Source organism: Pseudonaja textilis, chromosome 2 (genome assembly GCF_049901715.1).
Source record: "Pseudonaja textilis isolate UNSWEBS1 chromosome 2, rPseTex1.2, whole genome shotgun sequence".
NCBI classification, from domain to species: domain Eukaryota; kingdom Metazoa; phylum Chordata; class Lepidosauria; order Squamata; family Elapidae; genus Pseudonaja; species Pseudonaja textilis.
In genome coordinates, this window is record NC_141991.1 from 160753062 (window position 1) to 160825150 (window position 72089).

Sequence of the window (72089 nt, forward strand, 5' to 3'; positions counted from 1 at the left end):
CCATCAGGTCCAGCATTTTGCCAATCCTGTCAGCCAGGAATTGTCTTTTGGTGGAACTCAAGAAAGGAATCTTTTCTGCCATGACATTATCCCTCTGGAGATCTGGTAATCCCAATCCTGGTGGCTTTTTGCAAGGAAGATACAGTTTTACCAGTGGGGCCTGGAGACACGGAGCTAATTTTACAGGTTGTTTAGGTTAATGAGATTATGGCCTGTGAGTTTCGTGCTTTTTATATGCTTTCATATAATTTTCTTCTTGTTTTTAAATTATTTCATTGTCCTCTTTTTTGTTTGTATTTATATTTTATATTGCCAGGAGTTCAGTCCTGACCAGCTCAAGGTTGACTCAGCCTTCCATCCTTCCAAGGTAGGTAAAATGAGGACTCAGATTGTTGGGGACAATATGGTGATTCTGTAAACCACTTAGAGGGGGCTGTAAAGCACTGTGAAGCGGTATATAAGGCCAAGTGCTATTGCTATATTTGTTTTTAATTGTTTGTAAGCTTCCTAGAGTCATACATATGAGATGGGTGATTATATCAATTTGAAATAATAAATAAATATATAAATAAATAAAAAGAAAGTGGTCCAAAATTACTGTTTTGGAGTGCCTGCAAGTATAAGAAAAAGGAAAACATCTTAAAGTTGTTTTGGGAAATGGAGATTTTCAATGTTTTAATGGAGAACACTTGATCCACAAGAACACACAAGTTGTGCATGGATACTATCTGGATTTATATTAAAACAGAGCTGTAGCAAGGAGTTGCCTTAGCTGTTAGAAGTAAAGTTCTACATCTGAAATTATTTAAGAAAATATACTGGCTTGGATCCAAGTAACAATTGAACAGAATTGGCTTTTCCCTTTCCTTTTAAAGAAAGGATGCTAATGTCTTATCCCAAACTACCTCTGAAATGGTCCCCAATGATTAAATATAGGCCAGATAAAAAGACCACCTAGCAAACAAAAGTAAAAGTATTGAATCAGATTGGAAGGAGCCATTCATTACCAGGAAAACTAAACACAGTTCAGTTCAGGAATTCCTCTTGAAGTCTCCAGATTAGGAAGGCAGACTAATCGTCCCTTGATCATTGTCTGTTAAAGTAAGCCTGCTGTATCCGCATAATTCATGATTCTTTGGATACTGGTTTGCTTCTGCATAAAAATTCCACTTAAATAAGTTTGGAGGGGAATCTAGCTAATTCTGATTTCTTACTATTGATTGAATATAAACAAATACTGTAAGAAACATTCTCCTTCCACCAGTACAGGGAAAGCATTTTGTATGAAAATGAAATGAGTTAGATTGAAAAGGAAGTCACGTCTCATGTTCACAACTCATTACTGCAAACAAGAGGAGCAAATAGCCTTAAATGAAAGATGAGAAATATAAATAGCAGTACTTATGAGTCATTGGGGAAACAAGTATAAAAGGAGGAGCAAGATGGGCAGATGTCTCTTTTGCTGACAATTAGACAATCTCACCATAGTGAAGTATGTAAAACATATTTGTGCTGACTGCTGGAACTCCAAACAGCTCCCGGAATAAATGTTGCAATAAATGTGGGTTTATATCCCCAGTACATTGCACAGTGGGTTTATTCATCTGGGGGCTTTTAAATTTATTTCCTTGTTGATCTTGCTGCTTGGCCTTAAGTAAATCTTTCTCAGTCTCAATTCACTCTGCACGGAATAAGTTCTTAATGACTCATTTTGCAAGATTATTCTGAGTTTGTAAGAGTGGAGCACTGCAAAATACTGTTCACAAAAAAGGTGCAATTAAAATGAATAATAATGATATTCTAATTATGCTTCAAGATTTCTTCCTGAATTTAAATGGTAAATGCATGTCATGATTGTTTTCACATTACTTGATTTAAACCCAAGAAACTGAGGATAATAAAATCAAATGAATGTAAACAAGCATTAACATCAATAGTAAACATATTGAAAAAGGGGATAGAGGGTCATAATTAATTGGCTTCTTAGGCTGAGTTAAGGCTTGGACTTGAGGTTTCTTTGTTCTTATATGAATGGGTCTTAAGTTTAGTATAGGATTAGGAGTTAACTAAATCATTCCCATGGTACAGCATCTATTGGTGTTCATGAATATCCTGCTAATATCTGTGTTTTACTTTACTTTCTAAAATTTGATTTAGGAAATATGTTTCCAAAGGGATTTCGAAATGAAATACTTCTCCTTCCAGCCATCCCCTATCCTAATTTAACAGAAACAGAATAACAGAGTTATTGGGACCTTGCAGCTTTTTTAATCCAATCCAAAAACCTTGCAGCTTTTTTAATCCAATCCCTTACTCAACCAGGAGACCCTATACCATTCCAGACAAGTGGTTGTCTAGTCTCTTCTTAAAGGCCTCTAGTTATAGAATGCCCACAAGTTCTGAAGACAAGCTGTTCCATTGGTTAATTGTTCTCACTTAGTCCTAGGTTGCTTATCTCCTTGATTAGTTTCCATCTATTGTTTCTTGTCTTGGCTTCTGGTGCTTTGGAAAATAGATTGATACCCCCCCACACACCTTTTGCATGACAATCCCATGTTGATATAGAGGTGTCCTCAGGTTGAGCTTAAATTGTGATGAATTCATGGATACATCCATTAGCAACCACTTCCTCCCAGGGTCCCTTGTTTACCCAGCTTCAAGCACATTCTTTGATGATTTCTCATTTGAATATTTACCAGATCTGAACCTGATTGGGGTTTGGGCATGGGGACAGCCAAAATCTGCAAGGTGCTGAGACGTAATATTAATTATACATAACTGAACCTTGACAATAATACCAAAATAAACATGTATATAACTTGAGCTAGCAACAAAGTATTGGAATATAGTACACTTTTCTAGAAACCAGAGATGTCCTATTATTTCAAGCAAAAAGGACATTCAGCTAAGATGATAATGAGTAAGGCTTCTGAAAAGCTTTAAGGTGACTATAGCAAGCTTGAGTCTGCCCCTACTGAAACAGAAGAACGTATCAAATCTGTTTGGTTCTAGTCGATTGCCTGCTTGATTTGTAATGGCAACTTCCATGATATCCTGAATCAAATCTGCAGTGGTAAGTTTCACTGTCTATCCTAATAATTCTCTATGCAGCTTTTTAAAAATCTGTGATTAATTCTAATGCAGGTTCCAACCCATTAAGATCCTGTTAGTATCCCTCTCTGTGATTTCTCACATCTTACAAGGATTACTCCAGCATTCGATTTTGATATTTGTTTGGATTGGTAACTTGCCATCTGCTTCTTGCATTCTTCCCTAAAATGTTGACCATCATGAAATTATCATTCTTGTTCTATTAATTTGGACAGATTTACTTTACATGTCCTTATATTGCTTTTTCTATTCTTTTTACCACATGTGAGAGTGAAATCAGGAATTACATTTCTATGGATGACATTTGTAAATAAAAGCCTAGCTGAGCTCCAATCCTAGAAGACTAGAGAAGTACAAATGATTGGTGCGGTGAAGGTACAAAGTAGAATTTAATTGAATACGAAATAATGGAAGCTTTTGCAGAAACACACAAATACAATAAGACCAGATGAAAGCAGAAATGTGAACTGTGCATAATAGGTGTTTGCGTTCCAGTGAATAGCAGAGGATTGATTTTCTACTTGAAACTTCTATAGTATTCTACAAAGTAATGAGAATTTTTTTTTCACATACTCCCCATCCCTGGTTTCTTTGAGTTTGCGATCATGTGCTGATTGTTAAGAATCTTCTCATCATTTAGGTAATGTATTCTTATATGTAGTTACATGCATATGATATATGCATTGAATTTGAGAAAAATTTGTTTACACTGCTGTGCTTCCCCTTAGAAAGGGGATCAAGAATTGTTTTAAAATTAGTAATTGATATTAATTCTAACTATAACTGATAATAGTCCTTGACATACAATCATAATGGGCCATACCCTCGGTGGCACAGTAGTTATAATCAGAGGTGGCATTCAGCAGGTTCTGACCAGTTCTGGAGAACTGGTAATGGAAATTTTGAGTAGTTCGGAGAACCGGCAAATACCACCTCTGACTGGTCCCACCCCCATCTATTCTCTGCCTCCCGAGTCCCAGCTGCCCTGCACAGGAGAATGGAGCTGGAAAGCAGATTGGTGGGGTGGGGAGGGAATGGGATTTTACAGTACCCTTCCCCTGCTACGCCCACCAAGCCACACCCAAAGAACCGGTAGTAAAAAAAATTGAATCACACCACTGGTTAGAGTGCAATACTGCAGGCTACTTCTGCTGACTGTCGGCTGCCTGAAATTTGCCAGTTCAAATCTCACCAGGCTCAAGGTTGACTCAGGCTTCCATCCTTCCCAGGTAGGTAAAATGAGGTAAAATGAGGACCCAAAATTGCTGGGGGCAATATGCTAACTCTGTAAACCGCTTAGAGAGGACTATGAAGTAGTATATAAGTCTAAGTGCTATGGCTATTGCTACCCTTTATGGATGTGTTATGACAGTGTGTCATGACAATCATATAATGGACAACCAACATTATTTTATGATGTTTTTTGCAGTGACACCTATAGTTAAGCCATGGTTATTAAGTGAATTAATAGTTTGCTACAGCATGGTTTTGCTGAAAACCAGAAGTAAGTGCTGGTTTTTGGCAAAACTCATAAAATATGACTTCAACTGTAAATACAGTTATGTTGCTGAGCTCCTGAAGTTTCATCACTTGTCCATGGAGGGGGCCCAACTGTTGAATCTCCGAATCACAGTCATAATTCCCCCTTTTTGGCATCAATTATTATTTTTGAATAATTGTTAAGTGACTAGTCATAAGTCAAGGACTAGCCTGTGGCTAGTGCTATTAGTATTATATTGTGATTCTGTTAACTGTTGGGTACCAAAAAGATATTTTAGAATAGTTCCATCTTCAATCAGAAAAGGAAGATATATTCTTGCTTTTTCTACTTCAAGATTTCTCTTATCGTTATTTCCTACTCCACAACCCACATGCTGCCACAGAATCTGATACAGAAGCAGATGGGACAGAGAAGTGTGAAAAGATTTGGGAAATGAGATAGGGCTGTTTTCAGGAAGTTCTGAGAGAGTAGAAAGTGGGCACAGGAATTTGGTATTTTCCCCTGAGAATCACCAGCCCTAGAGAACAAAAATAGGTACATTGAAGCCAGAAATTGCAAGAAAAGTTATTTATTATTAATTTATTTACCTGAGGAAAAGGGCATGGTAAGAAGGAAAGCTATGTAGAAGGGAAGAAAAATGTACATCCAAAGCTTCAAGTTGGTAAACTCCAAAAGAGGTTATGAAGAGCTCCATCTAATCCTCAACATGACAGATGAAAATCTATGTTGATATCTGCAGATTAATGCCCTTTGAGACAATAATCCCAACTGCATAAATGTATGCTGATAATTCTGAATTGGCTTTAATGCTGTGTGTGTGTGCTCAGAATTATTCTGAAGGGACTGGATGTCTCAAGCGAGCACTTTAATGCCATTATATAAGTGAAGTGCATCCATAGCAAGAATACTCAATGTGATTTTAGTTATCCAGTTTGAGTCAGGCTGATGATACAGGAGGCATATTTTTCTTCTGAGAAGACAGGCTTAGGTAATTGGGGAGTTAGAGCATAGAAAAAAAAATACACTAAAAAGGGCATACTTCAAGAATACCATCATACAGAGACTACTGCATTAAGGATAACTAATGTGCAAGCTCCCTCTTGGAAAACATAAACCATTGATTGATATCAAGCTAAATGCACTGGAGGGTTTATGTAGCCAGTCATAAAAGAGGATGACATTGCCATTATGTTTTTCCCTGTTGTGATTAGTTGATACGCAGCCAAAAGACAGATTGCTGAGCTGAACTGCACTGATACTTGGCGCAGAGCGGCTGCTAGGGGCATGAAGGCCTGCTGCTGCAGATGCTGTTTTTGACTTGGCCATGGCACAGCAGGGGAGCTCCCAAAGGTGCCAGCCATTGTCTGGGGGTGTGCCTGACCCTCTGCAGTTGCTCCTCAGGAATCTTCCTCCAGAGGCCAAGACGTTGTGATCAACTCCCAAAGTGTCTTTGACCAATTAGTTTCTGTTTCTGGATGTTAACATTTTAACTAAGGTAGGCAAATTATACAGATGCTGGGCTTACTGACCAGAAGGTTGTCAGCAAGAGGCACTGCATGATGGAATGAGCTCCTGTCATTTGCCCCAGATCCTGCCCACCTAGCACTCCCAAAGCATGCAAACGTGAATAGATAAATAGGTATCAAATTGGTGAGAAGATAGCAGTGCTCCTCGGCATATAATCATGTTGATAACATGACTACAGAAATGACTGTGGAGAACACTGGGTCCCTCGGGATAAGAAATGGAGATAAGCATCCCTCTAGAGTCGGACCCAACTGGGCAAGGGAAACCTTTACCTGTTTACTTCTCAATTTTTAGACTTTGAACAGTGTTGAGACCCCAAGAAAGAGTGACGACATCCAATATAAATTGTGCTGGCGTTATTGGCAAGCCCTCTTTTGGCCCTTCTGTCTTAGTGGAGAGAGGTTCCTATTAGTCTGATACAGGAGAAATTATGAGAAATTTGTGTATGAAGGATTTGGTGGGAGCTTCTAAAAGCAGCAGCCAAGCATTTTGCAGGCAGCTGCTCTCTGGAAGCCAGCTGTCCAATTTCTCTTGCACCTAAGCCAAAATGGTCAAAGAGACCAATCCCAGGAGTCAGAGAAGAAGCAGGGTGCCTGGAGAACCCTGAAATGGCCAAGAGAAACCAGGCAGATAGCCACTCATGACTGGGTCAACAATGACCACATAGCTGAGGAAGCAACCTGTTCGTATAGTTTTGTTTTATATTTTGAAAATGAAGGGATATGCTTGGAAAATAGCTGCAAAGGACAGGTAATAACAGAGTAACACAGTTGGAAGGGATCTTGGAGTTATAGTCCAACCCCTGTTCAAGCAAGAAACCCATTTCAGACAAATAGTTATCCAATTTTTCTTAAAAACCTCCAGTGATGGAACACCTACTGTTCTGAAGGCAGACAATTCCATTGATTAATTGTTCTAACTGTCAGGAAATTTTTCCTTAGTTCTAGGTTGGTTCTCTGCTTTATTAGTTTCCATCCATTGCTTCTTGTCCTGCTTCCAGACGCTTTGGAGAATAGCTTGACTCCCTCTTCTTTATGGCAGCCCCTTAGATATTGGAACGCTGATATCATGTCACCCCTATGTCCTTCTTTTCACTAGACTAGACATATCCAATTCCTGCAGCTGTTATATCAGATTAAAAAAATAAGAAATAAATAAAAGACTTTAGCACACTTAGAACCAAAGGTAGGATTCAAATTTTTTAACAACTGGTTCTGTGGGCGTGGCTTAGTGGTCATGTGACTGGGTGGACATGGCTTGGTGGTCATGTTATTGGCTGGGTGTGGCCAACTCAATATCAGTCACATTGAGGCATTCATCTCCTTGCCTGGCCTCTCATGACTGTGGGGATGCAGCAACAGTCGTAAGTGTGAAAAATGGTCATAAGTCACTTTTTTCATTGCCATTGTAACTTTGAATGATCACTCCACACAAGCAAAGTACTAGCAAAGAAGGGGACAAAAAACTCCAGAAAAGTTCCTGAGACAGGAAGTCTAGTCCTGCCAAGAATGTAATAAGGGTTAACGGAGAGGCAGTTTCTGTAAGCAACACCAGAATGTTTCTTTCCTGCCTTCCTTACAGGATTAGGCCAGTAATTTCTTCTAACAACTAGTTCTCCGAACTGCTTAGAATGTTAACAACCGGTTCTAGCGCATAGGTGCGAACTGGTAGAATCCCACCCCTGCTTAGAACTCTACTGATATTATCTATATGGGGTGGAGAATGATGGCCCTTTTATGACTTGTGGACTCCCAGAATTCTTGAGTTACCCATGCTCTTGAGCTAGATATGCTGGCTCAGGAATTCTGGGAGTTGAAGTCCACAAGTCATAAATGGGCTAGCATTCCCCACCTCTGGTCTATAATATCAAAATCTTCCCTCCCTCTTAATCCCAAGAGAATCAGGGTGGACCAATCTTGAGTTTGTCCCTCATTCAACTAATGACTTTGTAATGGCTGCTGTATATTTCTTTCAAGGACATCTTTACATTCCTCTATAGACAATCTTTTGGTGATTAAGGTCGTAGTTTACTTTCTGAGAAACCAAGGGCTATGTCGAAGTGAGTAGCGCTCCCTGGGCTCAAGTATGTGTTTGTGGGACCTAGCCTCCTCCCACCCCATCTCAACATCTGTATAGTTAAAGTGTTGGTGGCTGCATTCCACTAAGGAGACCTGTTCTGGTGCCTTGGACTGAAATACAAATCAGAGGCCCAACAGTAATGGTGAATGTGGGCTCATTATCCAGGATGGAGTAGCTTGAGCAGGTTACATCAGTACAAGGTACCAGATCTGGGTTATTTAAAAAAAACAAAAAACAGATGACCACTTTTCTGTATCTCTTTGCTGCCATCTTATGGTTGATACCAATACAATCTCACCTGTATCCAGTTTGATCTAATTCATGGAAAGTGGTTATTTAAATAATCTATTTAATAAAACATAACAGCTGGGGCTGCTGAAATATATAACCCCCAGAAAGAGAGAACAATCTATCTTGTTTCCCAGCTGGATATGGCAATTTTTGGCGATGACTCAGTTCTGAAGCCTGTGGAGGTCCAAAAACATGGTTTCCATTTCTGTGCAGGGATGGGGCTTTGGCTGCCCTTCAAATGGAAATGGAAGTGCAAGGTGCCTGCTGTTCTCTTGCTCTCCCTCTACCCTCTGTGGAGCATCAGCTGTTTTTTTATGGAGTTTCTATGATAAGGTGGTGATCAGAAGGGCTGCAGCAGCAGTGTCAGGCGAGTAAGGGCAGATAGCTGGCATACTCTGTGGGAGCTTCTAGAAAACTGTAGCTTCCCTCCCTTCAGGTCTGGGTGACCCTCCTCCCTTGGCATGGCTTTCTAGGAAGTTGTGGAGATCTGGATATCCTGGGAGCTTAAATGGTGTCGGTGGGAGTTATCAAAATCCAAAAGTATTTATCATGCTCTAATCTAATATGATAATCATAGATTATGGTACAGTAATCAAGATATCTTGATATTGCATTGGCTAGTTGCCGTTGTCTTTTCTGCATAATTTACGGTCTTTTAAAGACTGAAGCAGCTTGATATGAATAAAAAATTTGAATCACAGCCAGTTTGTCTAATAGTTGCAGCATCAGTCTAAAAAGGAGAAAAACGTAATAAAATAAAATAATAAAATAAAATTCTGCCACTCTAGGCAGTTGCTGCCTGCTTATTGCTATACCAGAACACAATCAGGTTTGGGATTGAGATAGGATTGCATCTTGTTGAAAGTCCCAAAGCAGGCTCCATTTCTGCCTTGACTATATTAAGACTGTACAAATAGCAGCCATATAAATTCAATTAATAATAATAATAATAATAATAATAATAATAATAATAATAATAATAATTTGGATTATAATTATATATGACTGGCAATTTTCCTGGGGCTCATCTAATCTCACGCTGAAGCCCTGCAATCATCGTCCAGTTACTTGATTTAGCTACTCTGAAATCGCAGCGGGTCTCAGAAATGGCATCTTTTGCAGTCCAATGCTAAAGAAAAACTGGAACACGAAGGTTTTTGAGGAATGTTTATTAACAGTAAGATATATACATGGCCCTCTTCAGACCTTGAGATTTCAAATTCACAAATTTTTTTATTCACAAACATCAGTGGGATTTATATAGGCACTTTTACTTCTTGTTTTTGTGCATAAGCATTGGAGATCATTGAAATAAACAGCCAAGCAACAGGAATTCTCCCCCTATGTTTCCATTCCATACTTACGTCTTAGAGCTGTGATGGTGATGCATATCAAGAGATAGAAAAGGGCAGGGGGCTTTAAGGCAGGGGTCTCCAAACTTGGCAACTTTAAGACTTGTGGTTGCTGGCTGGGGAATGCTGAGGGTTGAAGTTTGGAGAGTCCTGCTTTAAGGAACAAACAAAACAGTTGAAAGGGCCATGATAGATTAGAGATAGTTTTCCAATAATATTTGTATCTCATGAGAGAAATTCTCTACTTAGAAGCCACTTTCAGAATGCAGAAGCCCCTCTTCCTCCCCACCCACCACCACCATTTTCCAAACAGTAAAAAGGAATTTGCCCTTCAAAATGCATTAAGCTTATTAGCATCATAATTATATCATGGCTGTTAATATACATTTAAAAATATTTCTTTTTTAAATGATAGAATATTTTCTCAGAAAAGATTGCAAACCAAATAATAAATGCAAACAAATATCTGTAGACATATACATGAATTAACCAGTGAAGTTGGGGGGAAAGATAGAAGTATTTTATTTCTGGGTCAGGAATTTTAAAAACAAAGAACAAACATCTTTATTTACAGTTGCGGTAGACAGCAGAATTGCAGATCAGTTCAAAGAGCATTTGGCTATTAGACAACTTAGAACTAATTACTACGGTGAAACTTTTTTGACCAATATTTTCTGCAAGTCCCACAGTTTCAAAATACAGACTTGCCCAAATGATTACAGCACTATGAATATCAGATAGAAAGTTAAGGCAACCCAACAGTATTTGAATTTGTGTAACTGTGCATTGTCAATGACTGGTTAATGGTCAGGCCAGTGATTTTTCAACATGTGATTTTTCTTCTTCAGGTACGTTAGTAATCAATTGGTAGGTCCCTGTAGGGTGGAAAAAGAGTTATCCAAAATTTAGGCTCAGTGGAAAACATGGGAGTGTTTAAGATTTCCTGTAAATAAATGTACTTGGTTTTGCAATATAAACTGCACAGTGGGATACTTCCTGTTTTAAAAAAGCATAAAAGTGAATTGTTGAAGGACGATTGCTCATGAGACCTTTGATGAAATTGCATGGCTGTCTAATTTAGACATGATTTATTTCTGAATTTCTGTAGGTCTGCAAGCTTTATTTGATTTAACTGGTAGCCAATTCAAGTGTAATTTTAGCCGAATAACAAGCAGATGACAAATTTTAATTGGCAGAGCTGAAAGCTAAAGGCACAATAGGTTTATTATTTTAAGGCATTTTGATTCTGGTTTGTTACTGCAAGAGAAAAGGAAGCTATTAGACACAATATTTCTTTCTAGTAAAGAATAATAACTGTAGTGCCTTGGATCTGCTGGATCGCAGGTCCAGATAGACTGATTCCTCCCAGGGCAGCTTAATCAAGGGCTTTTAAAAAAATATCCATGATGTCTTCCTCTTGGCTGGGCAACTGGACTCTTACCTCTGACATTGGCATGTCCTCTTGGCAAGCAAATGTTGCTTAATTTGTGCCATCTTCTTGGCTTGTTGCTGCCAAAAATAAAAGAAAGATTCTTCTCTTTTCATGTTTCTTCAGATCTGTTTCCATTTGTTTTTGTTGTAGAACCCAACCTCCCTTTCAGTTTATGGATATGAAGAAACTCACCTGTTTCTGCTTAATACGTTTACAAGTAGGTACACAGACACCAACAAGAATTAACAGCAGAAGCATTGCACCAATTCCTGAGGCTATTTTGATCAGTGAGAATCTATTCTCTAAAGTACTCTCATTTAAGGTCTTTCCTGTGGGAAAAAAAAAGATAGGAAGTTGAGGAGAACAGAATGTGCACAGAAACAGAGACAGGAACAAGATGGTAGTGTTACTTATCTTGGAACTTACCCAGAATATAGTCAATACTGATTTTAACATCGTTGTTCACTTTGAAATCACACCTCCAGAGCCCTTCACTTGTAGCTACGTGACAGAATTTATTCTCTGAAATGGGAGAGCCACATTTGGGCTGAGTCGTAGAATCATGTACATAAACCCAGCACAATTCAGTCAGTGGAGGGGCAGAAGGACTGATATGACCACACAAAGTTACGTTGTCTTCTTTGGATTTGAGCATAGGAGGGATAGCAGAGACTGCAGGGAAAGCAAGAAAAATATATTAGGGAAACAGTTTTTACAAGATCTAGGGGAGAAAGTTCCCATTATTTATGGTGCTGGAAAGGGTCCCTCTCAATGGAAAGAAGGCAGAATTGATGATATCAAAGGATACAAACCCAGCTTAAATCAGCAGTTTGCAAATATGATTCAAATTTTCCCATACATTGGCAACAAAATATGTAACTGTTCAATTACATATTCAACTTTCAGAAGTCAGTTTCCAAAAAATAAGTAGCTCAGAGTAATTAGCAAATCCTTCAGGTGTTTCAGCCATAATCCTGTGCATACTATGTCGATTGAACCATCAAATCAACTCTTCTTCTAATCTCATTGCCCCCATCCAAAGTCAGAGCCCTCTTATTTAATAAAGCTGAGGTCTTTATTGCTCAGCTAGAAGTTTCCCCATGTCTAGATAAGACTGCAAGGACAGCAACCAAGGTCTCATCCAAATGTGTCCTTAGCCTTCATGCCAGAGATGGCAGAGTTGGCTTAAATACAATCTACAAAATGTTACAGATGCAGGTAGTTCTCAACTTACAACTGGTCGCTTAGCAACTGTTTGAAGTTAAGACATAATTCCCCCAAAACAACCAAACGAACTACTTATGGCTATTTTCAAAGTTACAATGGCCATACTCGATTACACAATTGCATTTTTGTGTGCTTGGCAGCCAGCTCACATTTACAGCTGTATGAAGCATCACGTGACCAAGATTTGTGATTGGAGCCTGGAAAAAAATGCCCATTGGGGAAAATTGATTCACTTCACAACTGCAGCATTTACTTAGCCATTATGGTGTTCACTTAACCATTTCAAAAATGTCAAAAAAATTGAGTCCAGTCCCACGATGCCTCAACAGTCAACTGCAATGACTTACGACCCTAATTTTGGATTCAGTTATGGTATTAAATTGTGGGTTACCTGTATCTATAAGATAGAATGGAGAATAGATATTTTAAACTTCATGCTAACACCTTAGTTTTCAGAGTTGGTTTGAATTTATTAATGGTATAATAGCTCACTATATTGCATGACTTACTAAAGTAAGTAACCTAAGAAAAGTATCTGTCAGTTCAATACAGGGCAATCTCTTGTATCGTAAAGCATCACATGTCAAAATAAGCTCCCTGAAAGCTCCCACAGTAAATGTACCACATAAAAGAAAACTTTATTTTTATGAAGTTATGCAAATGGAAAAGAAAATGTTTTCCCATCAACAATAATATTGTCATTAAACTATGAGTATGTTACATTTCCTTCATTAAACTAAAAGGTCTGCTATGGGATGGGGGAATGAGATATCATTTTATCAAAAGGATTGTATTTCCCTGCTGTTTATCTCTAAAACCCTAAACTGTTTGGGACAGCTGTAGTGAGCTGCCTTGTCTTAAAAGTTCTTCAATGGAGTTTTTCTGATATAGGAACCATCCTTACATCCCTGTGTCTTCATCCTTCCCCACACCATCCCCAACTCTTCGGATTGAAAACTGCCTATCTCCTGCTGGCTAGTTTAGACGTGCATGCTTTCGGTCCTCTGATCATGGGAACTGTCCTTCATGGCCAGAGTGGCAGGAGTCAGAATAAATGAGACACTTGTTTGATGCAGGCCTCGTAGGCACAAGTTCGTACTGGGTAAAGGATTGAGCGCATAAAGTCTATGTGCTTTACCTATGTCTGATAAGTTTCAAAAAGAATAAAATCATTCATTCATTCATTCGTCTATCACATTTATAAACTGTCTATCTCGCCTAAATGAGTCCTAGTGGTCGGTAGTGACTATAACCATTGCAATGCAGGGTTACATAGCCTCAGGAGAGAGGGGTCTACTCTTGAGGCATCTAGCATGAACTGCAGACCAGTTAAGTTCTATGATTCTTTAGCCTGAAAGTGCAAATGAATAAGAAAGGAAAACGTTGTGTTTATAGCTCTATATATGCACCAATTTAGCACTTCGTACACCTGTGTTTAAAACAGGATCTATGCTTTCTGGAGCGAATGCTAGACCTGTCTGCACAAAAGGTTCATTTAAACTGGGAAAGAGCCAGGTTTTACCAGCTATGAGTTGTGAGTTCTGTCCGTCCTTGGGTTTATGAGAGGTTTTCCACTGCCTTGTTTACAAGTGGGTAGTGTGTGTTTGTGGTGAGAGTGCCATTCAATCTACTTCAACCAACTACTGCCAACATTGCAACCCTTTGAAACATTAGGCTGGAGCTGGCTGGTTCTTCACTCAATCAGAATAGAGCTGGAAGGGACTTCGGAGGTCTTCTAGTCTAGCTCCCTGCTCAATCAGGAGACCCTATACCATTTCAGACAAGTGACTGTCCAGTCTCTTCTTAAAAACCTCCAGTGATGAAGCACCCGCAACTTCTGAAGGCAACTTGTGTCCCACTGGTTAATTGTCTTCACTGTTAGGAAGTTTCTCCTTAGTTCCAAGGTTGCTTCTCTCCTTGATTAGTTTCCAACCATTATTTCTTGTCCTGCTCTCCAGTGCTTTGGAAAATAAACTGACCCCGTCCTCTTTGTGGCAGCCTCTCAAATACTGGAATATTGCTATCATGTCCCCCCTAGTCCTTCTTTTCTGTAGACTAGCCAAGACTGGAATCATTCTTCATATGTTTTAGTGTCCAGGCCTTTAATCATCTTAGTTGCTCTTCTTTGCACTTTTTCCAAAGTCTCTACATCTTTTTTGTAATGTGACCAAAACTGAATGCAGTATTCCAGGTGTGGTCTTACTAAGGCTTTATAAAACGGCACTAATACTTCACGTGATTTTGTTTCTATGCCTCTGTTTATACAACCAAGAATTGTATTAGTTTTTTGGGCTGCTACCACATGCGTGACTCATGTTTAAGTGATTGTTCATTAAGACTCCAAGGTCCCTCTCATGGTTACTGTTTTTCACCTAATCTGTACTTGTACCTTTGGTTTTTCCTGCGCAAGTGTAGAGCCTTGCTTTTTTCCACATAGAATTTCATTTTGTTGGATAGGGCCCATTTATCAAAGTCTATCAAGATCTTTTTGGATCCTGAGCTTGTCTTCTGAAGTGTTGGCTATTCCTGCCAGTTTAGTGTCACCTGCAAATTTGATTAGTTCCCCTTCTATACCATCATCTACTGGACCTAAGACAGAACCTTGTGGTATCCCACTGCTTACTTCCCTCCAAGTAGATGTAGTACCATTAAGGACTACTTGTTGAGTATGGTTTGTCAACCAGTTACAAATACATATGGTGGTGATGCTATCTATCCCACATTTTTCTAGCTTACCAAGAAGTAGGCTGTAGTCTACTTTCTCAAATGGCTTGCTGAAGTCTAAATATACTATCTCCACAGCATTTCACTGGTCTACTAATTTAGTCACTATGTCAAAGAATGAAATAAGATTGATTTGGCATAATCTGTTTTAATCAACCCGTGCTGGCTACTATTTGTAAATTATTTATCTGTCAACCAGGCTACTTCTCAACTGAGATCTACTACCAGTACTCTTTTGAAAGGTCTCTTTTGGTAGACCTGTACTTAGAAATAGCCTGACTGCTGGGCCGTAGGGTGCACCAGGCAGGAGCATCAGGAGAGCTGTCTCCTATTTCACCTTACATCCTTCCTCTGTACCTATACTGCAATCTGTCAGACTGGCTATTTTGGGTTACAGTGCTTCTGAAATAGTCTGACAGAACTCAGACCCAGAACTCATCCATGCCTGCATCCTCTTACTCAGGCAACTTGACTGAACCAACTCTCCTGAAACCCTTGTCTAATGTGACTTATTTCATTGCACACCAGCCAGTGGGAATGGCTAATTTCAAGAAGGTTGAGTTTTGAGAATGTTAAAAAAAAATGGCTGTGTTGGTATTCAAAGGCAATAGCACCTATAATTAATAGAGTAAGCTGAAATTGCATGTTACCATCAAACAGATCAAGACTTATTCCTACCTTTCACAACTATTAGGTTGATGGTTTTAATCAAAATTCTATGTTTAAATCCAATATGGCATTGGTACTGTCCAGCATCTTCAGAACGGATATTGGATATTTGATAGATGGAATGATTGGTGTTGTTATTCTCCTTCATGTGAATATTATTCTTAAGCCATTTCCAAGACCGGGCTTTTGGAATCTCCTGATCTTCTTTTTCTTGCTGGTCAATGTTCAAAGGACAGGAAAGGATGCTGCTGCTGTTGAAAGTGGCAAACTGGAACTCATCCAGTGGATTGGAAAAACCTGATTTTATGTCCAGCCAAAATAGAAAATAACATATGATCAGAACTGTGTGCATTGCTGCTTTTTCACTGCAGAAAAAGACTATGGCCCTTTTCCCTCTACAGTAGTGAGTTAAAGTGCTAACCTTGAGATGTCAAAAAACATTTGCTTCCCTCTGAGCTAATCCCTACTCTGTGGCTGATTCAGGTTACTGCTGAAAGGGATTTTCTTGTTTTGTGAATGTGACACTCACTATAGGCAAAGTAATTGTTTTTCTCATCTTGGGTTGCAGCCAGCCCATTTTAGCAAGTCGTCAGCTCATAGGGAAACTTCCATGAGTCTGGATACTGCAGAAGGAATGGGGAGGATCTGACTGCTGGTGTCTTCAGGTCTAGCTCGTCTTCCCCCTTCTCACACTCCATTGGGGGATCTCCCAAGTTAACAATGGGAAGATGGGAAGCCACAAGGGCAGAAACAGCTCCAAAGAAAGGAAAAGCAGACCATGCCGTGATCGTGAAGTAGCAAGATCCTCTAGACTGGAGTGGTGAAACTGACTAGGTCCTGAGCAACTACTTCTCCAGCCAAGAGGGATGGAAAAGTCATCAAAATAAAGCACAGGGAAATTGTTTTAAAAAATTAACACATTTCCAGTTCAAGCTCCCTCATTGTTTTAGGGATACCGCAAGGACCATGGAGAAGCGTAACAATAATTTTGCTTGGGCACACTGGAAAAAGAGGTTCTGAAGTTTTTACTGCAACATTTTGACAAAAAATATATATCTGATAAAATCACAATAGACAATGGGCTGTAGTGAATAGAGAACAATAGCATTCTATCCTATCTGTGATATAAATGTGAGATAACTTAAGATGTAAATTCCAAAAAAGACTCTTTGATGAAGTAACTGTATCTTGGCACAGTGCAGTGATATTGGAAGCAGTTAGCAGAGCAAATTATGGTTGATGCTGAACTTTGTTTGAGGAAAGACTTCGACAGAACCTAAGTTTCAGGCTCTTTGAACCAAATTTAGTGACTTCTCTTACCTAATACATTGACATTGTAGGAGAGGTAGACTTTATAAGGAAAGATGTGACATTCCCATATCCCATTATCCTCCTGAACTGTAAGGTTTAATATCTGTAAGCTATCCTTTTCCAGTTTCCATCGTGGCTCATTCCCTGTTACTTTGGTCTTGCGGGGTTCAAACCACTCAATCCTGGCGTCTTTGACAGGAGACAGGTGCAGCTTTAAAGTGTCACCTTGCAGGAGGTATCCGCTTTTAGATCCAGTAACTGTGAAAGAAAGAAGGCCTACTGGTAAATGTTCCCTTCCATGCCTCTTCCCAAGGATAATTTATTTAATTACTCATTCAATAGCAGGGAGAAGAAGAGATAGACAAGAGACAAAGAGGCAGATTTTATGATCTCTGTTCCATCATTCACCTTTCCATACTTCAATATCATAAGTAGCCACCTGCGTATTATCCTCATAACAGGCATATTGTCCTGGTTCTGCTTTTTGCAGCTCTAGAGAAAAAGTCTTCTCATCCTTCAATTTGTATGATACAGTCCTTTCACCTTTGAAGAAAACAGAACTGGGTGAAATTAAATCTTAAACACAAAGACTCATATCTCTTTTTATTGGCTATATGTGGATGGTTTGACCAGTTTTACCTTTAAATATAATGTCATTCATTTTCTTTAACAGAAGTTTTCCATTATATTTCCAGATTAGTGTGGGTGAATCATTGTCAGTTTTACTTCGACACCGAAGGAAGACAGGTGTGCCAGCAGCAACATTTAGCTTTTCAGCCCTTGTTGCCCCTAGAAGAGCTAGAAGATCAAAAAATGGAAGTATAAAGAAAATCAACAATGAGAAACAAATAAGATTTCATCAACACTGAATGATGGATGTTTCCGAGCCTGGAGTGTGTAATCTGGGTTACTGTACTCAGTCATTATATTGGCCTTTTATTTTATGTAACTCATTACATTTTAATATATCTATTTACATTTTAAGTGACTGCTGATTTACTCTGGAGTTTTCAGAAAGTCTCTAATTCGCAAAAAAAAAAAATGTCACTGTACAAGGCATTTGTTTTGAAGCAAGGTCAGGGAGAAATGAAGAATAAATTGATCAGTCTCCAGACAAGGAAGAGAAATGTGTACATCATTATTTTTATAAGCTATCATAAAATATGATTTTGTCTAGATTTTTAAACCAAAGGAGGTTAATTGGATTTAGTGGTGATGTAGTAATGTAAAAAGTGTGTTCTTCACTGTGAACATAGATATCTATGTACCCCAAAAGATTAGCCCCACTTCTCAATTGACCTTTTTCACAGCAAGGCCATAGAAAAAGATTAAAATGTGCTGCATTTTGAATCTGAAGTCGCAGAGGTGGTTCAGAGTAGGCATGAGCCCATAAACCATATCATATCATAATGTCTGCTCTAAGAACCTAGCTTAGTGTTTAAGACATTTGGCTTGTTGGCCCAGGTTTGAGACCTGAGCATTGCGTGATGGGGTGAGCTCCCATCTCCTGCCAATCTAGCTCCTGTCAACCTAGCAGTTCAAAGTCTGTAGAGATTCTCAGTCATCCAGGTCATGGTTGTCCCAAAGGTGCTTTTATTCAGGAGGCAACTGGACTTTCTGGTTTTTTCTTTTCTAGGCGCTTTACTTCTTGCATGAGAAGCGAAACATCTTCTAAAGAAAAAACAAGAAAGTCCAGTTGCCTCCTGAATAAAAGCACCTTTGAGACTAGCAGTTCCAAAATCATGCAAATGTGAGTGGATAAATAGGTACCACTTTGTTGGGAAGGTAACAGCACTCTGTGATGTCATGCTGGCCACATGACTGTGGAAATGTGCTTGGACAATGCTAGCTCAATGGTCTTGAAATGAGCAATGTCCCCTATAATAGGCAGCGTTTATTGGACTAAAAAAAAAATATCCACACAGACTCCCATGCAGTCCCAAGCAAATTTGAAGTTTAACTTAAGGGGACACCAACAAGTGAGTTTTAACTGATGGCTAGACCATTGGATTTAGTGTTTGGTCAAAAAAAAACTTGGGGTTTTTACAACTGTTTTATGTTTCTGCATTCTGCACTGGGTTACTTTTGAATATGAGTTTATCTCTGTTCCAGAATATCAGGGGAACACCAGCTGATATTCAGGCTTCTTTTTAGACAAAGATTTAAAACATTTAAAGCTAAACCTGCATTGGCCAAAGCCAGTAATGAGTAGATTCACATTCTTCCCTCTGGTTACTTCTTTCTCTTCCTGCCTCGGAAGTAATTACTTTACTTATGCTTATATGGAGGGTTATATGTTGGTGTCATGATCCTTTCACAGGGGAAAAAAGGATAAACTTGGAAAAGAAGCAAATATGAAACAGATTCATGAAGACAAAATAGTGTTTCTAACTTTACAAAGGAAAATTCAAGAGAAAAACCAATAAATAATTAAGTAAACATAAAGGACAGTCCTTTACATTAAAGGATGTATGGTCACTGTATCTTATGACCACAGGTCTCCCACCTTAGCTTTAAAACTTCTACACAGGTAATTCATGCTGGCCATTCATGAGTACATCTCAGTATGTATGCTGATGAACTGCTAAGAATCAGCTGTTGGGCTTCCTCCCCCCCCCCCAACCAGCAAAAGTTATGAAAAGAAATAACAAGGCTGTTAGGCTGAAGACAGGAAAATAAGAGATCAAATGACAATTCCATTGTGCCACAAGTATATCTTGTGATAAACTCACCCAGGTAAAGAACAAAGGCAACAGAAATGCTGTTTAAAACCATATTCGCCAATGCACCTTTTCACCTGGACAACTGACCGCTGCAATGAGTTCCTGGCAGAAAAAATAAAAATCATCTGGAAAAGTCAGTATGGTTTATTGTAGCATTCAATATGTAGGGCAAAAGCAATTAGGAGAAGTTTATCTTCAACACTGAACAAAAGAAAAATTAATTACAAGTTTAAAAACTTAAATAATTTGAAATAAACAGCAAAAAGCTAAAGAAGATTTTGATCTATGAAATTTACAAGTGAATTAAGAGTTCAGTTAAAAAAGGATTTGGGAACTAACTATAAAAAATAAATAACTTCTTGTGGAAACCAGAGTTATTTTGTCTACCCTGGTTCAAAACAAAGATAAACAACTTTATAGTTTTAGAAACTGGATATAAGAAGGGACTAAAGATTCTAAGAAGAAGGAAAAAAATACAAGGCTGCTTTTGGTGTTAGTTAAGTGGAAGTTATAAAATGATACAAAACATAACATTGAAAATATTAAAGATGTTTGAGGAATGGAGCCAGAAATTAGTAGCTACAATATCAATAGCATCAATAATGAGGTGTGATATTCTCTCTATTGATTATGTCCAAAAGATGTCTATGAGGGAGTGACAGGTATTGAGCAAATATTGTCTGACAAAACAAAGAAAATATCAAAAGTGAAAGCACAAATACGAGATCAAGAGAATGATTTGGAAAAGGGTGCTTCATTGGATATAGAAAAGAAAGGTTGAAGTTGAAGTTTTAAAAATTAAAGGAGAAACTCAAACGACAAATCAAGAGAATGGCTTGGAAAATGGTTTCTTACTGGATCTGCAAAAGAGGCTTGTTAAACCCTTGAAGAAGTCTGGAATAAAGAATTGAAAAGAAATCAAAGCCTATGAGAATTTTTGAATGAACTAAAGACTGTTAGATGTAAAATGAAGAAATATAAAGTAATTTGATTTAGACTGTAATCAAAATCCTTAATGAAAAAATTATACACCAGATAAGCAAAATATCATTTCTCAAAATACTGACCAGGTTCTGTAAGTCGTCATGCAATCCCCATGTAGTATCTGCTAAAAATCTTTCCCCAAAAATTTCCTTGGCAGAGATTTCACAGCCTAAATTGATGATCAAGTCCCTGATAAGCAGCTGCTACTAAGCAGTCCCCAGGTATTGTTTATACTCCCTGTCTCTTAAGAAAAGTGGCAAAAAGTGGCAAAAGTGCCCTGACAGAACTCAAACGTCCTGGGAGAGTGCTGCATAACCAGCAGCATTATGTGGTCATCTGCTGCCATTTGGGGGGTTCCTGGCATGTGGAAGGGGCCATGATTGTAATAATTGCTAACTTTCTTAATATTAATACAATACATTCCTCTTTGACATTTCATACTGGCTTGAACTTACTGTCTTCAAATCCAAAGAACCTATTGATCGCCAAATGGTCACCAGGATGCTAAGATTGCCCTCTTTTCTGCTTGTGGAGGACTGAGACAATAAGCATACTATAATAGTGCTGCAAAAATACAGGTGACCACTAGATGGCAGCCAAGAGATACACAAAATGTTTAACTCTTCCTTATCTGAAAGATTTGCCAGAGAGCAGAGTGTCCTATTTATGATCCAGACACCATGCATTATCTTGATGGAATATGTGAGTGGGTAGCATACAACCTTAAGTCCAGAAAGCAGATCTTCCTCCAAGTCTGTGATAGATTTTTACATGACAGGACATATGCAAGCAGGCTAGTTGAATTTATATTTCATTCACTTGAATTATATGTCATACATATTCATGAACCACTTTTTAAGCATGTGGCTCCCACCAAATTCTCCAAGCAATGCCAGCAAATCTGGAGAATGACATAATGGACAACCAATTGGAAGAGGTGAATCTATAATACACACATACAAAAAGAGGGGATTTAACAGAATGTGCAAACTATTATACAATATGCTTCATTTCACATGCTAGCAAAATAATGCTTAGCATCATCCAACACAGATTAGAGCCCTACATGGAAAAAGAGATGCCAGATGTTCAAGCTGGCTTTAGAAAAGGCCGAGGAACACATTAATGCTAATGCATGCTGGATAATTGAGAAAGCCAAAGAATATTTAAAAAAATAACTCACTATGTGTTTCATTGATTTTAGAAAGGCCTTTGATTGTGTCAATTATGTCTAGTTCTAGAATATGCTCAGAAAATCCTGGGAATCCCAGAACATCTGATTGTCCTCATGAAAAAACAGACCAACGCCAGGCTGGGAAGGGAGTGTCACAGGGCAGTATATTCCCTGCTTTTAATTCAGACTATCGGCTGAATATATTTTACGGGAAGCTGGATTGGAAGAAAATGAGCGTGTTTTAAAATCAGAGGAAGAAACCTTGTATTATGCTGATGATACTACCAATAGCTGAAAATGCAAAGGATCTGTATACCCTAGAACTAAAAGTCAAAGATCAGAAGGAAATAATAGGAATAATTTAAATATAATGAACAAAAAAAATATGACTGTGTAGAACAATTTATCTTAGAATTGGTAATGTAAATGTCCAAGTGGTGGAGATCTGCCTTTTTAGGATCAACCATCAATAGTAAAGGAGCAAGCGGTCAAGAAATACATTGCACATAAGCACTTGTTAGAGAAGCCCTAAAGGCTCTGATGTATTTATGGCTCCAAAGAACAGAATTGGACAAAGCCATGGCATTTCCTATGGCACTCTACAGAAGTGAAAGTTGGACTTTAAATAAGCAGGATAGGAAGAATAATGGTGCCTTTGAACTTTGCTGTTAGAGGAGACTCTTCAGGGTACTGTGGATAGCTGAGAAAACAAACCAATGGCTCATCAGCAGCAAGACCCATGGACTCAATTACAATTGCAATGAGGGCACTCCTTGAAGACCCAAAAGGCCAAATTATGGATAGATTGACATGGAGAAAAATCTGTCAATAATGAGGTGATTGCACATGATCAGTCAATCAAAAGTTTAACAATGAAATACAAAAACAAGACAGAGAGAGAAAAAGGGGGGGAGAGGGAGAGAGAGAATGATGGTTGTAAAGTAATAAAAGTCATCAATGTATAATGGGTGATAAATGGGGAGGGGGGAGAAAGACTAACTAAAACAGAGAAAAAGTGTAAACAATGTCTCTTTCAATTAAATACAGATCATATAGATAATGATTTATTTTATACTTTCTTGCTTTCAAAGGATAAGCCACTCAGAACCCTTCGGAGTTTGATAGCTTCTGAATGAAATAAAAATAAATACATATTGCTATGCATCCTACCATTTCTAGAATATATGGAATTTTCAAAAGTAGATAAGAGTGTACATCAGTGTTTTGTATCTGAAAAAATATCACTGACCACTAATCTGAGATAGGGCAAAATGTTGTATCAGGCAGGACCCTGTCCTTATGGCATAAGCCAGCCATTGTCAAAGTTATATAAAGCCTTTCATCATTACTGTTGTTGTTTCATTATGGTGAATGAATAACTCTAGAATTTAAATTACTAGCAGGGTAACTTCTGACTATATATCCATCAAGCCTAGTGCCATGTACCCTAATTGTCAGCAGCCTTATCAGGTCTCCAGCAAAGTTCTTTCACATTGCATGTAACCTATTTCTTTTACCTGGAGAATGTAGAAATTAAACCTACAGGCTTCTTTGGTTCCTTTTGAAAGAAAGTACTACAGTAGGGATTAAGAGCAGGGTGATGCAGTATTGGTTAGAATAGCAATAGCAAAAGCACTTAGATTTATGTACCACTTTACAGTGTTTTACAGCCCTCTCAGCAGTTTACAGAGTCAGCATATTGCCCCCAATAATCTGGGTCTACGTAAGATTAGGTTAAAAACTCTTAACCCCTTTTTGGCTATGTAGTTACAGTGGGCTCTAGCACTTAGGTCATTTGAGATGAGTACTCCAAGATCCTTGACAGAGTTTGGATCATCAACAAGGTCTTGACTATTCAGCCCGTATTTTATTTTCTGATTTTTTTTTGCCAATATGTAAGACAGAGCATTTATTTGTTGAGATTTGAAGTTGCCATTTGATTGACCATTCTGATACATAATCAAGGTCTTTTTGGAGGGTAGTAGTATTGTCTGCGGTGTTGAATAGCTTTACATCATCAGCAAAGAGAACACAGTTGCTCTTAATATGATCACAGAGGTAATTTATGTAGAGTATGAAGAGAGCTGGTCCTAAAATACTGCCTTGGGGGACACCACTGTTGATAGGTACAGAATTTGACAGGACGCTCCCAATTTTGACTATTTGTTGTCTACCGGAATGCTTCTATCCAGTTATGTAGGTGTCCAGAGATACCATAAGATTTTCGTTTTAGTAGTAGTTTGTCGTGTACCACTGAATCAAAGGCTTTACAGAAGTCTATGTAGATTGCGTCTATTGCCTTGCCCTGATCGAGTTGTGTAGTCCGTATGTTTTTGCAGTGTAAGAGTTGCAGATTACAGGATAGTTTTTTTCTGAAACCAAATAGTTTATTAGAGAGTAGGTTGTCTTTAAGTGGAGGATAATGGATTGGTTAATAATTGATTCCATTTTATGATACTTGTACAAAACCTGGTATATGAATATAATAGATTTCATAAGATCAATGTATGATTGTTTCATAAAAAGTCCTTGCATGATCAGATCAGTTGGATGTCTTTCCAAAGAAAATACATACAAGGTGGTGAATGTTATGCTGTGTTCAATTAGTTGCATATCTATTCATATAGTATTGAATTATAATTTTCCTCAATAACTAAACTATGCATAGGGCTAGTCATGCTATTGAATGAACTGCAATCCACAAACTCTGAAATTGTGTGCTGTCCTCCCCCTTCTAGATTCTGAATTCATAGCTTTTCTGTATACATTATTTGCTAAATTTCTAGCTACCAAGATGCAGATAAGGCCAACTTGTTAACTAATCAGATGAAAAAAGTTGCCCTTATGGTTTTCAAGAGCAACTTTAGATGAACCAAATTTTTCAGGGTAAATGAAGGCTTTGTGCAATTTTCTTCACTTAAATTATATTCACTTTTTAATTATCTCTAATGTTAGCATAAACTAATAATGGCTACAGAGTTGAGCCTTGTGTGGCAAAAGGAACAATGTCTTATGTGAAATTTTTTGAGACTGTTAGCAGAGCATAATTTCTACACTACTGTTTTTCTTTCTCTTCCTTCGAAACTTAATTTGTCTTCATTGTTTATCTTCTCATAAAAAAATCGTACTTTATGAATGCTGTCAGATGCAAAACAGTGAAACATTAATGGCTGAATAAATACTTTTTAAAACACCAACAGGAAATAGGAGTCTTGAGAAAATGAATTGTATGGGCCAAAAACTGCATGAAGGAAGCTGCATTTGTACAGATTTTATGAAGATTAGGTGATGATCAATGGTGCAATTTAATGAATAAGTAGGAAAATATAGTGAGAAATTTACAGTAAGAGTGAAACTTATTTTTGATGTATTATATATTTCCATATGTGATAAACATCTAGAATTCTTAAATGTAGAACTGAAATATGTTTTGATATCTAAATTTAAAAAGGTTACATTTTCTGCTAAGTGACTTAAAGCTGACCTTGTTGCTCCACATAAGCAAAATAAATTCTAAGCTAGCCCATCTGAAATGATGGGTCAGCGTAGCCTTTTTGTCCAATATGCTGGTTTACCATATAGACCTCATTTTAAAGAAACAGTATTAAAACATATCCGTACATTTGCAGCACCTGAAGGCAGAATTCTGTTATCCCTTGACAATGAAGGCAAAACAGTAAATCAGATAATAGCAAATTTTCCATAAATTGCATACAGCTCCCAAGATTCTGGATTCCTTCTCCTCTTACAAGCTACAATTGTAAATAAAATCTTGTTTTGATATACAAGTAGTCCTTAACTTACAACCTTTCATTTAGTGACCATTCAACGATACAACAGCACTGAAAAAGTGACTTGTGACATTTTTCACATGTCCGTTGCAGCATTCCCATGGTCACATGATCAAAATTCAGATGCTTAGCAGCTGCCATGTATTTATGATGGTTGCAGTGTCCCAGGGTCATGTGATCACCTTTTGTGAACTTCTGACAAGCAAAATCAATGGGTAAGCCAGATTCATTTTACAACTGTATTGCTAACTTAACTCCAGTTTTTAATTTAACAGCTATGGCAAGAAAACGCATAAAATGGGGCAAAACTGTCTCACTTGGCAATAGAAATTTTGGGCTTAATTGTGATAGTAAGTTGAGTGGCTTACCTAAATACTTGTATGTATTTATGGTGGTATTTTTAAAAATAAGCCACTGTTTCAGGTTTAGAGGAAATGCTAAATAAACTATTTCCAATTTGTTTAATTACTCATGCTAAGAGAGGAGCCAAGAAGAAGTGAGCAGCTTTTCACAATAAGTTTCACCAGAATCCTAGTTTATTTTTCCACAAAGAGCCGTTGAATCTTGGTTGTATCAAAATTCAGATTGATGCAGGTACACTAAATGTTACAGCAGAAGTAATGTTACATGTTGCATATGAGACAAGAAAAACAACATGGGTGGTTCAAAGAGAAACATAAAAGAAGCTTTGTTAGATCAAAACAATACTACTGAATAACCAAGAAAGGATAGTTGATCAACAGAGATAAAGGCAATCCACTTGTAGTGCATTTTAAGAAACCCATAGAGGCGTGTATCTTTGTGAGTTACAGAATAGAGGAAAACAGGAAAACCGAATGTATCCCATTCAATTCCTTCCTTCCCATCTTTGAGAAGAGTTAGACTCGAGAATGCTTGTTCCTTTTCACTACTCTATGCAAGGATTGTAGAACAAGGAGTAAAGAATACATAAATTTGCATTCTCTGTGGAAGTAAATGAAATGTGCATTTACAGTCTCACTGCTTAGCCCTAGAACAGGGGTGTCAAACTTGATTTCATTGAGGGCCGCATCAGGGTTGTGTTTGACCTCGGAGGGCTGGGTGTGTGTGTGTGTGTGCATGTCTGTGGCCGGGGTTGTGCATGGTGGCCATGGTGGGTGGAGGAGGTACAAGAGTGCCACTCAACAGTCACATCCCCAGCCGAAGACTAGAATAAAAACAAACCCCTTCCATCAGACATCCCCCAACTTGGAGCCCCCCCTGCTGGCAGGGATGAGAGGCCTTGCATCTGTCCTCTCCAGGGCACCAGTTTTTGTGGGGCTGTAATAGATTGTGGCTGATTTTTTATTTCTTCTTTAGGAGAAAAAAAACAAACAAACCAGACAAACATACTCATCTGAGTAACAAAAATCATTGGTTTGTGTTTCCAGTATTAATTAGCTGAGTTTCCCTCTCTTCTTCTTCTGCCACCAAGGAAACCCTCCCAATATTTTTCATGTTGCTTGGGGTGGGGAGTCTGCCAGTGAGAGCTTGGGGCCAACACTGTGGGAAAGGAGGAAGGTGAAGTAAGGAACCAAAGGATCTACAGGGAAAAGCTAATCTCAAAGCTTTTCTTAGGATTTAGGTGAGAGGCAAAACTCAACAAGTTAAAAATTTGAATTAAAATTAACTTCCAACTAACTGGAAGACAGGAAACTTGTTTGCAGGGAATAAGATTCATAAAGGCCAGATTCCTGATGTCATTTTCTCCATGTAGGGGGTTTCTTCTCCTCTGCTGCCACAATCGAACACTGGGAGAACCCTTTGACACTGCTTGCAGCAGACTTGCAGCAGAGTGCTGCTGGAGGCCAGGGAGGCCCAAAACAGGCCACTCTGAGACCTCACGGAGCCTCCACATGGCCTGTTTTTGGCCGGTAGAGTGCTGCTGGAGGCTGGGGAGGCCAAAAAGGGGCCATGCAGGGGCCTCATGGGGCTTCCACACAATCCCTTTTTGGCCGGCAGAGGCACCACAGGCCGGTCCTTTGATATTTCCGGGCTGGCCCTGTGCGCCAGATTTAAGCACCCCGTGGACCGGATCTGGCCTGCAGGTCTTGAGTATGATACCCCTGTCCTAGAAGCTTAAAAGCTACAAAGATAAGGTGAGATAGAGGAAGACAACTGGAGATTCTCTGGGTAGGGCTGTCTGATTAGGGCACCCCAACACCTCCAATGGGCCAACCGTGGAAAAAGTGGCTAGGCTGATACAGGATTTAAATTAGGTTGAAGGGGGAAGGGAGGAGCGAAGACAGGTTGCTTATTCAGGTTACATATGAGACTGTTTAGAAACACCTTATCAGTTAACTATTGTAATGTATTAAAAAACCATTTTCTTTGTTGAATCCTTTTGAAATTGCCTGAAATCTTTTGATATATATGTGTTCAACCATTTCCTGCTCAGTGGTGCTGCTAAAGTTCTGTTTCCCTTTAGCTGTTATTTTGAGGTCTGCCACAAAGTGTTCTGGGAGGTTAAAATGCCCTGACATTACTTTGTTCTTTTTTTTTTTTTTTGAGTTCTCATGTCAAATTTGTGTCCCTCAGTTCTTGTGCAAAATGTGTTCCATTTGTTGATTTTGGAATCCAGAAGGACACGAATACCTCACATTAGAGAAACAGCACATGAAGATAGCTCTAATTTTACCTGTTCATTTGTTGGGACCTCTGGTGGCTCTGTTGATGTGGATGTGGGGACAAAGTAAACATTTGGGATTGTTGTAAAATCTGGCTCTCATGTTAGCATCTTTGTCCTGTTTTGTTTTTTGTTTTTGCTTCTTGTGAGAATTTGCTTCAGGTTGAATGGCTGACAGTAGGCAAGTATGGAGGAGGCACTCAGAGCCTAAGAAAGTATGGTATCGTATGGGCTGTGGCTTGCTGATAATGCATTTGAGTGGCTTGTGCTCTGAGCTATAGGTGAGTACTATTCTGTTGTTCTCTTTCTGCTGTATGTCTTTTAATAGTCTTCCCTGGGAATTTATCTCAAACTGTTCATTTACCCATTGCTCTCATTGGGTGGGTAGTTCAGTTTTCCTGATTGCCTGGTTTAATTCCATCAATTGAGTATCTCTGTCAAGTGGATCAGAACAAACGCAGCATAAAGCCTGGGATAAAAGAAGGACTTAATTTCTTGCTGGCTTGGTTTATCTCCTTAGTGAAATCATAGTCTGACCTCTAGTTTGACAGTCTGAAGCTTTGGAACAGCTTGCGTTTCGTCTGACTCATCTGACCAGCTTGCCTCAGTGTGAACGCAGGCCACTAACTATTTCTTAAAGTCAGAAAGGCATGACATCATCTTCTATTCATCCACAGCCCACTGGCAATGCAATCTCTGACTGCCTTTTTCTGCTATGAGCCAGAAGTACTGCTTTCTGACTCAAGTAGTACTGTCCAGGTTGCTTGCTGCTCTTCTTTTCATCATAGGCAAACCCTTGACTTGGTTACTGGGGAAGGAGCACTGCATACATAATACCTCCCATCCCTGGTTGCTGCCCTACAATGTTGTTTTACAATTTACAAGTTAATTAGGGAAATGGTGGACAGCTAGATCCTCCCTCCCTCCCTTTCTCCCTTTCCTTTTTCATTGATCAAGATGTTAAATTCTGTGTCTTTCTTTTTCTTTCTCTTTCTTTCTTTCTTTCTTTCTTTCTTTCTTTCTTTCTTTCTTTCTTTCTTTCTTCTCTTTCTTTCTTTCTTTCTTTCTTTCTTTCTTTTTCTTTTTTAAAAAGTGATACAAGAGTTTTGCTATATTCTCCTCTAGTCAAGTGATAGGAAAATATGATAAAACGGGGTTTTTTTCTTCCTTTTTTACTTTTACCAGCCCAGGAGGTGTATGGAAGCAGGGAAATGCATCTATTGGGGGCTGTGGTTAACGGGATCCAGACAGAACCTTAGGTCATCACCTTACTGGAAAAAAAGAGGAGTTTGAAATCTAGAAAGAGGCATCTTAAGTTCATTTCTAGTCAGTTTACACACAGGAATCAAGCAGTTCATGACTATAACAAAGAAAAGTTCACAGCCTTGTGGTAAAAAAAAAAGGGGGAAAATATTTACACTTCCCAAGAGTGATTGTCCTGTCAAAATCACTCCAAGAACATAGTCCAAAACCATATGAGAAGTCGTTAAAAAGAAAAATATCCAGGGATCAGCATGGTTTGCTATAGTAAAATCAGTGTCCATGATCCTACTGTCAGAAAAATGCTGATTGGTTTGTTCTTTTTCTCACAAATACATTGGGGCAACTTGCTAGTTAAAAATTAGGTTAAAAGTCCTTCATATTAGTCAGAAAAAAGAACAAGAGCCTTTCTATTGAGACAGATGTACATTGGGAGGAATGATTTTCTTTTTACAATGGACTTATTTCAAAGTTCCTTCTTTGGCTATTTTTTCCCAGAAAAAAAAAAGATCTCTCTCTCACACACACAAAAGCTTGAGTCCACGGTTAGCTTTGTCAAGGAGCAAAGAGACTGAGGTGTTATACTACCTCCAACCATGGAAGCTCATTGAGTTGTCTTATGATGGGGTGAGCTAAATTCTATATGGGTAGTCCTCAATTTACATTTCATTTAGAGGCCATTTGAAGTTACAATGGCACTGAAAAAGGTGACCTGATTGTTTTTCATACTTATGACTGTTGCGGCATCCCCATGATCATATTTTTGAAATTCAGACACTTGGCAACTGGGGTCATGTTTATGACGGTTGCACATGACCCTGGGTCATGTGATCAGCTTTTGTGACCTTCTGACAAGCAAAGACAATGGGAAGCCAGATTCACTTAAGAACAGTGTCACTAACTTAATAGCTGTGATGATTCACTTAACTGTAGTAAGAAAGGTTGTAAAATGGGGCAAAATTCACTTAACTGCCTCACTTCTCCTGGTGATTGTTTATGCATGGGATAAAAACGTCAATAAACGTCAGCTCAAATTAAAGCTGAAATGTGACTACATCAAAGAGTGAGTACTGTCTCCTGAGTAACGGCTCAGGAATTCAGAGGCAGTTGAGAGAGAGGACAATCATTTTTGTTGACAAATTGTAAGCCTTCATTTCAGTTCAACCACCACATTTAGAATATCTTATGGGTCTTCTTTAGATTTTGCTACTGAAATTTTTGTGATGTGTTCATGTTTTAATTTTGGGTTTAATATGTAAAAAATTATTTTAAGCAGTTAACAGATGTGGGCAAAAGAAGATCAAGAATTTTTCTGTTAAAAAGATGGGGATTGGGAGGAATGTATTTCCATGGATTGTGGATTTATCCCAAAGTTTCTTTTTTTACTTGAATTTTTTTTCCAGCCAAAGTTTCTTTGGGATAATATACTTTGAACAACCAAGCAAGCTCAAACTGTGTAAACAGTGAGTTCAGTAAGCGACAGGTCACAAATGGGTCAAGTTGAGCAGCTGAAAGTGAAAGAAGAATTGCTTCTGTGTGGAGGTGCAGAGCAGAACAACATACACCAGGGGTTTCCAACCTTGGCAACTTTAAGACTTGTGGATTTCAACTTCCAGAGCTGGCTGAGGAACTCTGGGAGTTGAAGTCCACAAGTCTTAAAGTTGCCAAGGTTGGAGACCCCTGACATACATGACATTTAGATTTTGCTTTCGCAGGTCTTCATGGCCAGAAGCAAGACACGCGGTGCTCTTGTGGACCATTTAGCTTGGATGAACAGCTGGAGGCTTTGTGTGATTTGAACAGTGGAGTTGTAACATTTATGAACTGCATTCCCATTCTTAAGTCTAGGAATATGACTTTTGGACCTGCAGACGCAGATTACTTATGAATGATTATAATAAAATATGGTTATCCTCTATTTGAAACCACCATGTAAAACTTTATATACATAATACGAAAAGCTAACATGCTCTTCCACACACAATATTGTTTTGCTTTTTAAATATTTTTCCTTTTTCTATATTTTGGGGGTTCTGTTTATTTAAATAAAGGCAGAAAAACAAATTATAAAGTAAACACAAGAAGAGGGCAAAACTTTCTCCATCAGGTTTTCTCTCTCTCTCCCTCTTCCCATTCTTAAAAGTTTTGCTTACATAAGGGCTCTTACCAATCTTTCTAAGGCTAAATCCTGGTCTCCTCTTGTGCTTAGGATTATGTATCCCCCATGTTCTTTCTTTAAAAACAGAGCTGTGATTCTGACAGGTTAGAAGGCAGCATTGAAACAAGTACTTAAGTTTTATGTTCCTTTGGAGCAGTACTTCTCAACTTTTGCAACTTTAAGAAGTGTGGACTTCAACTCCCAGAATTCCCCAGCCACCATGGACTGGGGCATCCTGGGAATTGAAATCTATAAATCTTAAAGTTGCCAAGGTTGAAAAACTCTGTTTTATATCACTAGAAAAGATCCAAGAATCATATCCTTTCATTTCCTACTTTGAAGGAACTAGAATTTGTTTTGCACCAGGGAGCTGTTTTAGGATGTGCTAGTTTTCTGTGAAATGCGGAGTGGTTACAGACATGGGAAAGATCTCCCATTCAGTTCCATAGAACCATTCTACAGTCCTGGCTTTAACTAATGTGCCCATTCAGCAACAAAATTAAACTGCTGTTCCATTTCTTCTTAGTTTTGAAAGAGAAACATCTCTTGATAAACAAGAAAACAAAATATCGGTCACAGCTACTGGTTACTTCTTGTATATAGATGTAATTACTGTAAGACCTTTCAACAGAAAAAGCCTACGTGATTGGTGATGATCTTGGTTGAATTACATCATTGTGTTACCTTCAAATCATGCCTCCATCAGCTTCTAACAATTCCAGTTACAATGATAACATTACAGAATTAGAACAAGAGGATGAGCTTCAGTATAGATCAGATCTGTACATTTTATGGTTGTCCTTTTTTTAAAAAAAATTTACATACGTGTTTGTGTGTGTGCATGGCTATGCACCTTCACAGCCCTATTGGTTCATCCCTCCACAACAATCCCAGTTTCTCATATGCCCTCCTTGGGAAAATTAATCGCTCACCCTGGCATAGACAAATGTCAAAATATTCTTCAATAGAGTTTTGACACAATCAGAATTTCTGTGATATTTTTATGGTTGACATATATCATTTTTAAAATTCTTCTAATAGTCCAAGGTATTTGTTGTAGATAGAATAATGAGAGGCTAGACCAGGGCATTAAAGCAACAAGACTTTATTCAATGAATAAAGGACTGAACATGTCAGCGCTGCTGGGAGCAGGCTTCCAATGAACAGCGGCTGACCTGACCCTGCAGCTGGCTTTTATAGCCGGCTGCTGAGGTGAGTCAGCCAATGAGGTGCAGTCAACGCCCCTACAGTAAGAACGGACCTGGTTGGGAACTTTGGCAAGTTCCAGGGACATAACACCCCTTCCCCCCAAATGCGGACACGCATAGTCATTTAAATAAGCGGGTGGTCTGTGCTGGCGCCCCGAGCGCCGTAACTCGGGCGAGCTACCGGGTGACCCAGAGTTCGAAGACGCGGGTAGGGTTGGTGATGGAGTGTGGTCTTGCTCGGGGGCCTGCGTTGGTGCCGGTGTCGAGCTTCCGGTCTGCGATGCCATGGTTCCATTAGGTGGCACGGGTGGCGGATCCACCGGGCAGTCTCGGTCTGTAGCCCGTTCTCCCGGCTCGGGTGGTGAAGGCGACAAACCCCTGGGATGGTCCCCGATGAGGGTCTGGTGTGGTACCCGGGAGCTGACCTGTGCCCATGGTCCAACACTGGCGAGGGTACCTTGGCGCTTCCTGAGCTGGTCCAGGTGCCTTCTCCAGATGCGGCCGTCTTCCAGCTGGACTCGGTACGACCTGGGACCGGTGATGGCCACGATCTCCCCTGGTATCCACAGTGGGTCTCCGGCGTAGTTCCTTGCAAAGACACGTTCCTGCAAGACAAAATCTCTGACCCCTGCCATTGAACCAAGAGGGGTGTCAGGGCAGTAGTGAGGGTGTAGCCTATCCAACACAGTTCTTAGGCGCCTACCCATCAGGAGTTCAGCCGGTGACTTGTTGGTGACCGTGCATGGGGTTGAGTGTTGGCTTAGTAAGAAGCGGGAGAGTCTGTGATGCCAGTCCTCTTTGTTGAATCTGGCTAGCGCTTCTTTCATGGACCTAACGGCTCTCTCTGCCAATCCGTTGCTGGCAGGGTGGAAAGGTGCCGTGAGGATGTGTCGAATGCCAAGGTTGGTGGCGAAGCGGCTGAATTCCGTTGAGGCAAACTGGGGGCCATTGTCCGAGACGATAGTGTCCAGTAGACCGTGTGTCACGAATAGCCGTGTATTGGCCCCGCTAAGTCAATGTGAAGCCTTGACCAAGGCGCGTTGGCGCTCTCCCACTTTGTGGGGGTGGTGACTGGAGGGGCTGGTCTGGATTCTTGACAGGGCTGGCAAGAGCTTACCCACTTGACGATGTCGTCGTCCAGGCCGGGCCACCAGACGTAACTTCGAGCTAACGCCTTCATCCGGACGATGCCTGGGTGTCCCTCGTGCAGTGCCTCTAGGACTGGCATGCGCAGTGCGGCCGGGATAACGACTCTGGTGCCCCACAACAGACAGCCCTGTAAGCTAGATAGTTCCTGTTGACGGGTCTTAAAAGGTGTGAATTCGGTTTCAAGGTTAGTGCCCGGCCACCCCCTCCTCACCCAGTCCAGTACCTGGGCGATTGTTCTGTCAGCCTTAGATTTGGTGGCGATGTCGAGGGCGGTGACAGGAAGGTTGATCTTGGTGACATCGAAGATGGCATGGACAGGTGCTGGATCCTCAGCTGGAGCTGGCAGGGGGCAGCGGCTGAGGGCATCAGCGTGGCTCAAAGTTTTCCCTGGGCGGTGGATGGGTTTGTACGAGTATGCCACCAGGAACAAGGTCCATCTCGTCATCCTGGGGGACAACACTTGGGGGGTCTGCTTGTCTCCGGATAGCAGACCCAGGAGAGGTTTATGGTCTGTGATGAGTTCGAAGTCGTGGCCGAAAAGGAATTCATGAAATTTCTTTACCGCTGCGACTGCGGCTAAAGCCTCCTTATCAATTTGGCTGTAATTACGCTCTGTTGCTGAGAGTGTTCTGGAGAAGAAGGCGATTGGTGCCTCGGAGCCGTTGGATAGTCTGTGGCTTAATACAGCTCCAATCCCATAAGGGGACGCATCTGCTGCTAATACTAAGGGAAGTCGTGGGTCAAATTGTATGAGGACAGCGTCTGATGTGAGTAGCGATTTGACTGTGTGAAATGCTGTGAAATGCTGTGAAATCCCCAGTGCCATGGTGATTTTTTATCTAAAAGCCTGTGTAAGGGCTCTGCTATTGAGGCTTTGTGAGGTAGAAACGATGCATAGAAATTTAATAATCCCAAAAAGGCTTGTAGCTCGGTTTTAGAGGTTGGAGTGGGTGCCTCATGGATTGCCTTGACTTTGGATTCTAGGGGATGGATGCCTGATGCGTCAATTCTATAGCCTAGAAAGTCCACCTGTCTAGTGGCAATGGCACATTTCTCCCTTTTTAACTTGAGACCATGCTGTCTGAACCTGTCTAGCACTGCTCTGACTCTCAGGAAGAGTTGGGGTCTGTCCCTGGCCGAGACCAATATATCGTCGAAGTAGGGTACCACGCCAGGGAGGCCCTGTAGGATACGTTCCATTAGGGACTGAAATATGCCAGGGGCAACACTTACGCCAAATTGGAGACGCCTGCACCTGAATGCACCCCTGTGGGTCACAATAGTTTGTAATTCGGCTGTTTGGTTGTCAACAGGAAACTGTTGATACGCTTGCGACATGTCCAATTTGGCAAAAATGGTGCCAGGCTCAAAAGTGTGCAGTAAATGCTGAATGACCGGAACTGGGTAAGCACTAACTTGTAGGAAACGGTTAATTGTTGTCTTGTAATCAGAACAAATTCTCAGACTGCCATCCTTCTTAAGGGGTGTGACAATTGGTGTCTCCCATTTGGCGAAGTCTGTGGGTTCAATGACCCCTTGCTTTAACAGTTTGTCAAGTTCCGCGTCCAGCTTAGGCCGAATGGCGAATGGTACCCTACGTGGCTTCAGCCGCACGGGAACTGCTTGGGGGTCTACTGAAAATGAGATGGGGGTTCCGTTATAACACCCTAACTCATTGCTGAATACGTAGGAGTAGTCAGTGAATAAGGAGTCAGTGTCAGAGGCCGAGACAGCATGGACCCCTGTTACCTCAAGGCCGAGATAGGGGAACCAATCAAGCCCCAGGAGACTGGGGAGGTTGCCGTTAACTACCACTAGAGGCAGATGGCCTTTGAAAGCCTTAAAATTAACAAGGAACTTGCCTTTGCCAAGTACCGGGATGTCCTTCCCCTGGTAGTCCCTCAAGGTGAGTTGGCACTTCTGGAGCTGGTTTCTGGATAGTGTGGGCTGGATCTTCTTGAGTGTGTTCCACGAAATGATTGAGAGCGCTGACCCCGTGTCAACCTCCATGCGGCAAGGTTTACCTTCTAATAAAATGGAAAGCGTGATTTTACTGATAGAATGACAGGTGTGGTTAGCATGGAAACAAGTGCGACAATTTAGTACTTGCCTTTGTGAGCCAGGATGGGAAAAAGGAGGATACCTTGGTGCTGGGTTGTGCGCAGCCTGGCAGACTCTGGCGATGTGGCCTTTCTTGTGGCAATTGTTGCACGTGGCACTCTTGAATCTGCATGAGGCCCTTGCGTGAGGTCCGCCACAGGATAGGCACAAGGTGATGTGCTTGGGCGCCCCGCTGCTTTCCTGTCTGATTGCCGCCTGTGATTGCTTGGCTTGGGCGAGGCGGTGGACGTCTGTCTGATCGCTGGGGTCATCTTCGTTGATTACCACTTCCGAGTGGATGGTGGCACAGCTGGGCTTGGAGACTGGGCCTTGGATTTCTGCAGCTGACTGGGTTGCTAGTTCTGCAGCCAAGGCTTCCTCGATGGCCTGGGAGAGGTTGAGGTCCTTCCTGGCTAGCAGCCACCTTTGGAGATGAAGGTCCTTGACCCCGCAGACGAGCTGGTCGAGGAGCATGTCATCTAAGTAGTCTCTGAACTCGCAGTGGAGGGCAGCAGTCCTCAGGGCAGCCATGTACTGGTTGATGGTTTCCCCTCCAGTTTGCTTCCTCATCCGGAATGTGAAGCGTCTGGCGATCTGCGAAGGCTTGGGGGAGTAATGATTGGTGAGGGTCTCCAGCAACTCTGCCCAGGGCACACTCTTTAACTCACGTGGTGCGACGAGTGCTGTGGCGGTATCAAAGACTGTGGCTCCACAGTAGCTGAGGAAGTATGACTTCTTCCTGTGCTCTCCTGCATCAGCCAGGCCAATGGCATCGGTGTAGTGGTTAAAGCGATTTTTGTACGACTCCCACTTCTCTTCATCAGGCTTAAACGGTGGGAAGGCTGGATTGGAATTCATGTTGTGACTTCAGTTGGTTACAGGGCTGTAAATTCTCTCTGGGTGACAACCCTGTGTGCTCCAGGTGAGTGAGGCAGCTGCTGCTGCAGCGTTTTTGCCGGGTTAGTGATAGGGCTGTTAAATCTCTCTGGGTAAACAACCCTGTGTGCTCCTTGGTGAGCGTGGCTGCTGTGGCTACAGCGCTTGCCAGACTAGTGCTTCAGCTCTGGAGAGGCTCCACAGAACCTCTCTCTCTCTCTGGGTTAACGAACGTGGCTTGCTGCAACGGCTGTTGGCAGCGTTTTGAATTTCGCGCCTGCGTGGGCGTCAGTGACTCGGAATAACAGCACTGCGCTGTATTCCGGCAAGAAATTCAAACGACAGCCGTTTGAATTTCGCGCTCTTTTTGTGCTGAGCGGCTGCGGCTCGCAGCGCTTCACTTTCGGCTGCGGCTCGCAGCGTTTCACTTTCCCTGTAGCTTGCTAACCGAGCGGCTACAGACGCTCCTTACTTTCGCTTTTGCTGGCCGAGCTCTCCAACGGCGCGGCTGCGGCTCAGCAATGGAGTGACTTCAGCTGTTGCTGCTTGCCTCTGGTAGCCATCCCACCCTCGTCGCCAGTGTTGTAGATTGAATAATGAGAGGCTAGACCAGGGCATTAAAGCAACAAGACTTTATTCAATGAATAAAGGACTGAACATGTCAGCGCTGCTGGGAGCAGGCTTCCAATGAACAGCGGCTGACCTGACCCTGCAGCTGGCTTTTATAGCCGGCTGCTGAGGTGAGTCAGCCAATGAGGAGCAGTCAACGCCCCTACAGTAAGAACGGACCTGGTTGGGAACTTTGGCAAGTTCCAGAGACATAACAGTATTTTTGGAATTGATAAAGGCGGGGGGGTTTCTGTTATTTTTCCTCTTGAAGAATTCAAGTTATGAAATACATTTTACTGCATTAATTTCTTCAAAACAGGAAACTCTGTTTCTGTTTGTGGTATACTATCTTTTCATATAGGTTACTGGAAATGTCTTATTTATTCAAGAACTATCATTGTTTTTTTCCTGGCTGCTGAATTGAAAGGATCTCTACTCCATCTTTGAGTCAGCAGAAAGCTAGATGTTGCCTCCATTGCTAACCTTTGAAATGCCATTATACCCCTATTCCCAGGCCCTGTCAGGCTCCTGGCTTCCTTCCAAGGGAGCAAAGGTGACAGTGCCTATTGGATTGTATATACCTTAAAGGTAATTTTGAATAGTGTCAGAAAAAGGAGGAGGAGCGGGAAGCAATGGAAGAACTAAAGATGATTTTGTCCTGTCTCACAGCAACCGGAGATCAGATGAAGACAACATCATGAGGAACTTGCAAGAACAAAGAGTATTGCCAGAACTGCAGTTAAGTGTGAGTGGGCATATGGTTTCTATGTAGGTTGGACTCTAGATGGCAAATCAGGTCAAACTGGTGAAACAGTAATTACATCACAACGGATATCTACGTCTCTAAAATTAAGATGGATTTAAAAGCTTCCTGAAGCTGCAAATGAAATCCACCCTCTGTCTTGTTTGGTCTAAGCTCATTGAACCTTGAACTGTAGCAAGATACCCACTAAGCATTTCTGCTCTTTCCCCTGGATCTGTTGGGCGGGGGAAGTGACCTCAAGGAATGATCTAACATTCACATTAAATATCATTGGGCTTAAGGTAGAAATCTGTTGATGTTATAGTATCTTCTTACTGAACAAAGTCATTCATGTAAGCATGAGGTCATGGCAAAGAGGGATCACTCAGACATGACTCACAATACTTCCACACTGATATTTTCACTCCTCACACTCTGAGAAGCAAGTTGAAGTTAACAATTGATTATTGTTTGAATTATGCCAATTTGAATGGCTGAGAACAAGGAACACAAATCATTGGCTCAAAATAAAAACATTTTAAAAATCCATCAATCTTAAGTAATAGGGAAAGGAAAAGAAAGGAACACACTTCAAGGGATGCTTTGCATCCTGGTTGATCTATAGCTGAAATAGAAGTGACAGACAAAATTCTTGTCAGTTTCACCACCTCCCTCCCCATTCCTTTCACTGAGCCTGCTGCAAAGCAATCAAAGTAACTGTTCTCCTTCAGAAGCCAAAGCTCAGAAGCCAGAAAGAACAGTAAGGCAAGAGTTTCTTAGAATCATAGAATAACAGAGTTGAAAGGTTCTTCCTCCATTAGGAAGCCACCGGATTATAAACAATACAGAATGTAGCTCTGCACCAATTTCAACTACACTAAAGAGGAATTGGAAATAAATCTCAGTTCTTCAACACTACATGGAAATAAGAAGCCTGGAGCTACTTTGAAATTGGCATAAGATCTTTGAGTGGAACTGCCTTCTTACAAATTCTTTGGAAGGATGCCATGATCAACAGTGCGGAAACAGTTGAATTTCCAGGAGAATCAAAATAGCTTTACTGTACTGCCATCACTCTCCTGGCAAGGTCATCCTCTAGGGTTGCAAGGCAACTTCAGTGACAAAGCCATGCACCAAACTTTACTTGAAATTAAAATTTGCAACTTTCATTTCATCCAAGAATATTTAAATCTGATACTTTATCACCCACTTAGCCACCTTGCCTAAAGAGAAGGTATTAGACCCTAGTCATCATTATTCATCTATTCTAAATCCATTTTTTCAAATATATATATATATGTATATGTATATATTTATTCAGGAGTGGTCTTTATCACCTGCTTTAAAATGGTTGGGATTGCTCCCGTTCATCAGCAATGGGAATAAACTGGCCATCCCTTTCCTGCTAATCCACCAACGGGCAGAAGTCAAATAATTATTAGCTCAAATTTAGTTGTCCACCTTTTGGGATTTATGAGTGTTGGAGATTATTCAAAGAATCTGGTTCGCTATATGTATCACCTCCATAGACTCATTGCCAGATCTGAGAAACATGCAATTAATTTTATCCTTGCATTTTGTAGATATGTCAGCTAAGCTCTACCAGACCTTAGAAGATTGAAGAATACTATACATCCGATAATGCAGCTAATTTCAAGAAATAATATTCTGATGAAACCATATTTTTTTTAATTAGGACTTATGGATACACAATTAGAAAAGCCTTGTCGATGATTAGTTGTATACATGGTAATAGCAGTTGAGGTCCCTTATGCACTAAGATGGAAAACCATCTCGGATCCACAATGGAGGAGTTAATTCTGAGGATGACAAAGCTTGCAGAAATGGCTGAATTGTTTGATTGGGGATAAAACAATAAAAGATTGAAAACTTTTTATGGACATTTTGCTAAGGGACAAAAGTAAACTAGTAATCTCTAGATTTGCAGATGAAAAAGGATAGACTATGGGAAGAAAAGAACTACATAATGCAATTCTAAAGAGGCAGAAATGGTAAAAGTTTGTCTGTAACTGCTGTACAAATAGTCTTAGCTTATGACGTCGGGGGAAACTTGGGAGGGCCAGCATAGGCCATTTGTCGGTAGGTGGGATTGTAGGAAGAGAAAAAGTGGGTGTTGTAAGGAGGGCCACAACTTTGCAGACCAGTTGTAAGTGCCCCTTATCCAGCATGCCATAATTTTGCATGGTAGCTGAATGAATAGACATAAACATAAGACCACCTATAAGAAGCCACTTGTTTAACTTTGTTTTTTCTTTTTCTTTCTTTATCTGTACCGCTTCTAGCACTTTTCCTTTGGGCTTTTATCGTTTTCTACTTTTATATTTGTTTGTTTGCCTTTTTATTGTGTAAAAGCTTTCAATGATAGACACACAGATACATATGAAAAAGGTCAATTGAAAGGACACAGCAATGGTGCAGAGAATACCAGCAACCCTCAACTTACGACCACAATTAAGCCCACAATTTCTATTACTAAGTGTAGTTAAGTGAATTTTGGCCCCATTTTACAACCTTTCTTGCACAGTTTTTAAGTGAATCGCTCCAGTTAAGTTCGTGAATCTGGCTTCCCCATTGACTTTGCTTGTCAGAAGGTCACAAAAGGTGATCCCATGACCCCGGGACACTGCAGCTGCCATAAATATGAGTCAGTTGCCAAGCATCTCAGTTTTGATCCTGTGACCATGGTGATGCTGCAATGGTCGTAAGTGTGAAAAACAGTCATAGGTCTACCTGTATTTTTTTCTGTGTAGCTTTGAATGTTCACTAAATCAACTATGGTAAGTCAAGGATCACTTGTACATATACAAGTATAGGTCTCTTGTACTGCCACAGAATAATTTTGATAATCAAAAGATACATTTTTGTCTACATGTATTCCAGTAATCTCCCAACTTGTGCATTGTCCTGAATGGGCTGGATGTAGGATCTCCCCCCCTCCCCCTACACACATACCCCAATCTTAGCAGGAAGAGATCTGATGGAAAATCTATCCACTTGCCTAAAAGAGAAAGTTAGCCCAGAACTGGATCCTATGAAACATTTGCAAATATCTCAGAGTAATGGGGCGAGAGGGAGTCTCCTCCCTGAATAATTTAGACCAGGGGTGTCCAACCTTGGCAACTTTAAGACTTGTGGACTTCAACTCCCACAATTCCTCAGCCAGCTTTGCTGGCTGAGGAATTGTGGGAGTTGAAGTCCACAAGTCTTAAAGTTGCCAAGGTTGGACCCCCCTGATTTAGACCATTTTAGCAATTTTTCTTCTGCAGGGTTCTATAGTAGCAATCTTGGGTGAGTTGGCCCAGGTGCAACGAAGCTCCTGACTGACACTTTAATGGTCTGCAACTGCTATTGGACAGGGACCCATTAAAAAAAATAAGTATCAAAATATAATTTTGAACTACTTTCAGCTTCAGTATGCTTTTAGTTATTATTTATTTACAAAATTGGCTGCCTCTGGCAACTGAGCAGGTGTCTTTAAGGATAATGTTCTGTTGCAATTTATACAAGCAAGTCATCAATACAGAGCTCTGCTGAAACCTCTCCAAATTGCGAGCTGAATGAAAAGCTATATGCTCTTGTCCCGTTCCTTCTCATTTCAGCAGACTCTACATGGAAATACTTCCTAGTTATTCAAGGATTCTCTAATAAGAGGGTCTCTCTCTGGTTCTCCAAAGATAGATTTTGCATAAAGGGATAACCCAGAGTTTGAAATATAGCATTGGAGAAATCTTCTTTTCTGAATGAAGGAAAGGTGCATGAGGTGGAGGAGAACAATGGTTCTGTTTGATCAATAAATCAATGTAAGCTTGGATAAATATTAGTCTCATTTTTCAGAGATGGAGTAAAGGACAAGACAGACCAAAATGACTTATATCTATAATATATATCTATATATCTATCTATGGGGATCGTTGGTTATTCGGGTTTTCTCCCGCGTAAGATCTTACGCGGGAGAAAACCCGAATAACCAAAGATCCACATACAAATACCCGCGAGAACCTCAGAAAACAAATATCTATCTATATATCTATATCTATATATCTATGTCTATATCTATATATAATATTATATGTTATTATATTATATCTATCTATATTGGATACCATGGAGTTTGGGGGAAGTGGGTAGGAGAAGCACATTTCACCCTAAACTCTATGTTTCCAGCCTCCATTTGTTTATCGGAAGAGTTATTCTTGGTTTTTTTTTTAAAGTGTCCAAATTATTTAGCTTTCCAGATGACTGCTTGGAGGTAGGGCAGGGAGATGGCAAGTCCAACCATCTTGAACAGAAAATAGAAGCAAAAAATGGTTCAGTGAGCTGCCATTACCAACTCCACATGGTAATATCTATTCTGAAAGCCATTTTGGAAAAGCTACTATGCCCTGAGGGGCATGGTTAAAGAAGCAGATAAGGGCTTAAGAGATGAAAAGGAAAACAAAAGAGAAGACGAATAATAGGAAAAAGAGAGGAAGAGATCAGTAATTTTAAAAAGGCATACCAGTCAATGAATAGGTAGAAGAACTAACTCTGAGAGGTAATACGGATATTCCTACTGATCTGGACAACGCCATAAACGACTATCGGTATCATCATGTCTTTTTCTGTTTCCAAGCCTTCTGTTTCTGTTTTGTGCCTTTTAGAAAGTAAATGTTAGGAAAGGGACGTTTTATGTCTGACTCTGGGATGCTTTTGTAAAGATAAAGAAAAAATTACTTCCGATACATAAGATAATTCAAATTTCTCTCTCCCTCAGTTTCCGAGCACCACAGGAAACTGGATCACAGAAATAAGAATTAATATGTACTAATAGTCTGAACTGAGACAGGTGAAAAATAGGTCCCCAAATTCTAGTAAAAAGAAAGAAATTATCGTAAAAAAAATTATACTAACACAGTCCAGCAACTTCCATTACAAAGTGTAACCTACTTTTAAAAGAGAAAAAAATTATAAGCAAATAGGAGGTTGAAGATGGATTCACACTAGTTTGAGGATAAAGTGGAGCTGCACTAAATATCAGATAGCACATTATATTTTTAAGGCATTTTTAAGATATGGATTTTAAATATGTGTTAGCAGGCCTAAGAAAAATTGTTCGAGGTGGCAACATAAATATGTATTTATTTAAATTTATTTAAATATATATTTAAAATAAAAATCAAGTAAATGAATTAGTGTATGTTGCTAAAGAGTAAAACTTTGCCCTTACCTTGCTCCGTCTCTCTATTTCTTCTCTGTTCTTTCCTTTTGCATGAATCTTTGACAGATGTCATCCAACCTACAGATGACAAGAACTGAGGGAAGAAGCAAAGAAAACCAAATGAAACAAAAAAACCACCTTCCTCTTTCTTACAAGCAAAACAATGTATTGAAGGAGAAAACTTGACATTTCTTGTTTTTTCCCCCTCCTTACCTCACATAGATACATATCAATCACACTATTCCCCTTCAGAATAAGAAACTTAATGAAAATTGCAAAAGAGAGAGAGAGAGAAGAGAAAAGAAAAGAAAAAAGAAAGAAAGAAAAGAAAAGTAGGCAGTCCAAAAGGTGCTTTTTCAAGAAGACAACTGGACTTTCTGGTTTTTCTTTGAAGACGTTTTGCTTCTCATCCAAGAAGATTCTTCAGCTCTCTGAAGCAGTAAGAAGAAAAACAGGGAAATCAAATTAGGATTAGCTTACACCAACAACCTTGCTGTACGTTCTGAACCTTTCTATATTTGCAAATCATCTTTGCTTCTACCATATCTGTACCACTTCTTTGTCTTTTATTCTTGAAAATTTCCACTGCTCTCTTTTTGAGGATCTGATCAATTTCATCCAACCATGATTTTCTCACTCTTCTTCCCCTCCCAACCCATTCACTCTTTCTTCATGTATTTATTTTGCAATTCGACCCTCATTCCTACATTCTATATGATCAAATAATTCAATTTATTTTTTTCATACTAATTGTCACTTTTGCATTCAACCCATATTCATTCAACACTCATTCATTTCTTTTATCACACACATTTTTCAACCCCATCCCACTCCATTCACCTTAGAACAGGGGTCCCCAACCACCGGTCCCCGGACTGGTAGCGGTCCGTGGAACAATTTCTACCGGGCCGCCGGTTTGCTGGGCACCGCCATCTTGTTTTGATGAAAAAGTGCTTCCAGTGAGCTTTTCTGGGTAGAAAGGGGCGTTTGGGTGCTGAAAGAATCCTCGCGCTTTAGTTTCATCGAGGGGGGGCAGCTTCGAACAAAACTAAGGCACAAGGATTCTTTCAGCACGCATGGCAAGGCGAGCCAAGTGACCGTCCCAAAGCCGTCGCGAAGCCCATCGACACAGGTACAAAGGAGGAGTTGAAGGTGGCGGGGAGAAGTGGAGGACGACTGGCTGGCCGGTCGCTTGGCTCGGCTTGCCATGCGTGCTGATGCCGGTACCAAGCCACGGATGATTTTGTGATGCCGGTACCGGGCCGCGGCACGAAAAAGGTTGGGGACCACTGCCTTAGAGTGAATCTTTGTTGCAGCATAGTCTTTACCACTGACAGAATTCTCACTGAAATTTATGTCACTTGTATGATATAATCATAGAAATGACTCATAACAGTGCAAATGATGCCAAATTACATTATTTGTGTAATGATATCACAAAAATCTACATTACTCTATCTCTTATTCAACAATAATGATGACCAGTGGTTAATGCTTTCTCTCTAGGAAAAGTGGTAACAAACATTGTTAGTCCAGAGAAAGTTTCAGTGCTAAGAAGCAAAGTCTATTTAAAAGGAATTAGTTTAAAATAAGATATAAAAAAACAAATTCTTTAAATGAAAAGGGATACCGTTAAAGGTTGAGTAAGAAATCTCCATCTTTTTCAGGTTCTTGCAAGTTCCCATGTATTTTGAATTTATTTAATAATAAAGCCTTTTTTTAAAAAAATAAAGTTGCATCTCAACAGAGCTGTCATTATCCCCTTTTAAAAAGGAACTAACAACATCTCCCTCAAAAGCACTGCCACCTCCAGTCAATTTCTCATTCTGCTTCTCTCAGAACTTATTATAACTTGATCTTCCACGTTCCATAATCCTATCAATTTCAAGGTAAGTATTCTGTGTTACAAGTTGAATTTAGTGTCACTGATCTTTCAAAAATTCATGACCTATTGAGCACAAGGGTGATGGGGGCAATAGGGTGTGCAGGGGCCTCCAACCTTAGCAACTTTAAGCCTGGTGGACTTCAATTCCCAGAATTCCCAGGGGCCTCCAACCTTGGCAACTTTAAGCCAGGTGGACTTCAATTCAAGCAAGCTGGCTGGGGAATTCTGGGATTTGAAGTCCGCCAGGCTTTAAGTTGCCAAGGTTGGAGGCCCCTGAGATAGAGAATTAATCTGTCTATTATTTTGGTTGTTCTTTGTCATAGAGATTGGAAGGAGATCACTTCCTCCAGCCTTTGTTCCCAGATGTACAAATAAAGCACATATGTATTCTTCATCTTTGACATTCTCTGGGCAGGATGTGGCTAGCTGGGTGTTGGACTCTGCTTACCCCTAAAATGCACTTCATGTAAATAAAACTCTGTTATAGTGACATCAGCTTCACTAATCATTGCTCAGGTCAGATTCTCACTTCCAGGAATGTTTGCAAGAATACATAGTAGAGTAGATGAACTGGAAACAGAAAACTAGTCGACTCAATTTTTCTCCTTGTTAGTTTGAAAATTAGTAATTTACAAAATCCTTCTCCCAGTTGTAATGCATAAAGTGGTATCTTTTGTCTCATTTTCTCCTAACTGGATAATTAGGAATAAAAAGGAAGAATGACAATAGTGAAATTGCCCTGTTAAATAACTAATTGACATGGGTGTGGTAAAGACCATTGATTCATCCTAGGGAAGAAGGACAACAAAACCCACTTGAGAATTTACAGAAAGAAGCAGAACCATACATTGATTTCACTAGTTATTTTCATTACAGAAGATTTGGCAGGCAGGAAAAAAAAAGCAAAGCACTGAAAAAGCTGTGCATGTATATCCTTCTATGACATAGAATGAAAATGCAAGCTAAGGAATAGACAGCCTCAAAATGTCTTTCATTTTGCTAGTAATGACCCTTCCCACTGTGCTTACGGGGGCATGTTTTTTATCTGAAGCTAATTGAGATCTAAACTGAATTAGCTGCAATAAAAAAAACTCTCATTCTTTTCTGGATTTTCTGAAGTAACAAAAAAATAAGAAAAAGGGTAAAAAGAACATGGGAGATCATAAAACATTATTATAACTTGTGCTGAGTCCATGTGAAATATTCAATTGTCATGCTTCATTCATGTAATTTTATGAGGCTGCTTCCGGTTTGTAACTGAGTTTGAGTTGCTCAACATGTCTTTCTGTCTCCTTTCCTTTCTTTCTACATTTCTTAAATAACAAAAGATGAATACCAGAACATCTTCTGATGTTCCATTCGTCAAGTAGACGAACATGTGGTCTGAAATCCGTAAGAATACTGTTCTTCTGTTGGAAGAAATATCCTTCTGGGTTCAGTTCCAAGTGGGGAAAAAGACACTGGAAACATGGAGGCTGTTTGGAAAGATGGCTTAATGGTGGACAGGACCACATGGCCTGGAGCCCCAGAGTGAAAAGGACGATCACACTTCAAGATGTTGGATGAAAGAAAAGAAGGGCCAAGATGCTGAGAGACCCTTAGTTGTTGGGTCCCAACTTAGTGTTTCCTGTTCCTGTGTAAGAAATGTATCCCATTGGCTGTCAGACTCCCAGGGGTGGGAGCCTTAGCTAACTTTGTAGGCTTTGTCTAGACCACATGGCTTCACCTGAGTGCTGGCTGATGCAATCTTCCCAGGCCAGGTGGTGAGATGGGTAGAGGCCTTTCTTATGTAGAGCAATGGCCCACCCATTAACAAAGGTGGGGGGTGAGCTTCTGCCTCTCTGAGTTTCTACTTCCCTTTTAGGGGAAATATTCTGCCTTTTTAATATTTCCTAGGATATTTCATTTTCATCCTACACTTCTACAAAATTCACTGCTCCCTTTGAATATCTATGTCCTCTTATCCCTGAGAATTCAATCCTTTTCACGTAGACATATAATAAGCAGCAGGAGACTGGGGATTTGGGAGTAATGACTTTCAGTATTAAAGCAAATGACTCTCATTGGCCATCAAACATGGCCTCATGCCCTTGGTAGAGTCAGATTCTAAGGGAGAGGAGGAACAGTTAACAGGGAGTGGAAGTCTGGCTCCGGAGGTTGTGGACGAGGCTGGGGAAAGGCAGAGGCCAGCTGGGCGGTCAGAGGAAGAATCAGGCCCATCCCCTCTGTATCCCCTCTGTATCCTAGGACACGTAGGGAGGAACGGAGAAGGCAACAACTTGGCTTATGAGAGGGAAAGCGGCCATGATCATCCTCATTGGTTGCAGCTGGGGAGACAAATATATAAGAGAGATGGTTAAAACACAGTGTGGCCAGAAGCAAAGTGTGTTTTATTTTGGTCTGAAGTTACCTTGGTTGGCGTCCTTCCAACAGACTGTGACTTGTTATCTCCTTGAATTTGGTAATTACTTATCCCGGTCCGTTGTGGAAATTTCTGCATTGTAGTTTGTTTGGTTTTTTTATTTCACCTCTATCTGCTCATTAAGTTTGGGCTGTATTGCTTTCTTTTGAAGACTATTTTTGAGTACATTTTATCTCCAACTGGGTATTATTGAACAGTGGGGCCAAGTTGGGGGAATTAAAGGACATTTATTTACGTTTTGGATTTTGTTACATTTGTGTTACACTCTGGGTCATCCCACATGGCTAGACACCACCACATAGGAAAAATAGCAATTTAAAAAATAGTAAGGGATGGATGGAGCACCATAATTCCTGCCATCAATACATGCCAGTTGTCAAGTTTGATCACATGACCATAAGGATGCGGCAACAGTCATAACCATAAAAAGCAGTCATTGTAACTTCGTATAATCACTAAATGAATGATTGTAAATCAAGGACCATCTGTAGTGGACTAAAAAGAGGGTCTGGGATTGCCCTGGAGTTGACTTCTTAATTTTCCCTTGAATCCAAATATCTTCACTCACAAACTGACAGTCTGGGTCCCAAATCTCAACTGAGAAGTCTATGAACTCTGAATTGTTTGTGAAATGATTTCTTAATTATTTGTGCTTCGGAGCATTCAGGAACTCTGAATATTTTATGTATGAAGGACAAGAGAATTTCAAATATAAGGCTAATATATCAGGGCTACAAAACTCCGGACAACCAGTGGAGAATGGTAAAGTGATGCAGAAAACCCTTAACGCTTTGCTGGCATCCAGTACAATTCTGATTTTTTTCCAGCCCTGGGATAAGGTAACTCTACTAGAGATATCCAACCTCTTATGGCTTGCACAGTTCATTTCTCAATCAAATAGTTCAATATGCCCTGTAAATGAAGATATCTCACAATGATGTTGAATTTCAGTGATTTTTCTTTTTCTTTAGAAGAAAAGGAGGGGCTTTGTGGCTTCTCACCCTCATTTTGTTGGTTGCTTTCTATGAGACCCAGCCATAGGTAACACAGAGGAAATCCACCAAGTCGTATGCACTGCTGAGATTTCATCTCTCTCTGCCACCCACTCTTTCCTTGCAGCTTGTAACCCTCTCTGGAGTTGGGGGCATAGCTTTGATTTATAGGTGAAGTGTCAAATAGACATGAACTGTGGGGAAGACAGTGAATACCGCAAGTCTGAACTGATATTCAACATGCAGTATATATTTGGTTCTTATTTCTTACTCTAACTCCTAGCTTTAATGTGAGACGGGGTAAGGTGGACTAAAGCGATAGATTTTTGAGAGTCAATAAATTTGAAAGACAATTAATCTTGGAAATTAACAGGAATTACATTACTATATATATATATATATTTAAAGAATTTATAAATTTATAAAATTAAATTAAATTATAATGAATTAATTTATTATAAATGAAATCTTAGGTAATCTATCATTGTGATTTCTAATTTATTTTTATATAACTCTTCCTAATAAACAAGCCCAGAGCGATGTGTTCTTTTAAAAACAATATATACTGGTATTTTAATAAAAGGAACACAATTTAAAAATATTATACAATATTATAAAAGATATCATCAAATATAGACATCATTTTAATCAACAAATAAAGCTATAATAGAGTAACTTTAGCTTTAGAATTTCATAAAAACAATGATCAAGGGAGGGAAAATAGATTCTATGAACCCAAACAATAAAATACAGGTAGTCCTCAACTTACGACCACAATTGAGCCCAAAATTTATGTTAAGTGAGAAATTTGTTAAGTGAATTTTGCCCCATTTTATGACTTTTCTTGCCGCATTTATTAAGTGAATCACTGCAGTTGTTAAATTAGTGACTCAATTGTTAAGTGAATCTGATTTCCCCATTGCCTTTGCTTGCCAGAAGGTCGCAAATGGGAATCACATGACCCCAGGACAATATAATCATCATTAATGTGAGTCAGTTGTCAAGCACCTGAATGTAAATCACATGATGCTGCAATATTCATAAATATGAAAAATGGTCATAAGTCACTTTTTTCAGTGCCTCTGTAACTTCAAATGGTCACTAAGTGAACTGTTGTAAGTCAAGGACTATCTGTAATTGGAGTTCATTTAAAAGAAAGTTTGCAAGTGACCTGCACATGCCTGGGTGAACAAGTAAGCATTCAATTAATGTTAAAACAAGCTAGAGTGAAGCAGCAGCCATCTTTCTCCTGGATATGGCCTCATTAAACTGAGATGATCTTCCCCCCAAAAATTGACTGTATAAAACTTGATTAAATAGAGTGGTGTATTCAACAATGTGGCACAATTCAGAGAATTCAACTGTAAATACAGTAATCAGAAATACTTGGGAAACAGAAGAAGCTTTGAGAGTATGGGCTAGCATCATAGATGTTTCACTTGGGCAGGTTTCCAAAGCGGAGGCACCACTGCTCTAGAGTGTCTTGCAGATACACGCATAGGCACTTTAATATATGAAATTCAACTTTTTTTTTTTTTTTTACTAATTTAGAGATCTCAATGGGTATGGTGAAGTACACTGGAAATAAAATTCCGGTAAATCCAGAATGCCACTGTTTGGAGAAACAGATTGATCCACAGACAAATTAGCTAGTTAGAACTGTTAGTAATCAAATATTGTAGAGCATGAAATCTCTGATCTTTTTCAAGGGCAATCCTTTCTTCTAAATGCCCCCCTAGTTCATCACCCCTTTATCCTGACACCTTTCAAGTTTTCTAAAATCTGTTAAGCTTTGTCACCATTGTTTTGGAGAGATGTCAGAAGACTATCTGTATCTGGGAATACAGCCAAAAGAAAGATACGGATTGTGGGTTTTTTTTTAAATTTTGTAAAACTTTAATAAAAATTACTATTAAAAAAAAGAAAGAAAGAAAGATACGGACCAGCAATGGGGACAGCAAATCTCACGTGATCTGGTTTTCTACCAAGTCAAAACAATGTATAAGCTCTGTAACTTGGCAGGTGGGGAACAATTCCAACCCAACCAAGTTTCATTGATTGCTCTTAGCCTCAAAACTTGATTTTTCTTGAAAAATCAAGAACAATAAAAAGAACCAGAATCTAGGGTCTCCTGCTTGGGCGGATAATTTATGTTGACTTATCTATCTATCCTTTCTCTTCTCACTGAGAACATTCATCCAGGCAGCTATGGCTGTTTCCATCCTGCTAAGTCTTGCACTAAATTCAGAAGAGGTGATTAGCTGGCTTTTCATTCCTGCCAGAAAAATTGGAGGCTTGAATACTTACGAAACTGGGCTTTTCAAGTTCTCTCCCTACCCACATCTAGGACTCATTTGGGTTGAGCAGTTGCAGTATGGGGGGGAATAATATTTCTTCCTAGAACTAGTAACCTGGTTACAAAAGCCCTTTTGTACAAGGTCTACTAAAGTTTTTTTTTTTTAAGGCTTACATTTCTCGATGATAAATCACCTACAGGTCAAGCAAAATTATTCCAGGGGAAGCTCTGAAGGGAATATAATCAACAGGATTTGTTCCAGATGACCAGCTCTGGGATCTTAAATTCCTCTTGAATTCCAGAATAAAAATGTGCTAAGTTAGACTGCTTTTTTGATTAACCTTGCTTCAATCTGTGTTTTTCATTGTATAGCATTGTGGAGAAATTACTTTATATAGGTGAGGTTTTCTCCACCATTTTTAATTCTGTGTCACAAGAGGCCTCACCTAGTATTAAAAGCATACCCATATTCACAAAATATGTTTAATAACTTCAACTGTAAGCCCAACATTCATTTGAAGCAGAAATCTGGGCATTTCCTAGTTAAGAGGGAGTTCATTTTTCTGAGTAACTCTCTTTGGATACTCTTTCTCATTTGGTCTTATTCCAAGGAAAGAGTTAAACAGTGGAATGGAGTTCACACAACACAACTGATATCTAAGTAATTGTGCAGTAGCTTTAATTTTTCATTGTAGAAAGTTAGCAGCCACCCCTTTCCTAGAAGAATGAAATATTCTAGGAAATATTAAAAAGGCAGAATATTTCCCCTAAAAGAGAAATAGAAATTTTAAGGGATACAGAAACTCAGCCCCAGCACATATTTTGGAGCCAGCTTATCTACAAGGCAAAAGACTGGGCCATTTTATCTATAACAGAAAAGACCTTCAGCTCCAGGGTGATAGGATTAGCCCTTACTCGGATCCAAACCAGGACAAAGCCATTAAGCCATAATAGGAATTGCCTAAAGCCCCCTTCATTACATCACCCAGCAAGATTCAACCAAGCCTGGGACTCAAGACAACCTACAAAGTTACCCTTGCATGGCCCCATGGGAGTCTGACAACCAATCAGGATATATTTCTTGCCACAGGAACAGGAAGCAAGTTCACAGAGGGTATAAATCTCTCTCACCAGTGGAAGCCATATTAGCACCAGAAGCTTCCACACTGCCACCGTGTATTCATTTTTGCTCAGGACGTCAAACCATGTGGTCCTGTCCACCATTAAAACATCCTTCCAAACTTTCTCCATGTTTCCAGTATCTTTCTTTCCACTTGGAACTGAACCCAGATGGACATTTCTTCCAACAAATTATGATCTATGACCTAGCAAGTTCCTTGTGGCCATTATCCCATCCTCTGTTTCTAGATAGGTGGGTTGTTTCTTTTGAAAGCTAAGTGTTCCGTCTTCTCTAAATTCATGATTTAATCCAGACCCTTCAAAAAAACCAAATTCCTGACATAATTGGGGGAATGTGATCGGGAGGGGAAAGGGGAGTCAGCTCCACTTTAGGCTGACTAACATGGACCATGGCACACTAGCTGGACACATATCTTTTTGTTGCTTCATAGTGATTATTTCGTGCCACTCCACACAAAGATACTCTCCTCCCCATCCAATTAAATGTTCAGGCCATGTAAATGAAGGTCAGAAGGTCTGGCTTCCTTAGGGTTACAAAATATACAGCAAAACATGTCCTCCTTTTTGTTCTCTTGCCCCCTGTCTGGCAGGCATAGCCTTAAAATTAAATATAGTCTGGCTTTAGTATTTTGCTTTTTGTTAATTTGAAAGTGTTTTTTCACAACAATCATCATTCAAACTTTTGTGTATTGTAAATAGTCTGCTTCTTTGTTTTCCTTATCTGTCAACAGACTCAACACCTAGATTTTTGTTGTTTATTTCCTGATTCCAGAAATCGGTTTCAATCCAGCCCATTTAAATCTAGCATCACTGGAATCTGTAGACTTCATGACTTGTTATACATTTCTATAGTGAAATTTGGAAAGTGTATACAGTAGTCACTAGCTTATGTTTTAGATTTATTGGAAGAATATTGCAACTTAAAAACAGTTTTTTCTAATGTTGGAAAAAATAATTACATATGCATATAAGTCTAAGTACATTTTTTAGAATTTTTCAGTGTAATTTTTGTCATGGATGATAAGAAAGTTAAACAGTATCTTTTCTCTCCCCCCGCCCGCCATTTGTTTTCCTTTCCAATTCTCCATATCCTCCTTTCCCTATCCAGCTATGTGGTAAGTCTAGGTTTCCATATCTCTTGTCATCTACTAGATTTTACTATGAATAACCAGAGGTTTATCCTGTAAAGCGTGGATGTCAAACTCGATTGTGTCATGATGTATTGTGATGTTTTTTGCCTTTGTGAAGCCGGGGTGGGTGTGGGCTGCGCGTGATGCATCCAGCCTGGGCCATCAATTTGACACCCCTGCTGTAAAGCTACCTCAAGCTGGGCATAATAATAATTCATGTAGCTGCAATTCAGAGTAGTTTGAGAAAAGCCAAAATGCCCAGTCAGGACACTTCTGCAATTGTAACCAGCTTCAAAGGCCAAATATTCTCCAGTTGCAGTTGGAACACCTGACATCTGTGGCAGTTTGTTGACTGAGCCTCAGCTGGCATCAAGGGACTTGCGTGTGGCCTAGAAATAGAACGTAAAGCGTTGCAAATGAGTTTCAGATGATTGGGCTCTGCTGTGACAAGATCTGCAGTGAAAAAGACATAGAACAACTCTTGAGCGATCATCGGATAGAAGTCATGAAATTGGGGAGTGTGAATGGCTGGCTGTATAAAGCAGTTGTACCCAGTAGCAGTTAGTAAAACACAACAGGTCAAACCTGATTCAGCCAAGTCTGAGAATAGTGTCTGGTTTATTTAGTAACTCAATTTAGACAGTCATTTTCCTGACTGAAGATCCCATAGGTAGCAATGCAATCAAAACAACAAAACTGCTGACATTAAGGGCAGGATTAAGCACCAAAACTACATTCCATCCATACTTGTGTGGAAAGGGAATTTCGCAAAGGCAAAAATCAGGAAAAGCCCAAGGGGAACATCAGGTCAGCCAGAAAACAAACTTACATAGGAAAAGGAATCAAATAAAAAGTATGAAAGAATCCCTATAGACAAAAGCCTAAGTAATTAAGAAAACTAGACAAATAGGAAAAGGAAACAAAAGATAATTTAGAAAACCCTTACAAACACAGGACATACCAAATAAGCAAAACAAACAGACAAAAGACACAAAATATAAATTACAAAAGGGACAGACAGGAGATTGCCACAGAACAAATATGAAAAACTATCTAAAAGAGATTACAGAAAGCCAATAATACAATCTGGCTACCCCGTGGAGTTTGCCCACTGACGGAAATAAAGACAAACTCAAACAGGATTTGAAATATTAGGCACAAATACAAACACTCACACAAAATCAACTTACAAAGGGAGAAAAGGGTATAAAAAACCAGGGACTTACCATAAGAAGCTAGCTAGCCCAGGAAGGCAGACTTCTCGCTGTTCTCCGCCTTCCTGAAAAATAAAAAGATCTAGCTTTCAAGCAGCTGTCTGTATCCTTGCGCCAGAGCTCTCCCAGTGGGAAAATCGAATCCTCGAAAGAAAGGCATTTTGACACCTTTCAACACTTGGTACATACTTTGTTATGACTCCCCTTCGAAATTCAAACGAACAAAACAGAAAGCAGCCGTTTCACAATTAAATCAAATGGAAAGAAGTCTTATTAGATAACGGCTGGCAGAAACCACAGCATAAATCTTACTCTGTCCGGCAAACCAGTCCTGGCAATAAATCCTCAGCCTCAGAGCTCTTTGCTGTAACGTCCTCACTCAAATAGTCATTTTGTTTCTGGCGAAATGCACCAGCCCAGCTGTGTCCTTTTATACTCATTAAGGCAACGTGCTAATTTATTGACTTGCTCTTCTCATTTGCTCCAGCTGATTTTGCCTTTTCAACCGACTTCTATTTTTTACATTTAACCACAAATTTTCCAAGTTCTCATCTCCACTAGAAGACTCTCTCAAAACTTCCCTGTCAGCCATTCCCGGCTGTTCATCAGATAAAGAACCAGAGGAGATCAAAGGTCCTGACAATTCTAATACATCAGGTTTGTCGTCCTTTGTCACGTCCATCTCCTCATCCTGGTTATCAGTCCAATCAGTAAGCCAGGCTGGTTCAAATTGTTCTGATGTAACCTCTTCACTTGAACTCATATCAATCACAGGAGCTGAATCCAAGCCCCGAGCCACAACAATACTTTGTGCCAGAATTAAAGGGATTTTCTTTCTGCTGTAGAAACACTTTCAGTATACAGTTAGTTAGCTTCAGTACTGAGAACTAGCTTCCAATAAGTACAGTAAGACATGAAGCTCTCAGATATTTTGCTATTAGTGGGGAACAAACCCTCCACTTTTAGCTTGAAAGGAGAGGCTCCATTCCAGCTTGGCAAAGAGACTAGATACAATAGGCCTTGTGGAGAATGGGAATCTGTACTAATTTATCTCTGGCTTAAGTGCAGTGCAGTTTTGCCCCTGAAATTAAGATTGTTACAATGCTGAAGGGAACTTATTATGCCTCATCCTTCCTCCTGGCTTTTGAACTTCAAGACCAGTTCGGAAAATACTGACTACAGGGCTGAGGACTTTGCAAGTCCCTTTCAGTACTCCAGAAAGAGCAAAACTATTGACATTTTAAAAAATATTTTCCTTTTTTCAGCACCTGGCAGTTGGTCTTTCCTTGGGAAATGAAAATAATGGCAATGAGAAAATGTCCTTAGACATGCCTGATTTAAAATAGAAAGAGATACTATGCCTATACTAAACATATTTCCAAATATGTTTGCTAAGAGCTACTGTTTTCTTTTAATGGTCAGGCAAATCAGTTGTAAGCTGACCAGTTAGTTCTTCAACTGACCATCAGAGAAGTATAAAAAAAAAGAAGTCACCTAAGGTTCGTGACTTCCTCTCTTATCCTTACTCTGTTATGTCTGTCTTTATGGCCACTAAACAAATAAAAAGTGTATCTAAAAAGAATCTTCACTGCTTCTTTTCTACTCAACTTAAGGCATCTCATTCAAGGGCAGCTTCTCAGCTATGATTAGCAGACACAGCCAAAGAACTGGGAGGCACATGAAATGAAAGGTAGGAAAACAATCTACTGCGTGGAAGCAATATGCTGTGATTTGTGCTGAAAGTAAACTGGCTCTGCTGCCCAATGATGACAACATGGTGTAAACCTAGAGGCCAGTGGTGGGATTCAATTTTTTTTACTACCGGTTCTGTGGGCATTGCTTGATGGGCGTGGTATGGCTTGGTGAGCGTGGCAGGGAAAGAATACTGTAAAATCTCCAGGTTCTCCAAACTACTCAAAATTTCCGCTACCAGTTCTCCAGAACTGGTCAGAACCTGCTGAATACCACCTCTAATTAATTGTTCTCACCATCAGGGAATTTTTAATTAGTACTAGATTGCTTCTCTCCTTGATTAGTTTCCATCCATTGCTTCCTGTCCTTGCCTTCAGGTGCTTTGGCTGATTTCCTCTTCTTTGTGGCAGCCCCTTAAATATTGGAAGACTCTATCATGACAGCCCTAGTCCTCTTTTCATTAAACAAGATATACAATAGAAGAGTTTCCCCTGCTCTTCATTCTATAAAAAAGGAGAAAAGCAATTCCTCACTTTTTTTCTTTTTTCTCTGACACATTAAAATGTGTTCCCAAATCTGGTAGCCATCCAGGAGTGATGGATTCCTTTTATTTTATTCTAATTAGTAAGTCTGGTGAGGAGCAGATAACAAAAAAAATCCTTCATTAATTCCAGATTTGAAGAATTATTTCAACCCAGAAAAGATTCTGGTACAGTACTTGGTGCTTAACTGAATACCAACTAAATTCCTTCTTTATCTTCCTTCCTCTCCTTTTGCAAAAGATATTAATTCAACTGATACTGCACCCAACTCAGCAGAAAAGGACAGGTATCCCTTTACAATAACCTCTATATCTTCTCTGTGACTAATCCATGAATCTCTATTACTGTATTGATATAAAATGTCTAACTGAATCAAGAGGGAAGGAAGCATTAATATGGTATGCAAAACACCCCCAGGGCTGTTGTGTCAGTGAGAATCATTTATTTCTTTGATTGACATAGAGAAACATTTCTAGGAATTCCCCTTATAAACAAGGGATGCTGTAGGAATCCCACTGCCTTTTTAATATAGGCTAGTGAAATAAAGCTGGGGTAGATAGGGATGAATGAGTAGATAAGACAACTTCTACTGTTCTGCCAGCATTTTTTAAAAACAAAAACAATATGCTGGACCTTTTTCGAAGATGGACACTTCCCATTGACCAGGATAGTATTACAGAATGTCATCTACCATTGATTCATTGGTGTAAGAATTTACCTCCAGCAATAGCAGACTTGGTTAGTTTTGTTTGCGAACACATCTTGTGTCTTTTTAATGTTTTATTACAATCTGAATAGCTCTTACTTCCAATAGGTTCTCCTAAGTTGCTCTTAAATCTTTTCTAGCCTTCTTTTTTCCATCTTATCTCCCAAAATCTAGGCAATAGTTAAGCTATTTGAACTTTTTTCTTCTTTACTTCCCTTCCAAAAGTAGCATGACTTTCTGAGAAAATAATTTGGTTTGGCATTTTTCTTCTTTCTTTAGAGCTACTATTCTGTAAGAAATTTGGCTTATTTAGTCACACAGTTCCACAAATCCAGATGTTTTTCATTGACTGTTGCACTGCTGTTGTTTACATACTGGTTGTATTTTGTTTAATTTTCATTTCCTTGATCTATTAATAATACTCCCTGAAGAGAAAGTCATGAAAGAGCATGACTCTGAACTGCATTCTAATTATTTTAATGGGGAAATTCTTTTATCTGTATCACCTTACTAATATAATAATTTGTCAGATCCTCACACCTGAGAGAAAAGCCACAGGCAGTCACACAGATGGAAAATAGAAATGTTGTAGCACTATAACAAAAAGGGTAATTCAACAAAGGATCTGCAAAGCTTCTAAGAAATGATGTAGGATAAGCTTTGGACAATCATGGGACTGACTGCCAAAACAACTGAAAATTGACAACTTGCTGACATTTAAAGCACTCAAAATGATTTTAATTTGCTTTCACTGAGCGAGAGATATGGGAAGTTAGCCTTATTAGAAGAACCAGCTGAATTTAGGTTCCAGGGAAAGGAAAGAATCACAGTAACAACTATAAAAAGATAAATGAGCCTCAGAGCCGACCGGAAGAACCTCCCAGGGAGCATAAACTAGCTACTGATTTTATAACTTACTGTACTTCATATTATGGACAACCAGGTTGTCAGAAAGGTATAAACAGATAAGGTTTATGACAAAGTAGAGGAGATAACTTTTGGATTGGTTTATTCATAAGTGTTTAAACGATGAGGATATAAAAAAACCAGGAATATTTAAGTTATCAAAACTGGTTTAGAAAAAGATGTGAGGCAGAAAGTAAAATCTTGAGTGAAATCAGCAAGGAAAGACTGAATAAAAGAAAGAGAACAAAATAAACTCAAAAGTGAAATGGAGGCTAAAGAGAAGCTTAACAACCCTATTAACTCAGCTCTCTAATAAGAACAGTTTTGGGATCAGGCAGACTGAATGATTAAACTGATGGATCCTGCAAATTAGAAGGGTCAGCTTTAAATAGGAAAACAGAATCCACATAAAGCAATTCTGAAATCAATTTTGTGAAACAATTGTGCAATATTAAATTTACCCTGAACATTTGGGGATCAGAGAACAGTTACTATGTTATTATGATGGAGATAAATTACCATTGGATTTAAGAAAACCAGTTCTCTTTCAATGCTTTTTCACATAAAAGTTTTTTTGTGAGTCTTGTTTTCAAATAACAGCAATTACAGACTTTCAGGATAGCAGCTCTATCACTTTTTTTCTTGAAAACAGAGAGGAGATACTTGTGTGAATCAGAAATAACAGTTGGCACAATGCAGAGGTTAAATCAGAGGGAAGAGCAGTAATTTGCTCAATGTCATAAAATCCATTTGTCTCTAAAGGTCATATTTAAGCAAACTCTCTGAGAAGGGAGGGCATAACTTTCAGACTCCTGGTGAGGATAGCTTCTTTGGTTGGCCTTTGATAAATGAGTAAGAAAAATATCATCCTCAGTTTGACCTATGATTCTCTTGATACCTGTTTTGAATTTGTTTAATTCTTTAAACAATTGTTTGTAAGGATTTTTGTTTGTACTCTTTTGTAATAATTAGCTTTAAAACCCATTGCTCAAAATTATAAGTTCCTGTGGTATGTGTTCAGCTTACTTTCAGTTTCCACTGTCCAGTCATGTCTAACTCTACAGGGTGGTGCTCATCTCCATTTCTTAGCTGAGAGAGTCAACATTGTCCAGAGACATTTACGTGGTCATGTGGCCAGCACGACTATACACAGAGGCACATGGAACACTGTTACTTTCCCACTGAAGTGATATCTATCTACTCACATTTGCATACTTTCAAATTGCTGGCTTGGCAGGAGCTGGAACAAGTGATAGGAGCTCACCCATTGCAAAGCATCCAGGTTTCAAACCTGGGCTCTCACTTTTCCAGTTGACTAGTCCAGCGTCTAACCACTGAGCCATCTCACCCCACATGTAAATTATGTATTTGCTTATAGGGAAATTAACAGACATAATGAATTGATCAAAAGCCATGTATCCAAACAGTTACTGTTATTAGTAACTTTCATGCTCTATTTTATATTGTTCACATAAAACAGATATTCTTCCATTTCCTGCTGAGTAAACTAAATGATATTGATTTTAAAAGTATAACTGTCTGGGATGGTGCTTATGGAGGGGGAGATGGTGTGATGGACTGCAGTGAAGCAGCAGTTTCCCAGGAAGGAGGGAGCATATCCCAAGGCACAAGGAGCAGACAAGAGGCAGTACAGCCTGGAGCTGGATTGGACATTAAAAAGGCTCTCCTTAGAATCTCCCAGAATGTATCTGTTAAAGTAAGAGTTGTATCGGTTTAGTCTGGCAAGATTCTGATATTAGGTGTAGGCAAATAAAGAACTGAACTTTGACTGAATTGTTCTATGCCATTCTTGGGCTGGACTTGAGAGTAACTGAAGAGGCTATGGTCACAAGCCACGGTCATCCTCATCTTCAAAAAAGGAGACCCCAGCCTAGTTGAAAATTACAGACCAATCTTTTTATGCTGCGTCACCCGTAAAGTCATGGAATCCATTATTAACCAATCCATCATCCTCCACTTGGAAACAAACAACCTACTCTCTAATAAACAATTTGGTTTTAGGAAAAAACTATCATGTAATCTGCAACTCTTTCACTGCAAAAACATATGGACTACACAACCCAATCAGGGCAAAGCAGTAGACGCAATCTAATGTAAAGCCTTTGATTCAGTGGTATACGACAAACTACTACTAAAACTAAAATCTTATGGTATCTCTGGACACCTGCATAACTGGATAGAAGCATTCCTGTCAAACAGACAACAAATGGTCAAAATTGGGAGCGTCCTATCAAATTCTGTACCTGTCAACAGTGGTGTGCCCCAAGGCAGTGTTCTAGGACCAACTCTTTTCATACTCTACATAAATGACCTCTGTGATCATATCAAGAGAAACTACGTTCTCTTCGCTGATGATGTAAAGCTATTCAACACCACAGACAATACTGCTACCCTTCAAAAAGACCTTGACTATGTATCAGAATGGTCAAACAAATGGCAACTTCAAATCTCAACAAATAAAGGCTCTGTCCTACATGTTGGCAAAAAAAATCAGAAAATAAAATACAGGCTGAATAGTCATGACCTTGTTGATGATCCAAATTCTGTCAAGGATCTTGGAGTACTCATCTCAAATGACCTAAGTGCTAGAGCCCACTGTAACTACATAGCCAAAAAGACGTTAAGAGTTGTTAACCTAATCTTACATAGCTTTTTCTCTGGTAATATTACACTAATAACTAGAGCATACAAAACATTTGCTAGACCAATACTTGAATACAACTCATCAGTCTGGAACCCACATTACATGATATTAACACAGTTGAGAAAGTCCAGAAATATTTCACAAGAAGAGTTCTCCACTCTACTCATTGCAAAATACCTTATGCCACCAGATTTGAAATTCTAGACCTAGAAAACCTACAACTACGCCACCTTCGGTCTGATCTAAGTATAGTATATAAAATCATACATTGCAATGTCCTACCAGTCAATGAATAATACTTCAGCTTCAACCATAATAATACAAGAGCAAACAATAGAGGTTAATCGCACCAAACTTGATTGCAGGAAATACGACTTCAGCAACAGAGTGGTCAATGTCTGGAATATTCTACCCGACTCTGTGGTTTTTTTCCCCAAACCCTAAAAACTTTAACCTTAGACTGTCTACTATTGACCTCACCCCTTTCCTAAGAGGTCTGTAGGGGGCGTGCATTCGCGCACCAAAGTGCCTACCGTCCCTGTCCTATGGTTTCTTTTATATATATTTTTATTTTTCTTATATGTATCCATGTATTCTTAACTATGTTTTTACTTATACCTATTATCTTATAAGCAATTGATAAATAAAAAAAAGCTTGAGGAAATATTGAGTATCTTTAATAATACATATCCTTTTTTGGACAATAATATATTTAACTAAGGCAACACTACTTCAAAAGTCTCTTGTGGGATTTATACACAGGCATAAAAATGCAGTGGCAAGTGCTAGAATGCTGAAACATCAGTGATGATGATCTGATCAAACTTGCAGGCTAAGGGTTAAAATATTCCATGCAAAATATTTTCTAGCAACCTTGATGGACAGCCAGTCACATCTATGCTTAGTCAATTATGGCCTTTCCAGATGACAAGACTTTCAATCTCCTAATCCTTCTGATTCCAATTTAGAATGTGCGCAAGATTGATTTGTACTGTTTTGATTATTTGCAGCAGCAAGATACAGGATTATAGACGTGTTTGCCTGCTTGTACAGGAAGTAAGCAGAGGAAACAAGACAGTTGGTGCCTTGTCCTTCTGGTCAGTAGTTGAGCACAGAGAACTATAAGCCAATCAGTGCTTATCTGAGGACCAATAGCTCAGTTACTCATGCTGGCCTCCCCCTCATTGCTTCCTCCTCCTTGCAAGTACAAGAAAACACATTGCTAGCACACCCCCATTTCTGACTGTCATGAAGGCATATGAGCAATTCTGACTGTTTACATCTTATATGGTCATGCCACTCTGCTGCACTGCAGGATTTCAGGATTTAGAAAGTGCTGTAAGCAAAATCAACATCTCCTCTCTCGCAGGAACTCAGAATGGAGCTTCAAATCCAAGGAAGTTTGGTGTAGTCATTTCTGACTTGGCAATCATTGTTTGTTTGTTTTTTAAAAAAAAACCAGAACAAGTTCTCCATCTACAGAAAGAAGGGACAGATGAAGAATTCATGCAGTTGCAGAGTGTGAGGCACAGGGGTCTTTGGGATCACTTCCCAAAACAGGTCATGCATCTCTGATTGATTGGACCCTTTGTTAATTTTCTAAATTTCACATTCCTGGCAGGAGATTGTTCTGCATTTTTTTTAAAAAGGTTTGTAGGTTTGATGTGCAGGGCCTCAAGCTTGTTGATGTGTGATGACGTTTTGGGGAAGCAGGAAAGATCAAGCTTTTTCAAAGGCTCTGTGATGGTAAAGTACCATATGACCTGCCATTGTGAGATCTCAATTATGACATTGTTCTCAATTAGTGATTATTAATTTAAAATATTGTAGCGGAGTGTTTTTATTTATTGTTTTGTTTATTATGGCGGCTTTTAATATTATACTGCTAATACTGTGGATGTTTTGTTGTTTTATTATTGTTTACTATAAATCAGTGGTGGCGAACCTATGGCACGCATGCCAGTGGGGGCACTCAGACACCCCCCCTGTGGGCATGCATGCCATTGCCCTGCTAAGTGCCAACAGCAGCAGAACAGCAGCCAAAAACCAGCCAGCCAAGAAGTCTCTTCCGGAGTGAGAGAGCTCTGGCTCTGAAAGTAGCGGGCAGTTCACGCCGCCCGTCGTTTCTAGCTCGGCTTCCTCTTCTTCATCCACCTCCAATTCTTCGGGCCCGGTGCTGGCCTTGAGCAGCCCTGCGGGCGTGGCGGGCACAGTGTCAGGGTCAGTCTCATCAGCTGTCTCGCTGAGTAGCGTGCCATCGGTCACTGGAGGCTCTGCAGGTCTGAAGTGGAAGGAAGGCCACCCCTTCTCCCCTAGCCTATTGTCTTTCTTTACCCCTTTGGGAGGGGGAGGTGAAAGCGATTCCCCAACAGATTTGGAACTGGGAAGCAGGGGCGACGTGCTCAGGAGAGGGGCAGGAGAGGGGCAGCTGGGGAGATTGGGCAGCGGAAAGTGTGCTCTGTGAATGGAAGCATGGTGGCCCCTCTGACCAGCAGCCCAAGGGGAGCACTTCCTCCCTCCCCTGTCTGGGATAAGGCGGGCAGCTCACATGTGGCGTGAGAGTGCGGTGTGGCCGTGCTGGCACTTTGTGATAAATTTTGGGTTGCAGTTTGGGCACTCGATCTCTAAAAGGTTCGCTACCACTGCTATAGGTGTTTTAACTGTTGCTCTATAATTTCTCTTGATGCTCTTGATTTCTGGATTAGATTTGGAAGCATATAAATTCAAAAGATGATGATGATAATGATCATATACTCAGTCATCACTCAGTGAGAAGGTGAAATCAAAATACAATATAAGAAATGCCTTGATTTTGGTTTATATAAGTTTAAACTGCTTAGGACTTTCAACATTCTAGCTAGAGAACTTTTTACAGAACTGCAGGGATGGGGGGAGGTGGAACTATTTTAAGTATTTAATCCACCACTGAAATGTTTGCCAGCCATGTAACCATGTGTCAGACACGCTAAAACTGTCATATCTGATAAAAATATGCTGTCCTTGGCAGCAACTAAATTATTTGTCATTCTTCCGAGAATTAACTCATTTCTTCTACATATGCATTTGTGTGGATCAAATAGAAGACAAAGTGCCCTAAAAATTTAACATTAAGATGGTTGCTTAGCAATATTGGTATAGTAACTAAAAATATTGGTGCAAGCGCTCTTTCAGAATATGAGTATGGAACTGAATGTGCCCACCAGGATATACTGTTGTAAAAGACTTAGAATGCTTTTTATTTTCAGGACTAAAAGAAAACAGCTGTTAACATGAGTGCTTCCTAAAGAAGACACTAAGAAACTGAACATCCTGGAGAATCACCAATCGTGGACCTGCAGAAGGTTTATGAGTCACAAGCAACGTCTTTATTTTCTTTCTTCTTCCTTTCCTTTCTTTATATCTGCAACAAAAGCAGACTTTCATATTCTTCCAAGCTCCATTAAGGAAACAATGAGAAATCCATTCTTACAATATTTTAGCCTTGACCTAAACTGGTAAGGGCTGCAGAGTTAAAACACAATAATGCTGGCTGAGTAACCTACCATTATTGTGTAACTCTAATAGACTGTCATTTAAATTACCAGCTGCCAGTGACTTCTACCATGCCATAAAGGATACTAAATGACAACCACTATGGTGCTATTTAAGCATTCATGCGCTTGTGGGTAGGGGATCATATGCATCCAACTAGAGTTGCATTTCTAGAGGAAGGCAAAAACAACCCTTGTGCTAGGAACTTCGTTTTTACCTTTCTTCTTCAAAGTCAAAAGAAGATTCACGCATTAGTACTGTATCAAGCTCTTTATGCACAAAACAGCCAAGTTCTTATTGATAGGATTAACTGAAAGGGAAGGGGTTACCTTGAAACTACCAGTGCACCTTTAACGACTATTAGACCTGTCTTTGCTTCCAAACTAATTGTGGTAAAGTTTAACAGATTTATCATCCTGGTGGTTGCTGATGGGTACATAGAAGAACATACTTCAACACTGACTGGGCTAAGGGCAGCTTAAGGCTGGTCTGCTCACAGGCTGGGGATGAGATGAAAAAAGACATCACAGTGATACCAAAAAATGTTGCCTGGGCTTGATTAAGTGCTGGTGGAGACACAGCTTATGTAGATACTTACAGGTAACCTTCTAAATACTATTCTATCGTTAAACAAGAAGTTGAACTCTCCTAACAACAAATATTTGTCTATTTAAATCCATTTTTCAGAACAGTAGCTTTATTTTATATAACAAATATTTATTTTGTTTTTGTGCATATTTTTAATTAATTTCCTTTTGGAAAAGAATATTAGAATTGCAACTGACCCATGAGGGGGTCAACCAAACAACAGTTGAGCCTACCAAATTGGAACATTGGAATATTTTTATTGGCCAAGTGTGATTTGAAACACAAGGAATTTGTCTCCAGTGAATAAACTCTCAGTGAACATAGAAACAACAATGTGGCAATTCATAAATCATAATTCGTAAGCTACACTCATAAATTATAAGTTACAAACCAGTGATAAATCATAAGATACAATTAGAAGAAGTTAAGTATTAACGATGAGAAGGATAACAGCAATACAGCCCTACTACATGGGTAAATATCTTTAGGCTTAAGGCAGTGATTTGGGAGTTAGTTGCTCAGAAGAGTGATGGAATGGTGGTGGTGTCTTTGTGTCTAGTATTTTTTGGCATGCAATGCCCTGTAGTGGAGTCCTGAGAGGGGAAGTTTATGACTAGAATGTGAGAGGTCTGTGGATATTTTCACAGCCCACTTTCTGGCTCATGCCAGGCATGCTGACTACAATTGTTTTTTTTTTTCTGCAGTCCTAACTATCTGTTAAAGTCTGTACTTGTCCTGTTTGGTTGCTGTGCAAACCAGACAATTATAGAAGAACAAATGACAGTCTCAATTAAATACAATACTTTTCATCAGCTGTCCTGATTTCAGAGCTTCCCCTACTTTGTTTGGCTGTTCTGAAGAGGCTTGATTCAGTCTGTGAGGAAAACTTTAATTAGCATTTCTTTGAAGCATTGTCCCTCAGCTTGTCTGTTTGGAAACATACATGACTACTATTTTACAAAAGATAATTCCAAGCAGCTTATGGTCTGATGCCCGGATGATTTTTTAAAAAATTAAATAAGTTCTTTCATTGAAAACCTGAAATAATGTAGAATTACCCTTGACAAGTAAGTTAATTAGAACCAGTGCTAGTTGACCCAGTGAGAAAGGGCTTTAGCTCTTAGGAGAGATAAAGATAAATTTTAATGAGATCATGTAAAAGGTCTAATCATATGTAGTACCCCAATAAAGCTGGAAAACGACCATACAGTAATGAAACGATCCAGAATGAAATATTTCGTCTACTCTCTGACTGCTCAGGAATGTGGAAGGAAGACTTGGGAGAGAGATTTTGAATCCTTGCTGAGCGACTGATTGGCCTTGGAGAGTGATGTGGATTAATGCTGTCCATCATCTTTGCTAGAATTTGCACATGCTGCTTCACTGTTGCTTTCAAGAATGTAGCATGCATTATGCTTAAATATTGATTTGGATGTTTCTGTGTCTGCCTGTATGCCTGTCTGTTTGTCTGTCTTTCTATCTAATCTTCTATCCATCTATCATCTCTCTTTCTAAATTTCATCCCCATTGTCCCTAAGGAGCAGCCATAAGTACTGTGCAAAGCTTTTTCACTCAAAACCCTTGAGACCAAATTAAGACAGAATAGTTCCCCTATGTGGTAGGGGACTATTCTGCTATTCATGTTGTCCCGTATAAGGAGTGTGTTGTAGGAATAAAAAAGGGATAAACTCACGAATATCAACACTGGAAGAAAACATAAACATGTTTTATACAAATATAATTAAAATATCGAAAAGAGCTCAGTTTTATCACATATATGTCACATATGTGAGGGATGGATGGATAAATCATCTTCTTTTTTTGCTCTTTTTTTGTAGACTCTAGATGGCAGTGTCACTTTAGCAAACTTGCAGATAAATCAACGGAAGGTAGGAGGAATAAACTGACAGCCAACAATTGTGGTGTCCTATTGCTGAGATCCATCAAAATATTTCACAAAGAATGAACAGGAGCAGCCTAGTGCCTATGGCCACTTCAGACTGGTGTGGTGAGTATGATCCATCCCCCGTGTCCTCTTGCCCCGTCAATCTTGTTCTTTTTCTCTTCATAGGAAAGAGGTGGACACCATTTTCAACCACTGCTGTGTAGGCAGCTCCCTAAAGCTATTAAGAGGGGTGGGGAAGCTGCTTAGGTTTTGAGCACAGGTTACATACTCCTTCAAACTACTTTCATGGAGTTTTGAAAAAGGACTACACCTAAATTAAAACAGGCCCATCCACCACTTGTTCAGCAGGTTGAGAGAGCTGGTGCAATAAAGTGGGAGAACTGTCTCTCAAAATTGCCTCTTTCACCATGGAGTCACTGGGTTTTAAGACAGTCAGCTCTCTGTTTTACCATGTTACTACACCATTCTGCCCAATTGCTATTTGGTAATCATCTTTTCAACCAGCATTAGACCAGCGATAAAGCAAGGGAAGTCATTCTCTCAAAACATGGCAACCTGTGTGCGTTGGCCATCCCACCATGCTCACTTTATTGTGCAGATGTCCCACCCCATTAGAGAGCTGGTGGGATTTCAACATAATTGTATTCGGAAATGTGTTTGAGTGTATTAGTAGCTCTGGTTGGTAGTTAGGCTGTTGGTTTGAGCCCTGAGCTTGGCAATTTGGTTGCAAACATTTCACCGCCATTCGAGGAGACATTGTCAGTGCGTTTTGAATGCTCGTCTGTCAGAACACAGGTCTTTAAACACCTTTTTATTCGTCTGAATGTTGTTTGTTCAGATATTTATGACTCATGGTCTGATTTCGGACTGTAATAATAAGTGTTTTATCATAGACAATGTTGATAGAGGCAGTCTCCCACTGTGATGGATGCAGTAAAAGGAGATATAGAGCCTATTAGAATACATGGCAAGCATTGGCTCGACTGAAGGGGCAGTCCTTTCTCTGCAAAGCAGCCAATCCGCTGCTGACGTTAGCCTGCAAAAAAAAAACCTGAAATGCTTTAGCCCAAATGCAGGGCAGCACTCAAGGCAATCCAGAGTGCAATTCAGAAATGGAAGACAGACATGCACTCTTGAGTTCCATTATCTAATAGTGCCACTAATGATCGCTATGTGCTTAAATGGTTCTTAATCTCTGGATCACTGATCAGAACATAAGCAGACCAATCAAAGGTTGCCTTTCTTGGTAAATTGTAATAAATTACAACACTGCAGCATCAACATTTGAAATATGGAACAAATACAATTTTAGCAGTTTTTAACTTGTTTCACCTGTGGCTACATCACTTAAATAGACCACAGATGTCACAGATGTTGACAGTATTAACACAAGTTAATGATAGTTATGATTATGAGGATCATCATGCTTGAAGCCCTAGAAAGAGTGCAGAGAAGAACAAAAACGATAAAGAGTCTGGAGGCTAAACTGTACAATGCCAATTGCTAAGGAACTAGGCATGTTTAACCTAATCTAGAGAAGGTTCAGGGGAGACATGATAGATACCTCCCAATAGAAGCAATGGGTGGAAGATCTTCAGAGGGAGATTCAACCCGGAAACGAGGGATTACCTGACAGTGAGAACAATTAATCAAAGGAGCAGCTTGCCTCACAGAGTTGCGGGGACTCCATCGCTAGAGGTTTTCAAGAACAGATTGGACAACCGTTTGTCTCAGTTGATATAAGAACCCCTGCCTTGAACAGATGGTTGGACCTAGAACACCCACAAGGTTCCTTCCAGCCAGCCCTAAGATTCTATGAATTATTATTTGCAGTTTAATTACTTAGTTTTAAATTAATCGTTTTAAAAGACCAGTCTCTAAAGTCTAAGCAAAATTACTTTATTGAAAGATTTGAGCTTTCAGAGATAATTATTTCTGTTTATAGAACTGTGGGTTACAAACTTTTTACAAAAGTTGTTAATAACAACTGGGTTCTGCAAAGAAATGAAATGAAGCTGGAAAGAAAAGCTAGCTGGGCAAATGAGCACTTGCTGGCACTTGCTGGGGCAGCTGAAGCTGCCTGAGTCATGGCAAGCAGTCTCTCACAGGCATGTAGCTCTGGGACTGCTTGCCACTTTACAAGGCAGGTGGGCAGGGGGCCAAAATTCTCAGACGGGAAAGACAGAGGTGGGTGTGGAGAGTTGGAAACAATCCCTTTTCTTACTGAGTTTCTGGGCTGGGAGGGAGAACGTTTGGAATGGTTTGGACTGAAATGGCTACCTGCAATTCCTGATTAACAACCACAACAAAGAATGATGGGATTGCTGCTGTCAGGTGGCATGGTCACTTGATGTCTCACTTTATGACATACCAACTTAAAATGGCAATCCCAGTCCTAATTGTGGTCATATGTTGAGGAATACCTGTATTATTTTGTATAAAAATCCGTGGATCAGGACATGCAACAATAACCTTAAGAAAGGGGCAGAAATGAACCAGACTTCCTAAACTTGCACAAAAGGGGGGGAAAACATATAAGAAACTACCAAGCAGTTAAAAGGGAGAGAAATCATCTCTAAGAAATCCAGCAGATTTTAAATGTGATTTCTTTGAAGAAATTGGCTGCACATCCTCTCCCTCAATGGATTACTGTCCATTCAGCTTTCACTGTTTTCAAGGAAGATCTATCTCACAGTTTAAAACACCATAAACTTACTGACCCTTGACCCAAACCAACATAAATCTATTCATAGGTCTAGTTGTCCAGTCTTGGCAGTTCTCATATAAGCAATCTTCTTCCTCGTTTTCCTTTCCTTTAGCATTCCGATTGTAAAGTCTTCTTCTGGCTTCCATTCTTTTCTCCTTTCCCAGGTAAAGCATCCACAATCTTATCCAGTGCTTGGAAGTTCAGGGAATACATCTAAAAATTAATAGTGGTAAAAGAAATTGTTGTTACAATCCTGGCTCTTGTTTTAGTAACAACTTTATCAGTCATTCTTCAGGGAAAAAGAGTAATCACAAAGAAACCATACTATGTCCACATCATTTGGAGATGACGGAGAGCTTCTGCTGGACCTAGAGCTAATGCTGAAGTGCCATAGTGCTTATGCACACCCCAATCACATTTACCCACTGGGTAATTGAGTTGGTAGCAGATGGTCAAAAGAAAGGCAGGACCTTGGCCACAAAGGAGAGGGATTTTAACCACATTGTACCTTGATGATTTGGTTTCCCACCTATTTTGAAAAGAAAAAGAAAGATAGGCAAGAACAGCAAAAAAAAAAGGGTGGTGGATATGACTTACCCTTCGTCTCAGGTAGACCAAAGTTATAATGGAGAGGAAGGCAACAAGAAAAAATAGTAACAGGCCAAATATTGTCTCAGTTGGTGCAGAGGGCAAGCTGGCAAGCTGGGCACTGGCTGCAAGACAAAAGTATATTAAATAAATCAGACTGGGGGGAAAACAGAGTGGATCAAAAACTGATAAACTCAAAAATCCATCTTAGCTTAGTAGGTGCATATTGTATCACATGGAAAATCAATTATCTGAACTCAATTATTTGTAGTAAAATGGCAGCTACTGGATGAGATGTAAACAATGCCATTCAGAACTGAATTGCATACATTTTGTAGTCAGCAAATTAAGATTATCCTGGTGAGAGCAAAGCTGTTTTTTAATTTGATGGGAATGGTCACAATGTTTTGTTGGACAAAACAAAATATAGAAGTACCATATATATCCAGATAAAAGTTGTGTCCCGTTTATTTAGCAACAAGTCTCACGATATTACATACGGATATATTCCTGGTTATAGAATTGTACTTTTTGCTTTTGTGGCTCTTAGGATCCTCCTTCCTTCCAAATCAACTGCAATTAGTGACTTGATTTGAAAAAAATAAGGTACAAATAAGATTAATGCTCCACTGTGTAAACTAAGAGAATAAGATAGAAATCTCAGTCACGGCTACCTTAGTCGCTTTATCGCTATTGCTGTGCTCTTTGATGCCCTCAAATGCTAACTGGAGTTATGGATCACTAAAGGCTGCCTAGAGAACTAGATCATTTTGGAACAGTAAGTGAATTGATTAAAATCAAAGGTCTGGTTGCACTCCAGGTATCCTTTAGGCCTGCTTTGGTTGCCTTTATGAGTGCGGAGAGACTGATTAATTCTTCTGGGCCTCTGAAACTTTCAGTCCCTTTAACCACTGCACTTTTCTGAGTAGACGGTCTGAATTTTATGACACCACCATTCCAATCTACAAGCCCACAGCTGAGGCACCACAAGGTTTAGCCTAGCTGTGCTTTTCAATCTCTGCGTAAAATTTTTAAGGGAGATCACCCAGAGACTTGAAACAATATGCAATTAATAATCAGATGCCAACTACTCCTTCTTACGTTGAAAGCAAGGGAGACAATTTATAACAAATTGTCTTGAACAGTTAATAGACTGTGTAACAAACTATGGGTTGAACCCAGTAGACTGGATATCTCAGTGGTGGGTAGCTAATCTGCTGAATAAATTGAATGCAATGTCTGTCCCAAGTCACTTTGGGGGCCTGTTGTTGGAACCGTCAGATTGTGTGTGACACTTAATCCCCCCCAATAAAAACAAA

At 39.7% G+C, this 72089-nt stretch overlaps 2 protein-coding genes and 2 long non-coding RNA genes across 4 annotated transcripts in view; 2 read left to right on the top strand and 2 right to left on the bottom strand.

Moving 5' to 3' along the window:
• Positions 1-301: 301 nt before the first annotated feature.
• LOC148127215 (uncharacterized) lies at positions 302-18008 on the top strand. The gene is made up of 2 exons (XR_015741375.1): positions 302-367; positions 17920-18008. It is a non-coding gene; the product is annotated as an uncharacterized LOC148127215 (long non-coding RNA).
• Positions 9669-44008, bottom strand: CD4 (CD4 molecule). Its single transcript, XM_026713286.2, has 10 exons — positions 43870-44008; positions 19957-20049; positions 17864-18022; positions 17633-17767; positions 17234-17482; positions 15923-16210; positions 11720-11965; positions 11486-11622; positions 11303-11370; positions 9669-10736 (listed from the first exon to the last, which is right to left on the bottom strand). The coding sequence occupies exons 2-10, from the start codon at positions 19997-19999 to the stop codon at positions 10715-10717; spliced, it is 1347 nt and encodes a 448-aa protein (XP_026569071.1). The 5' UTR covers positions 20000-20049; positions 43870-44008; the 3' UTR covers positions 9669-10714.
• A 19430-nt stretch (positions 44009-63438) lies between these two features.
• On the top strand, positions 63439-67697 carry LOC148127216 (uncharacterized). The gene is made up of 3 exons (XR_015742074.1): positions 63439-63670; positions 64696-64944; positions 67408-67697. It is a non-coding gene; the product is annotated as an uncharacterized LOC148127216 (long non-coding RNA).
• A 1012-nt stretch (positions 67698-68709) lies between these two features.
• Positions 68710-72089, bottom strand: part of LAG3 (lymphocyte activating 3) — an 11518-nt gene continuing 8138 nt past the window's right edge. The window contains exons 7-8 of the mRNA XM_026713263.2: positions 70780-70895; positions 68710-70395 (exon numbers count right to left, since the gene is read on the bottom strand). Coding sequence (XP_026569048.1) covers positions 70291-70395; positions 70780-70895 — 221 coding nt within the window. The 3' untranslated portion in view covers positions 68710-70290. The remainder of the gene's footprint in view (positions 70396-70779; positions 70896-72089) is intronic.

Bases quoted from the DNA above. Each gene is read 5' to 3' on its own strand.
- CD4 (XM_026713286.2), bottom strand. From the start codon at position 19,999: ATGGTTTTAAACAGCATTTCTGTTGCCTTTGTTCTTTACCTGG. The intron at 17,483-17,632 runs GTGAATGATGGA...TTTCTTTCACAG, and splicing joins TGATATTGAAGTATGGAAAG to TTACTGGATCTAAAAGCGGA. The intron at 11,623-11,719 runs GTAAGTTCCAAG...TTTTTCCCACAG, and splicing joins CAGTATTGACTATATTCTGG to GAAAGACCTTAAATGAGAGT.